The following is a 72,089-nucleotide window of genomic DNA, read 5'->3' as shown; positions in this document are numbered from 1 at the left end:
TGTTTAATATTTTTCAGCAGCATTTCTAGTTTTTAGTTTTCAAGTCTTTTGCCTCTTTAAGTTTATTCTTAAGCATTCTATTCCTTTTTATGCTGTTGTAAATAGAATTGTTTTCTTCATTACCTTTTCAGAATATTCAGTGTTAGTACATAGAAACACAGCTGATTTTTACATTTGATTTTGTATCCTGCAACTTTGCTGAGTTCCTTTGTTAGTTCTAATAGTTTTATTTGTGGAATCTTTAGGGATTTCTATATAAAAGATTATGTCAGCTGTAAACAAAGATATTTCCTTGAACAATAAATTTCCTTGTAACCATTTTTTCACTGTCTCTCATAAATTTTAGTATTTTATGTTTTCATTATAATTTGTCTCAAGATATATTTTAATTTCCCTTGTAATTTCTTCTTTGACTTACTGGGTGTATGTGTTGTTTTATTTTCATGTTTGTGAATTTTCCTGTTTTCTTTCTGCTACTGATTTCTAGATTTATTCTACTGTGATCAGAAAAGATACTTGGTATGATTTCAATCTTTTAAAATTTATCAAAACTTTTTTGTGGCTTAACATATGATCTACCCTGGACAATGTTTTATGTGCTGTGCATTTAACAAAAATATGTATTATGCTATTGTTAGGTGGAGTGTTCTGTATATGTCTGTTAGATACAAATGATCTATACTGTCCAAGTTCTCTGCTTCCTTATGGACCTATTTTTATGTTTTAACAATTGTTGAAAGTGGGTATGGAAGTTGCTATGGTCTGAATGTTTGTGTTCTCCCAAATTCATATGTTGAAGTTCTAATGCCCAATCTGATGGTATTAGGAGATGGCGCCTTTGGGAGATAATTAGGTCATTGCGGTAGAGCCCTCAGGAATAAAATCAATGCCCTTATAAAAGAGACCTGAGAAAGCCCCTTTGCCCCTTTCACCAAGTGAGGACACAGCAAGAGGTCCAGATGTCTGTAGATCTATCATCTCCCTACAGCTTTCATGAGCAATGTCTTCTGCTTCCTGTGGCTCTTTCTAGCTTGAGATTCAAGCTTTGAGGGCTTTTCTTGTCTGAGTTCTGAGTTCTGTAAAATAGAGTCCTATCCATCAGGAAGCCTCCCAGACAAGTAAGAATGTCATGAATAAAGTCCACCATACTCCCCCTGATTCAATCAAGGGAACTGGAAACTGGAGTGTCACTTCCCTGAGACCACACTGTGCCATGCTGGGGACATGGGGGGCAAGGGTAAATAAAAACACCGTGAAGTTTTCTACTATTTTCAATGTGGCATTTTCTTTACTGAGTGTTTATTTGGGTGCCATAGACCTTTCACCATTTTTCATAGCTCCTATAAAGTTACTTTTAGCTAGTCTCTTGTTCGTTTTTTTAATGTTTCCATGAGGAAATGAAGGCCTGGAACCTACTAGTCTGCCATCTTTTGGACATGCCAACTCCACAGTAACTTTTAAAACACAAATCTGGTTGTGTTCTTTCTCTTCTTAAAATTTATAACTCTTTAATACCTTCTATTTTCATATATAGGAATTGTATTTCCTATATATGGAATAACTTTACCTTGTATATCTAGGCCTGTAAAGATCTATGGGATCTGGCACTTAAAAATCACTCTATCATCATCTCTAACACTCTTACTCACAGTGATCTGATTCTATCCAAACCATGAGGTTCTTCTAGTAGTTCCACTATGCTGCATCTCATCTCAATTCATTCTAGTGTGTTCTCTTTTCCTGGAACACTTCACCCCATCCATTAACTAACCAATTCATTCTACTATTTACCTTTCAGATATCAATTTAAATTTCATTTCTTTAAAAAAGCCTTTGAACCCTCTTTCAATCTAGGTCATATCCCCTCTCATAATGCCCTGTTAGCATTCTGCACTTTTCATTCATAATACCCACAACAATTGTCATTAGTATAATTAATTAATTCATTAATATATTTCTTGCTATATTTATTTTATTTAATTAATTTATTTATTTGCTGTATGCAGGCCTCTCACTGTTGTGGCCTCTCCCGTTGCAGAGCACAGGCTCCAGATGCGCAGGCTCAGTGGCCATGGCTCATGGGCCCAGCTGCTCCATGGCATGTGGGATCTTCCTGGACTGGGGCATGAACCTGTGTCCCCTGCATCGGCAGGCGGACTCTCAACTACTGCACCACCAGGGAAGCCCTCTTTCTTTCTTTACAAAGCAGAGGCAAGGACCATGAATTCCTCACTACTGTTTTCCTAGTGCTTAGCTCAGTGCCTCGCACATAGTAGGCATTCCATATGTTTTGGTTAAATGAATGAATGAAACTCCTACTCTGCAATATGAGAACATAAGTATTGATGCCAATCATGTAATATGTCATTTTCTATGAAATACCACTTTTTGTGGAATTAGGCTAATTTTTAAAAGCTCCATATTAGAACAATATTTCCACTAATGAGCTAGCTTAACACCTCTTGAAACACGTGAGATTATTCTCTCTGGGTTTCATGTAAAAAGGAGCAAAAATAGGCTTTTTAAGACAGAAAAACATAGCTATCAGTATCAACCATTTTACCCTCCTTATTCTATGATTCTACCTTCTAGATAGGCATGTATATAATATTTGAAAAAGGCATGTTGTAAACTATTCTCAATATGATGAACTATAGAAAGTAAATAAAAACAATGTGAAATCCAATAGTATTTGTCTCACTGAATGGTATTTCTGTTAGAAGGATATTTAACTGAATGTCCATGTCAATGTATTCACCAGTAACAGATAGCAATGTGATTGTTACTTAGCAGTTATGTGGAACAAGGTGAGTTATTGCTGAGTGGTGATAAATAACTTTATGGAGATATTACACCATGTATGTGATAGTTGATTTTATATAATAACCTCAGATCCTATTTACTAGGAATTTTGGATTAATTTGGATTTGTATTTAATTTAATCACAACCTGAATACTTTAAAAAACACTAATTAGAATAGCATCTCTTTCAAAGTCTATTTGCAACAAACATGAAATAAGCACTATCAGGTATGTATAATTTTTTGAAAACACTGTTGTTTTACTTCAATTTAGCAAAGCTATTTAAGTGTTGTAGAAGACTAAAAATATTTTTTTTCATCTAAATGCTTTCTTTCTGAGTATATTTATGTTACTAAATGCCTTCCTTTTAAAATGTGTATTTAAATAATAAGATAATGAGCACTTCATTAAATCAAAAAACCTAATAGTCAGAAAAGAAAATATCTCATTAATTTTGAGAAGCAAGATAATATTGTACCATTTCTGGAAAGAAAAAGAGAATCGTTTCTTCTTCCCATATATTACTTTAAAAAACATATTTTAATTAATCTCTCTCATGTTACACGGAAAACATTAATGACCAACCCTTACAGTCTTGTTCAGTGAAACATCAATTGACTGTTTGGTCATCTATGACTTGACTTTACTATTATTTAATTCAGAGAAAGTCAAGAGTAAAATAAAGTTGAAAAATGACTCTGTGTCCCAAATAATGCTAGACTCAAAGTCACATAGAAGCCCTGTTAAGAGCTCCTATCCACACTCCGGGTTCACATTTCAGGTACAGTCGTCACTTGGTATCCATAGAGGTTTAGTTCCAGGATCCCCCTTGAATACAAAAATCTTTGGATGCTCAAGTGACTTATAAGAAATGTTGTAGTATTTGCATATAACCTAAACACACCCTCCATATACTTTAAATCATCTCCAGGTTACTTATAATACCTAATACAATGTAAACACTATGTAAATAGTTGCTGGCTGGCAGCAAATTCAAGGTTTGTTTTCTGGAACTTTCTGGATTTTTAAAAAAATATATTTTCAATCAGCAGTTGGCTAAATCCTTGGATGTAGAAACCATGGATACAGAGGGTTGACTGTATTATTAGACTGAAGGGCAGGTCGGCTCATCCTGCTGCTTGAGTAGAAGGTAAGTGTGATGCAGATCAGGCAGAAAATTATAAGAAAGGACATTTGTTACGGGATTTCAGCTTTTCTTTCCACATCTTTTCCTTCTACTTTCTCCTTTTACCATTGTTATTTCCCTATTTTTCTTTTATCTGCATTTGAATGTTCTATCTTAAAGGTTGTTTGCATAGAATCTTTAGGTTTCAAGAAGAGTTTATTCATTATCTTTACATAGTCATAATAGCTTTACTCTAATTTCTAGTTTGATTGGCCTACTTTCATTTGAAGTTCTTTTTAGTTTTGGTTCCACGGGTGAATACTAACAGAACTCACACCACCAGTATTTTGCTACAATTACTGTTGATATTCTCCCCTAAATATGATGCCTTTAATGCCCATTGTAGGTAATCATCCTTGCACATTTTAATGTGACTTATTATAAACATATATTTGTTTATAATCAACCTCAGAGCAAAGTAAAAGAAAAATACGGGGGTGGCATTTTTCAGAGAAAAATCTGTTTATAGGTTAATATTAAGAGAGACATCATTTATTAGTCTTTTTTTAACATCTTTATTGGAGTATAATTACTTTACAATGGTGTGTTAGTTTCTGCTTTATAACAAAGTGAATCAGCTATACATATACATATATCCCCATATCTCCTCCCTCTTGCATCTCCCTCCCAACCCACTTTTTAGCCTTTTTAAAGCTGCGGAAGAGATTTAAAAATCATTATTTTACACTGTAAAATAATGGTCACCTTATTGAACAATTCCATTCCTTAAAGAGTTAATTAACTAATTAGCATTTCTATTGGCTTAGCTAATGAAACTCTGTAGTCTTCACATAACCAAAAAAACCCACTATTTAGAAACATTGATTATTTTTGCCAACCTGCATTATATCTACTATTTTACTTTTTTTAACATATTTATTGGAGTATAATTGCTTTACAATGGTGTGTTAGTTTCTGCTTTATAACAAAGTGAATCAGTTATACATATACATATATCACCATATCTCTTCCCTCTTGCCTCTCTCTCCCTCCCACCCTCTAGGTGGTCACAAAGCACCGAGCTGATCTTGTGCTATGGGGCTGCTTCCCACTAGCTATCTATTTTATGTTTGGTAGTGTATATATGTCCATGACACTCTCACATTGTCACAGCTTACCCTTTCCCCTCCCCATATCCTCAAGTCCATTCCCCTGTAGGTCTGTGTCTTTATTTATTTATTTATTTTTTGCGGTACGCGGGCCTCTTACTGTTGTGGCCTCTCCCATTGCGAAGCACAGGCTCTGAACGTGCAGGCTCAGCAGCAATGGCTCACAGGCCCAGCCACTCTGCAGCATGTGGGATCCTCCCGGACTGGGGCACGAACCCGTGTCCCCTGTATCGGCAGGTGGACTCTCAACCACTGCGCCACCAGGAAAACCCTAGGTCTGTGTCTTTATTTCCGTCTTACCCCTAGGTTCTTCTTGACATTTTTTTCTTTTCTTAGATTCTATATATATATATATATATATATATATATATATATATATATATATATATATATATATATATGTTAACATACGGTATTTGTCTTTCTCTTCCTGACTCACTTCACTGTGTATGACAGATTCTAGGTCCATCCACCTCACTAAAAATAACTCAATTTTGTTTCTTTTTATGGCTGAGTAATATTCCATTGTAAATAAGTGCCACATCTTCTTTATCCATTCATCCGATGATGGACACTTAGGTTGCTTCCATCTCCTGACTATTGTAAATAGAGCTGCAAAGAACATTTTGGTGCATGACTCTTTTTGAATTATGGTTTTCTCAGGGTACATGCACAGTAGTGGGATTGCTGGGTCATATGGTAGTTCTATTTGTAGTTTCTTAAGGAACCTCCATACTGTTCTCCATAGTGGCTGTATCAATTTACATTCCCAAAAACAGTGAAAGAGGGTTCCCTTTTCTCCACACCCTCTCCAGGATTTATTGTTTCTAGAATTTTTGATGATGGCCATTCTGACCAGTGTGAGATGATAACCCATTGTAGTTCTGATTTGCATTTCTCTAATGATTAATGATGTTGAGCATTCTTTCATGTGTTTGTTGGCAATCTGTATATCTTCTTTGGAGAAATATCTCTTTAGGTCTTCTGCCCATTTTTGGATTGGGTTGTTTGATTTTTGTTATTGAGCTTCATGAGCTGATTATAAATTTTGGAGATTAATCCTTGTCAGTTGATTTATTTGCAAATATTTTCTCCCATTCTGAGGGTTGTCTTTTTGTCTTGTTTATGGTTTCCTTTGCTGTGCAAAAACTTTGAAGTTTCATTAGGTCCCATTTGTTTATTTTTGTTTTTATTTCCATTTCTCTAGGAGGTGGGTCAAAAAGCATCTTGCTGTGATTTATGTCATAGAGTGTTCTGTCTATGTTTTCCTCTAACAGTTTGAGAGTTTCTGGCCTTACATTTAGGTCTTTAATCCATTTTGAGCTTATTTTTGTGTATGGTGTTAGGGAGTGTTCTAATCTCATACTTTTACATATACCCGTCCAGTTTTCCTAGCACGACTTATTGAAGAGGCTGTCCTTTCTCTACTGTACATTCCTGCTTCCTTTATCAAAGATAAGGTGACCATATGTGAGTGGGTTTTTCTCTGGGCTCTCTATCCTGTTCCATTGAGCTATATTACTGTTTTTGTGCCAGTACCACAGTGTCTTGATTACTGTAGCTTTGAAGTATAGTCTGACGTCAGGGAGCCTGATTCCTCCAGCTCCAATTTTTGTTCTCAAGATTGCTTTGGCTATTTGGGGTGTTTTGTGATTCCATACAAATTGTGAAATTTTTTGTTCTACTTCTGTGAAAAATGCCAGTGGCAGATTGATATGGACTGCATTGAATCTGTAGATTGCTTTGGGTAGAAGAGTTATTTTCACAATGTTCATTCTTCCAATCCAAGAACATCCTATATATCTCCATCTATTTGTATCATCTTTAACTTCTTTCATCAGTGTCTAATAATTTTTTGCATACAGGTCTTTATTCTCCTTAGGTAGGTTTATTCCTAGATATTTTATTCTTTTTGTTGCAATGGTAAATGGGTGTGTTTTTTTAATTTCACTTTCAGATTTTTCATCATTATTGTATAGGAATGCCAGAGATTTCTGTGCTTTAATTTTGTATCCTGCTACTTTACCAAATTCATCAATTAGCTCCAGTAGTTTTCTGGTAGCATTTTTAGGATTCTCTATGTATAGTATCATTTCATCTGCAAACAGTGACAGCTTTACTTATTTTCCGATTTGCATTCCTGTTATCTCCTTTTCTTCTTTGACTGCTGTAGTAAAAACTTCCAAAACTATGGTGAATAAGAGTGGTGAGATTAGGCAACCTTGTCTTGTTCCTGATCTTAGTGGAAATGGTTTCAGTTTTTCACCATTGAGGCCGATGTTGGCTGTGGGTTTCTCATATATGGCCTTCATAATTTGAGGAAAGTTCCCTCTATTTCTACTTTCTTTAGGGTTTTTAGCATAAATGGGTGTTGAATTTTGTCAAAAGCTTTCTCTGTATCTATTGAGAGGATCATATGTTTTCTCTCTTTCAATTTGTTAATATGGTGTATCACATTGACTGATTTGTTTACATTGAAGAGTCCTTGCATTCCTGGAATAAACTCCACTTGATCATGGTGTATGATCCTTTAATGTGCTGTTGGATTCTGTTTGCTAGTATTTTGTTGAGGATTTTTGCATCTATGTTCATCATTGATATTGGCCTATAATTTTCTTTCTTTGGTGACATCCTTGTCTGGTTTTGGTATCAAGGTGATGGTGGCCTCGTAGAATGCATTTGGAAGTGTTCCTCCCTCTGCTATATTTTGGAAGAGTTTGAAAAGGATAGGTGTTAGCGCTTCTCTAAATGTTTGATAGAATTCACCAGTGAAGCCACCTGGTCCTGGGCTTTTGTTTGTTGGAAGATTTTTAATCACAGTTTCAATTTCAGTGTTTGTGGTTGGTCTGTTCATATTTTCTATTTCTTCCTGGTTCAGTCTTGGCAGCTTGTGCATTTCTAAGAATTTGTCCGTTTCTTCCAGGTTGTCCATTTTATTGGCATAGAGTTGCTTGTAGTAATCTCTCATGATCTTTTGTATTTCTGCAGTGTCAGTTGTTACTTCTCCTTTTTCAGTTCTCATTTTATTTACATGAGTCTTCTTCCTTATTTTCATGATGAATCTGGCTAACGGTTTATCAATTTTGTTTATCTTCCCAAAGAACGAGCTTTTAGTTTTATTGATCTTTGTTATTGTTTCCTTCATTTCTTTTTCATATATTTCTGATCTGATCTTTATGATTTCTTTCCTTCTGCTAACTTTGGGGTTTTTTTGTTCTTTGTTTTCTAATTGCTTTAGATGCAAGGTTAGGTTGTTTATTCAAGATGTTTCCTGTTTCTTAAGGTAGGGTTTTATTGCTATAAACTTCCCTCTTAGAACTGCTTTTGCTGCATCCCATAGGTTTTGGGTCGTTGTGTCTCCATTGTCATTTGTTTCTAGGTATTTTTTGATTTCCCTTTTGATTTCTTCAGTGATCACTTCATTATTAAGTAGTGTATTGTTTAGCCTCCATGTGTTTGTATTTTTTACAGATCTTTTCCTGTAATTGATATTTAGTCCCATAGTGTTGTGGTCGGAAAGGGTACTTGATACAATTTCAAATTTCTTAAATTTACTAAGGATTGATTTGTGACCGAAGGTATGATCTATCCTGGAGAATGTTCCATGAGTACTTGAGAAAATGTATATATATATATTTTTGGATGGAATGTCCAATAAATATCAGTTAAGTCCATCTTGTTTAATATATCATTTAAAGCTTGTTTTTCCTTACTTATTTTCACTTTGGAAGATCTCTCCATTGATGAAAGTGGGGTGTTAAAGTCCCCTACTATGAATGTGTTACTGCCAAATTCCGCTTTTATGGCTGTTAGTATTTTCCTTATGTATGGAGGTGCTCCTATGTTGGGTGCAAAAATATATACAATTATTATATCTTCTTCTTGGATTGATTCCTTGATCATTATGCAGTGTCCTTGTTTGTGTCTTGTAATGGTCTTTATTTTAAAGTCTATTTTGTCTGATATGAGAATTGCTACTCCAGCTTTCTTTTGGTTTCCATTTGCATGGAATATCTTTTTCCATCCCGTCACTTTCAGTCTCTATGTGTCACTAGGTCTGAAGTTGGTCTCTTGTAGGCAACATATATATGAGTCTTGTTTTTGTATCCATTCAGACAGTCTGTCTTATGGTGGGAGCATTTAATCCATTTACATTTAAGGTAATTATCAATATGTATGTTCCTCTTTCCATTTTCTTAATTGTTTTGGGTTTCTTATTGGAGGTCTTTTCCTTCTCTTGTGTTTCTTACCTAGAGAAGTTCCTTTAGCATTTGTTGTAAAGCTGGTTTGGTGGTGCTGAACTCTCTCAGCTTTTGCTTGTCTGTAAAGGTTTTAATTTCTCCATCAAATCTGAATGAGATCCTTGCTGGGTTGAGTAATTTTGGTTGTAGGTTTTTCTCCTTCATCACTTTATATATGTCCTGCCAGTCCCTTCTGGCTTGCAGAGTTCCTGCTGAAAGATCATCTGTTAACCTTATGGGGATTCCCTTGTGTGTTTTTTTGTTGTTTTTCCCTTGCTGCTTTTAATATGTTTTCTTTGTATTTAATTTTTGATAGTTTGAGTAATATGTGTCATGGCATGTTTCTCCTTGGATTTATCCTGTATGGGACTCTCTGTGCTTCCTGGACTTGATTAATTATTTCCTTTCCCATATTAGGGAAGTTTTCAACTATAATCTCTTCAAATATTTTCTCAGTCCCTTTCTTTTTCTCTTCTTCTTCTGGAATCCCTGTGATACGAATGTTTGTGTGTTTAATGTTGTCCCAGAGGTCTCTGAGACTGTCCTCAGTTCTTTTCATTCTTTTTTCTTTATTCTGCTCTTCAGTAGTTATTTCCACTCTTTTATCTTCCACGTCACTTATCCGTTCCTCTGCCTCAGTTATTCTGCTATTGAACCCTTCTAGAGTATTTTTAATTGCATTTATTGTGTTGTTCATTGTTGCTTGTTTCCTATTTAGTTCTTCTAGGTCCTTGTTAAAAGCTTCTTGCATTTTGTCTATTCTATTTCCAAGATTTTGGATCATCTTTACCATCATTATTCTGAATTCTTTTTCCGGTAGATGCCTATTTCCTCTTCATTTGTTAGGTCTGGTGGATTTTTACCTTGCTCCTTCATTTGCTGTGTGTTTTTCTGTCTTCTCATTTTGCTTATCTTACTGTGTTTGGGGTCTCCTTTTTTCAGGCTGCAGGTTCGTAGTTCCCGTTGTTTTTGGTGTCTGTCCCCAGTGTCTAAAGATGGTTCAGTGGGTTGTGTAGGCCTCCTGGAAGAAAGGACCAGTGCCTGTTTTCTGGTGGATGAGGCTGGATCTTGTCTCTCTCGTGGGCAGGTCCACGTCTGGTGGTGTGTTTGGGGGTGTTTGTGGCTGTATTATGATTTTAGGCAGCGTCTCTGCTAATGGATGGGGCTGTGTTCCTGTCTTGCTAGTTGTTTGGCATAGGGTGTCCAGCACTGTATCTTGCTGGTCGTTGAGTGAAGCTGGGTCTTGGTGTTGAGATGGAGATCTCTGGGAGATTTTTGCCATTTGATATTGCATGGTATTGGGAGGTCTCTTGTGGACCAGTGTCCTGAAGTTGGTTCTCCCACCTCAGAGGCACAGCACTGACTCCTGACTGGAGCACCAAAAGCCTTTCATCCACATGGCTCAGAATAAAAGGGAGAAAAAGTAGAAAGAAAGAAAGAAAGAAAGAAAGAAAGAAAGAAAGAAAGAGGATAAAATAAAATAAAATAAAGATAAAAAATAAAGTTATTAAAATAAAAATAATTATTAAGTAAATTATTTTTAAAAGTAAAACAAACAAAGAAACAAACAAACAAAAAACGAATGGTGAAATTTCACCACAAATGGTGAAAACAAAGTTATACAGACAAAATCTCACCCAGAAGCATACACATACACACTCCCAAAAAGAGAAAAAGGGGAAAAAATAATATATCTTGTTTTCAATGTCCACCTCCTCAATTTAGGATGATTCATTGTCTATTCAGATGTTCCGCCGATGCATGGTACATCAAATTGATTGAGGAGATATAATCCGCTGCTCCTGAGGCTGCTGGGAGAAATTTCCCTTTCTCTTCTTTGTTCACACACCTCCCGGGGTTCAGCTTTGGATTTGGCCCCGCCTGCGCGTGTAGGTTGCCTGAGGACGTCTGTTCTTCGCTCAGAAAGGACGGGGTTAAAGGAGCAGCTGATTCGGGGGATCTGGCTCACTCAACCTGGCGGGAGGGAGGGTTACGGATGCAGGGCGAGCCTATGGTGGCAGAGGCCAGCATTATGTTGCACCAGCCTGAGGTGTGCCATGTGTTCTTCCAGGGAAGTTGTCCCTGGATCAAGGGATCCTGGCAGTGGCGGGCTGCACAGGCTCCCGGGATGGAGGTGTGGGTAGTGACATGTGCTTGCACACAGGCTTCTTGGTGGCTGCAGCAGCAGCCTTAGCATCTCATGCCCGTCTCTGGTGTCCGTGCTGTTAGCCACGGCTCACACCTGTCTCTGGAGCTACTTTAAGCAGCGTTTTTAATCCCCTCTCCTCGCGCACCAGGAAATAAAGAGGCAAGAAAAAGTCTCTTGCCTCTTCGGCATGTCCAGACTTTTTCCCAGACTCCCTCCCGGCTAGCTGTAGTGCACTAACTCCTTCAGGCTGTGTTCACGCTGCTAGTACTCTCCCTGTGATTGGACCGAAACCCAAGCCTCAGCTCCAGGCCCCGCCCACCATGGCGGGCGAGCTGACAAGCCTCTCGGCTGGTGAGTGCTGGTAGGTACCAATCCTCTGTGCGGTAATCTCTCCACTTTGCCCTCCACACCCCTGTTGCTGCGCTCTCCTCCACAGCTCTGAAACTCCCCCCTCTGCCACCCGTAATCTCTGCCAGTGAAGGGGCTTCCTAGTGTGTGGAAACCTTTCCTCTTTCACAGCTCCCTCCCACTGGTGCAGGTCCCATCCCTATTCTTTTGTCTCTGTTTATTCTTTTTTTTTTTGCCCTACCCAGGTACGTGGGGAGTTTCTTGCCTTTTGGGAGGTCTGAGGTCTTCTGTCCGCATTCAGTAGGTGTTCTGTAGGAGTTGTTCCACGTGTAGATGTATTTCTGATGTATCTGTGGGGAGGAAGGTGATTTCCGTGTCTTACTCTTCCGCCATCTTCCACTGAGCTTTAGTACTATTTTACTTTTGTTGTAGATTTTAGAAGGAACAAAATTAGTCAATGATTTCTATGAGATAAAGATTTAAAAGATGAAACAGCTTTTAAACTTTAGGATTAATATATAATTTCTTTGGTTTTGAATTCAGAAATTGGGGCCCCATATAAATAGTCCAACTCCGCTATGAAAAATTGTGTACTCTGAAAGCCTTAGGCATGTGGTTTATTATATATGCTCCTGTACCAGGGTAAACAAGAGAAGGACTGCCTCCCAGTCTGTCAACCCTGCAGGCAATGACCTCCCTGTTTCCCATGAGACAGCTATTGTCAGGATTCCCTGCAAAGAACACTGGACAACAAATGCAATTACTGTATTTTTGCCCCTTCTTTCTGACCCTGGTATACTTTTAAAACTTTTCTTTAAAAAATTGCATACAAATAACTAGCTCATCATTGAATTAACCATTCCTGAGGTAGACTGAGCATCACCAACTAGAGAGTTTTGGGGGGCATTGACTTGAAAGAATCTATTTTTGTTACAATGAAATAGGAATGTTAATATCCTGCAAGGTCATTAAGAAAAAACTTGCTAAAATATTGTTAACTCTGGTGTCTGATGTATTCAAGGCTTTACATATCACAGAGAGTTGTAATTGGTTTCATTGTGTAATTTAATCAGTTATTTTAACATCAATTACTCTATCATTTCCACACAATGAAACAGACTTGTTTGTCATTCATACCTTATTTATGTCATTTTAAAAATAATGAATCCTGTTTAAACAAATCCTATATGTGGTTTACATTAATTGCTGGGCTAAATACTCTATATTAACTTTCAGAAATAACTTTAGTAGAATTTCAGGAAAGTGTCACATACTGAAATTATAAAGCTCAGAAATATTTTCAAGAAAAACTGTAGTTCTGGGTGTTACAATATCTCCTCCATGAGATGAGAAAGCATGAAGATAGTCCCTGTATGAAAATGCTGTCATTATCCATAGGCTAAAATCTGATTTACTTAGTCTGGCATCAGGACAGTTCACTATTTAATTCCTGATATTATCTAACAGAACCCTATATTTATTTATTTTTAAAAATATTCATGTCATGCTAAACCTTACATTGTTTATCAAACATACACTATTTTGTGTCTGTGCCTTTTTGTCATGCTGTTCCCTTCACATAGAATAGTTTTGCCATATCTGATTCACCTGGTAAAGTCCCACCCAGTTCACAAAACTCTTTTCAAACATAAAACTGCTATCATAGTTTCAAGTAGAATGCCTTAGTTTCAGTTCTTCCAAAAGAAGACACTGAGACAAGCATTCAAGTGCAAGTAGTTTATTTTGGTGGTGATCCCCAGAAATTCTGGTAAGGAAGCAAATGAATGAGACAGAGAAAAGAAAAAGAACAGATAAAAGTCATTAAAAATGCATTTTCAAGCAAGTTATTGTGAATGAAAAATATTGCTTGCTGTATCAGTAAACAAAGAATATTGCAGCCATCAAGCCATCACATTACAGCCACCCCAACATTGCACACTGAGGACACTCAGGATGAGAAAACAGGATACTGACCCCAGATAGCTGAGGTGCATATCAAAGGAATGATTTCAATGAGCCCAGACTTTTACATCTTCCCATAAATAGAAAAGCTCTAAATTCCTTGAGATATCTGGTTTTCCTTAATTAACAGTAATCTTTTGATGTTCCAACTATCTGGTCTTTGTTGCAAACACTCCTCTATATCCTGGCTCCCTACCACTTGCCTCTTTGGAGCAATCCTTCAGAGTTATCTGAAATTCTGTGTCCCAGGCTTAAGTCCTCAGTTTTGTCTGCTGAATAAAACATAACTCTCAACTTTTAGGTTGTGCATTTTTTCAGTCAACATTACCAGTGATGGCAATTGGAGCTTAATAGCATGAGGGAACTCTGAGAGTCAGCGTAGAATTTCAGAATTATTGTATCCAAGGGGAGAGGGAGGTAGGATTTTTATTCACAACCCAGTCATTTGTTGAGAGTTACACCTGGGGGCTGTTAATTCCCTAGAATTTATGGCTTGCTCTGCATTTTGGCAAAGTGGTCTGGAGAGGCCAGAGAAAGCCCTCAGCATACAGTCACACAGTTCCTGGTTGTTAGAAGTCTGGCTGGTGTGCACAGAAATGGTAAGTGCTAAGAATAGTCATTGACAGGGTATGCAGCACAGAAGATTTTAGGGGTGCTTCTTTTGAATCAAAAATAATTATCCATTGATCTCCTTTAGGCCATCACAGGAAATATCTGTGATGTTTATATGGACTAAGAATGTCACCTACCATATCAATAAACAAAGGATGTGTGGCCATCAAGCCATTAACCACTACAACTGATGCTCTGGTGCACTCTGAGGGGATTCAGTATAAGAAAACACAGGAAACCCCAGTTAGCTGAAGTGCATATCAAAGGAATGATTTCAATGAGCCCAGATTCTTGCATCTTTCCATACATAGAAAAGCCTAAATTCCTTAACTTGAAATTCCTTAACTGGTTTTCCTTAACTGGTTTTCTTTAATTAACAGTAATCTTTTAATGTTCCAACTACCTGTTTTTTGTTGCAAAAACTCCTATGTATCCTGGATCCTCCCTTACCTCTTTGGAGCACTCCCTCAGAGCTATCTGAGAGGCTGCATTCTGGGCTTAAGTCCTCAGAAATTCTGCCCAATGAAACATAATTCTCAACTTTTAGATAGTACATTTTTTTCAAGTCGACACTTATGAGAATATATTTTATAGATTTTGTAAAAATATAATTTCCATGTTTTTTGAGCATATTCTATAGAAACCTGAATCCTTTAAGTAATATTCCTGCCTTTCACATTACTGTTGTATGCTGTGTGAATTAACTGATACTTCCTTCTTTGCTAATACTCTCTTCTTTCTTCTCGATTCTTCTTACTCTTTATTTTCTATTTAAAGACTTACCAGAATTCACAATTCTTGTGAGCTGGGCAATGGACTAATTTTTCTAAAAACAGCAAGTATTTCCCGAGTAGTCATATATACCAAGCAAAATTCAAGCCAAAGTGTGTATACATGCTTTAGAATACTTAAAACTTCTATAAACATTTCATTCATGCATACATTCAACAAATATTTTCAAGTACTTAGTACTTATTAAGGGTCAGGAACTGTACTAGGTGCTAAAGATACAATGATAAATAAAACACAGTTCCTGCTCTCATAGAAAGTATATTCTGCAAGGGATACTAATCAAATATTCATACAAATATTCTTGAAGAATTATATTAGAAACCAAGATCTGGCACTGGGTGTTGCTATCATAGTACTGCACTGCCTCTAGACTCTCTCACCTGACAGAGCAAGGAAATTTGTGTGTGTATGATAACCTACATATATACACATATCTATAAACACTTCTGTATATAACCATATGTAGCTATATTAAACTTAAGAGTTTATACTTATGCCTCCAAATCTAATCCATTACCACATGGATGATTCTAGCCTTTTCCTTTTCTTTGCTTATCTGTAATTTTCCACTCCAATAGTGAGAAACCTGTCTCCTGGAATTTGAAATGCAAGTACTTAATTGTTCAATTGCAGTATATATGTATAGCAGTATCAGAATTGTTAACCCATTTTCTAGTGGGAAACAACTTTATCTATATGAGTACAGTGCTAAATTGTTTTTTATTTTTATTATTTTATTTTTTATTGATGAATAGTTGACTCACAATGTTGTGTTAGTTTCTACTGTACAGAGAAGTGATTCAGATATACATATATATACATTCTTTTTATATTCTTTTCCATTATGGATTATCACAGGATATTGAATATAGTTCCCTATGCTATACAGTAGGACCTTGTTGTTTATCCATTTTATATATAACAGTTCACATCTGCTAATCCCAAACTCTCAATCCATCCCTCCTCCACCCCCCTCCCCCCTTGGCAACCACAATCTGTTCTCTATGTCTGTGAGCCTCTTTCTGTTTTGTAGATAGGTTCATTTGTGTCATATTTTAGATTCCACATATAAGTGTTATCATTTGGTATTTGTCTTTTTCTTTCTGACTTACTTCACTTAGTATGATAATCTCTAAGCCAATCCATGTTGCTGCAAATGGCATTATTTTATTCTATTTTATTGCTGCATAGTATTCCATTGTATATATGTAACACATCTTCTTTATCTATTCATCTGTCAAGGGGCATTTCTTTTTTTTCCCTGTCTTGGCTATTGTGAATAGTGCTGCTATTAATATAAGGGTGAGTGTATCTTTTTGAATTATAGTTTTGTCTGGATATATGCCCAGGAGTGGGAATGCTGGATTATATGGTAACTCTATTTTTAGTTTTTAGAGGAACCTCTATACTGTTTTCCATAGAAGCTGCACCAACTTACATTCCCACCAACAGTATAGAAGGGTTCCCTTTTCTCCACGCCCTCTTCACCGTTTGTTATTTGTAGCTTTTTAAATGATAGCCATTCTGACTGGTGTGAGGTAGTACCTCACTGTAGTTTTGATTTGCATTTCTCTAATAATTAGCGATGTTGAGTATCTTTTCATGTGCCTGTTGGCCATCTGTATGTCTTATTTGGAGAAATGTCTATTTAGGTCTTCTGCCCATTTTTTGATTGGGATGTTTGTTCTTTTGTTGTTGAGTTGTATGAGCTGTTTGTATATTTTGGAAATTAAGCCCTTGCCAGTTGCATCATTTGCAAATATTTTCTCCCAGTCTGTAAATTGTCTTTTTGTTTATGGTTTCCTTTGCTGTACAGAAGATTGTAAGTTTGATTAGATCCCATTTGTTTATTTTCTCTCTCTCTTTTTTTTTTTTGCCTTGGTAGAATGACCTAAAAAACATTGGTATGATTTTGTCTGAGAATGTTTTTCCTGTTTTCTTCTAGGAATTTTATGGTGTCATGTCTCATATTTAAGTCTTTTAAGTCATTTTGAGTTTATTTTTGGGTATGGTGTGAAGGTGTGTTCTAACTTCATTGATTTATATGCAGCTGTCCAACTTTCCCAACATCACTTGTTGAAGAGACTGTCTTTTTTCCTCTGTATATTCTTGCCTCCTTTGTTGAAGATTATTTGATTGTAGGTGTGTGTGTGTGTGTTAGTTTTTTTGGCTGTGCCACACAGCTTGTGGGATCTTAGTTTCCTTAACAGGGATCAAACCTGGGCCCCTAGTCCTAACCATTGGACCACCAGGGAATTCCCAGTGTGTGGATTAAGATTGTTTTATAAACACTACATTCCACATTGGAATTCCCTGATCTCCTAAATGATTTTTAATTTGCATACTTTGTTTTACTCTTTGTACTGTTGAATATCTAATTTTATTAAATTATATTCCTTCATCTATTGAATTGATCATGTTCTCTTTTTCCTTTTGCTTGATAATATGGTGAATTATATTGTTTTTTGTATATATTAAAGCTTGAATTCTTGGGTTAAACTATAATGATACATTCTCTTTTTTATGCACTGTAGAATTCAGTTTGCATATATATATATTTTTTTCCTTTCTTTTTTTTTTTTTTTAGCCATGCCACGTGTCTTGGGGGATCTTAGTTCCCCAACCAGGGACTGAACCCAAGCCACAGCAGTGAAAGCACCAAGTCCTAACCACTGGACCACCAGGGAATTTCCCCACATATATTTTTCATAATTTTTGTTTCTCATTTCATAAGTGAGACTGGACAATAATTTTTTTCTAGCTGCCCTTTTCAAGTTTTTCATCTGTGTAATCCTAGCTTCATCAAATGACTTGGGGAGTGTTCCTTCTTTTTCTACTCCTTGCCAGAATTTACAAAATATTGGATTTGTTTTTTCTTCAATGTTTTACAGATTTCATAGGTGGAACTGAAGGAGCTTCAGGTTATGTTTGAGGGAAAATTAAACATTTTTCTGATTCAAAACTTTACTTCATGCTCACAATTCTCTTTTTTTTCAATTGAAACATAATTCATGTACTATAAAATTTACCCTTTTAAAATGTACAAATCAGTGATTTGTAGTATATTCACAAAGTTGTGTATCCATCATACAATAGAATAATACTATTCTCTAATTTTAGAATAAATGCATTACCACAAAAAGAAATCTCATACACATTAGCAGTTACTCCAAATTCCTCTCTCCCCTGCCCCTTGGAAACACTATAAACACATTCTGCATCTATAAATTTGCTTAATCTAATCTGGACCTTTCATATGAATAGAACTATACAATATGTAACCTTTTGTGTCTAGCTTGTTTCACTTAGCATGATTTCAAGGTTAACCCACGTTGTAGTGTTTATAAGAATTTCATTTGTTTTGAGGGTTGAATAATATTCCGTTGTATGTATATACCATGTTTTGGTTATCCTTTCAGCAGTTGATGGCCATTTAGGTTGTTTCCTTTTGTTCGGGGGCTATTTTGAATAATGATGCTATGAACATTCATGTCCATGTCTTTGTGTGGACATGTGTTTTCAACTTTCTTCGGTATATACCTAGGAGTGGAATTGTTGAGTTATATGGTGATTATATGTGTGTGTGTGCATGTGTGTGTGTGTGTGTGTGTGTGTGTGTGAGGAATTGCCAGACTATCTTCCAAAGCAGCTGCTCTATGTTAAATTAGCACCAGCAATATATGAGCTTCAAACGTCTCCACATACTTGCTGACAATTGTTATTGTCTGCCTTCTTTATTTTAGCCACCCTATTCCATGTGAAGTAGTATCACCTTGTGGTTTTGATTTGCATTTTCAAAATGACTAATGATATTGAGCATCTTTCATGTAGGTATTGGCCATCAGTATATCTTCTTGGAAAAGTGTCTACTCAAGCTATTTGCCCATTTTGAATTGTGTTACTGTCTTTTTATTGTTGATATGTAAGAGTCTTTTATACAATCTGAATGCTAGCATCTAAAGATATATGATTTGCCAATATTTTCTCCCATTTTGTGGGTTGTCTGAAGTTTCTTAATAATGTAACTTGAATCACAAAAGTTGAAATTTTTAATAACACGCAATTTATCAGTTTTCTCTTTTGCTGCTTGTGTCTTTAATGTCATATCTAAGAAACCAATGCCTGTACAAGTCACGTAGATTTATACCTCCATTTTTTTTTCAGAGTTTCATAGTATTAATTCTTACATATAGGTTATTGTTCCATTTTAAATAATTTTTATATATGTTGTGAAGCAAGGGTCCAGCATCACTCTCTTGCATGTTGATGTGATCAGTTTCCCTGCTCAATTTGTTGAAAATCAATTGAACATATTTAAGGGTTTATTTTTGGATTCTTTATACTATTACATTGACCTATATATCTACCGTTATGCCAGTACTATCTAGTCTTGGATGACTATGGCATTCTAGTAAGTTTTGAAATTGGAAAGTGTGAATCTTCCAACTTTGTTCTTGTTTTCCAAGATTGTTTGTCTATTCTGGCTTCCCATGTAAACTGAATATATATTCTGGTTTGAATATTTCTTTCTTCTAACTAGAATAGTTATTGTTTTTAGTTATTGTAATGAAATACATATTTAGATTTATAACTACCATTATATTTTATGTTTTACATTTGTCCTCCCTTTACTGCTTATCTTCTCTTCTTTACATTTTAAAATAATTTTTATTCTATTTCATTTTTCCTTCTGCTAGTTTGAAAATTATACTTTCTACTTCTATTCTTTAATGGTTACCCTAGGATTATCATTAATACATAAACTATGAATATCAAAAATATTGCATTTTAAAATGTTCCTCCAGGTCAGTATTAGAATCTTAGAAAACTTTAATTATGATAATGCTCCAACTTATATGATTTGATCTCTTTTATTTTAATTATATACAGTTTTCCCTTCTCTTTTTAAAAATCATAGATGATATTATTTTCACTTTATGCCCTCAGTTTTCTTTGCAGATTCACATAGATTACCTTATATTTACAATATTGTATTTGGGATCATTTCTTTTTTGCCTAAGTTGAATCCCTTAGAATTTCCTGTGGAGTCTCTTGTTTGCAAAATCTCTGTTGTTGTTTTTTTTCTGCAAATATTTTTATTTACCCCTTATTTTTGGAAGATTTTCACTGGACATGTATATTTAGCTTATAATAATTTTCTCTTAACATTTTGATGATATTATTCATCAATCTTCTGGCTTTCATATTTTCTGTTGAGAATTCAGCTAGACATCCTTTTAAAAAAATGTTATTCTGTATTTTTTTTTCCAACCGCTTTTAAAATCATTTTGTGTGTGTGTGGTGGGAGAGAGGTGATATTTCTACAGTTGCACTCTACTATGTCCAGTTTTACATTTATTTAAAATAAATTGTTTTATTTTGCATAATTTCCTAACAAACACAAAGCAGAGATAATGGTTTAATTAACCTCCTTGTATAACCATCATCCTCCTTCAATGTACATCTACTTGTGTCTAATCTTGTTTCCCCTACACCTGTAGCCACCACCATCACTCAACCTTCAGATTATTTTGAATCAAGTTCCAATTATCATTTTATAAAATAAAGTTAATATATCTAGATAAATATTCTTTTATAAAAACACAATCATAATAGCATTTTTACATATGCAAATTTTAATAATAATTTCTCAATATTTTCAAATATCCAATGAGTGTAAATGTTTGGAGTTTCTCAGATTGTCTTTGAAATGTGTTTTTTTTTTCTTTTAAAGTATTTGAATCAGCATCAAACAGCAACCACATATATAATTGGTTGATACATTTCTTAAGTCTATTCTAATATATAGGTCCTTCTATCCTTTTAAAATTTTCCCTACAATTTGCTAGTTGAATAAACCAGTTTGTTTGTACTTAAGCTTTTCTATAGTCTGAATTGTATATTTCCTTTAATTATCATGTTTGGGATTCATTGGGCTGCTGAATCTGTAGATGATTGTTTTTAATCAGTTTGGGGAAAATATCAGCCATTATCTCTTTAAGTATTTCCTTTGCCACATCCTCTCTTTCCTTAACTTCTAAAACTCTGACATTTTTATATTAATTTCTGTGTCTTTTAGCTTCTCATCCTTCCAAAGTAGGTTTGGAATTGATTGTCCCAAGCACCTGGCTGGAAATATTACCAATCAGAGAAAATTAAAATTAAATTCCAAACTTGATATTTTTTGGACCACCTAGGTAGGGCAAAATTTAGGCTGCAAGGCCACATGAAGGTGGACTTATTTTTATAAATTATCAGAAGAAATATAATTTTTCCTTCCCATCAGCATGATTGTTCAAGAGAGGCAAGTTTGCTTTGTAGTCCCTGGGAGGTAGAGGTTTATTTCTAGTACATACTTTATACTAAGGATGGAACACTTGGCAATCCCAATTTTATTCACAGTGTAAGGAATTATTGTGTTAGACTCCAATCTCTGATGATACCAAGCTTTATGCTTATACCCTTTTTTCCCCTATGAGTTGGTGAAAACAGAACACAAGTTACTCTGATATGGCAAATATCCCAAGAGCAGGCCAGTTTAAGTTCTCTGCTTATTTTTCTGGTTTTCTGATTTTAATTATTTTCTAGAATTTGAATATTCCTGCTTTCTTAGTAGCTTTTAGATAAGTTTAGGTTATTTTTTTTCCCTTTTACGTGTATTTCCTTTGTCTATTTTGTTATTTTCAAAGAAAAGTAGGTCAGGTTATATGTGTGTGCTTGTATATATATATGAATGAATAGTGAATGGTGAATGGTGGTCTTGCAAATCAGCCTTTGCTTTGAAATGCCTTTTAATGTTTCCAAGGTATTGGCATTTTCTCCTGCTTTCAGTTGCTGGGTTGGCCTGTAATAGGCATCTCAGATACAAAATGTCACACAACTTTATCTAAGGGGTTCTGTAAAATGCTCTGCAAGAAAAATGTGAAAATGCATCATCCCACTGACAAAAATTCACTTCACTAATGTCAATTTGCTCCCCACTGCTGTATTCTTGTGCCTGGCTGCATCCATAATAAATGTTTGCTTTAATGCTGAATCATAAAAATATTGGGTTCACCAAAAAATTTGTTCAAGTTTTTCTGTTACATTTTACAGAAAAACCCAAATGAGCTTTTTGGTCAACCAAATATATATGTGTATATATTTTTTCTTTAGTGGTGGCTTTTAAAATCATACAGGTACAAAACCTAGGTTTCCAATGCCTTTTATTTTATATAAATAAATAAATGAATTTATTTATTTATTTTTTGCTGCATTGGGTGTTCATTGCTGTGCATGGGCTTTCTTTTGTTGCAGTGAGTGGGGGATACTCCTTGCTGCAGTATGCAGCCCTCTCATTGTGATGGCTTCTCTTGTTGTGGAGCATGGGCCTCAGCAGCAGTGGCACATGGGCTCAGCAGTTGTGGCTCATGGGCTCCAAAGCACAGGATCAGTAATTGTGGCGCAGAGGCTCAGTTGCTCCATGGCACATGGGATCTTCCCGGACCAAGGATCAAACCCATGTCCCCTGCATTGGCAGGTGGACTCCCAACCGCCATGCCACCAGGGAAGTCCTAGGTCTCCAATTCTTCAAGTCTTCTTTCTATCATCCTTACTGACTGTTGATTTGGTTCATCTATATTATCAAGTCTATACAAAGGAATTCATATTTCTTTAAAAGACTATGTATTTCAAAATTTTCACATTGCTTGTTTAGACTTCTTACGTTAATCAGTTATGTGATATTGGACAACTTAACAAATGCATGCTTTATTTTTCTTTTGTGAAACATGGAAATATTAGTCTTAGCAGATGACCCTTGAAGATTGTGAAGAACAAATGATAATGAGATAGTATATAAGAATCTGTGTTGCCATATATATATTGTCTACAAGAGACCCACTTCAGACCTAGAGACACATACAGACTGAAAGTGAGGGAATGTAAAAAGATATTCCATGCAAATGGAAATCGAAAGAAAGGTGGAGTAGCAATTCTCATATCAGACAAAATAGACTTTAAAATAAAGACTATTACAAGAGACAAAGAAGGACACAACATAATGATCAAGGGATCAATCCAAGAAGAAGATAAAACAATTGTAAATATTGAAAAACCCAACATAGGAGCACCTCAATACATAAGACAAATGCTAACAGCCATAAAAGGGGAAATCAACAGTAACACAATCATAGTTGGGGACTTTAACACTCCACTTTAACTTATGGACAGATCATCCAAAAAGAAAATAAGTAAAGAAACACAAATTTTAAATGACACATTAAACAAGATGGACTTAATTGATATTTATAGGACACTCCACCCATAAGCAACAGAATATACTTTCTTCTCAAGTGCTCATGGAACAATCTCCAGGATAGATCATATCTTGGGTCACAAATCAAACCTTGGTAAATCTAAGAAAACTGGTATCATATCAAGCATCTTTTCCAAAAACAGTGCTATGAGACCAAATATCAATTACAGGAAAACTACTGTAAAAATAGAAACACATGGAGGCTAAACAATACACTACTAAATAACCAAGAGATAACTGTAGAAATCAAAGAGGAAATCAAAAAATACCTAGAGACAAATGACAATGAAAACATGACAACCCAAAACCTATGGGATGAGGAAAAAGCAGTTCTAAGTGGGAAGATTTTAGCAATAAAATCCTACCTCAAGAGCTTCCCTGGTGGCACAGTGGTTGAGGGTCTGCCTGCCAATGCAGGGGACATGGGTTTGTGCCCCAGTCTGGGAAGATCCCACATGCATGGAGCGGCTAGGCCCGTGAGCCATGGCCGTTAAGCCTGCACATCCGGAGCCTGTGCTCCACAATGGGAGAGGCTGCAACAGTAAGAGGCCCACGTACCACAAAAGAAAAAAAAATCCTACCTCAAGAAACAAGAAAAATTTCAAATAAACAACCTAAACTTACACCTAAAACAATTAGAGAAAAAAGGAAAAAAGGAAAGAAATCATAAAGATCAGACCAGAAATAAATGAAAAAAAAATGAAGGAAATGATAGCAAAGATCAATAAAACTAAAAGCTGGTTCTTTGAGAAGATAAAAAAACTGATAAATCAATAGCCAGAGTTATCAAGAAAAAAAGGGAGAAGACTCAAATCAACGGAACTAGAAATGAAAAAGAAGTAAAAACTGACACTGCAGAAATACAAAGGATCATGAGAGATTGCTACAAGCAGCTATATGCCAATAAAATGGACAACCTGGAAGAAATGGACAAATTCTTAGAAATGCACAAACTTCTGAGACTAAACCAGGAAGAAATGCGAAATATAAACAGACCAATTACGAGCACTAAATTGAAACTGCAATTAAAAACCTTCTGACAAAGAAAAGCCCAGGACCAGATGGCTTCAAAGGTGAATTCTAACAAATATTTAGAGAAGAGCTAACACATATCCTTCTCAAGATCTTCCAAAATATAGCAGAGGGAGGAACACTCCCAAACTCATTCTACAAGGCCACCATCACCCTGATACCAAAACCAGACAAAGATGTCACAAAAAAGAAAAGTACATAGGAATAAACCTACCTAAGGAGACAAAAGACCTGTTTGCAGAAAACTATAAGACACTGATGAAAGAAATTAAAGATGATACAAACAGATTGAGAGATATACCATGTTCTTCAATTGGAAGCATCAACATTGTGAAAATGACTATACTATCCAAAGCAATCAACAGATTAAATGCAATACCTATCAAGCTACCAATGGCATTTTTTCACAGAATTGGAGCAAAAAAATTCACAATTTGTATGGAAGCACAAAAGACCCCAATAGCCAAAGCAATCTTGAGAAGGAAAAACGGAGTTGGAGGAATCAGGCTCCCTGACTTCAGACTATACTACAAAGCTACAGTAATCAAGACAGCATGGAACTGGCATTAAAACAGAAATATAGATCAATGGAACAGGATAGAAAGCCCAGAGATAAACCCATGCACTTATGGTCACCTTATTTTTATAAGGGAGGCAAGAGTATACAATGGAGAAAAGACAGCCTCTTCAATAAATGGTGCTGGGAAAACTGGACAGCTACATGTAAAAGAATGAAATTAGAACACTCCCTAATACCATACACAAAAATAAACTCAAAATGGATTAAAGATGTAAATGTAAGGATGGGTATGGTAGATCAAAAAATCTATAACAATCAATAAATGCTGGAGAGGGTGTGGAGAAAAGGGTACCCTCTTGCACTGTTGGTGGGAATGTAAATTGATACAGACACTATGGAGAACATTATGGAGATTCCTTAAAATCTAAAAATAGAACTACCATACACCCCAATAATCCCACTACTGGGCATATACCCTGAGAAAACCATAATTAAAAAAGAGTCATGTAAAGTGAAATCAAGAAAACACTCCCATTTACCATTGCAACAAAAAGAATAAAATATCTAGGAATAAACCTACCTAAGGAGACAAAAGACCTGTATGCAGAAAATTATAAGACACTGATGAAAGAAATTAAAGATGATATAAATAGATGGAGAGATATACCATGTTCTTGGATTGGAAGAATCAACATTGTGAAAATGACTCTACTACCCAAAGCAATCTACAGATTCAATGCAATCCCTATCAAACTACCACTGGCATTTTTCACAGAACTAGAACAAAAAATTTCACAATTTGTATGGAAACACAAAAGACCCCGAATAGCCAAAGCAATCTTGAGAACGAAAGAAGGAACTGGAGGAATCAGGCTCCCTGACTTCAAACTATACTACAAAGCTACAGTAATCAAGACAGTATGGTACTGGCACAAAAACAGAAAGATAGATCAATGGAACAGGATAGAAAGCCCAGAGATAAACCCATGCACATATGGACACCTTATCTTTGATAAAGGTGGCAGTAATGTACAATGGAGAAAGGACAGCCTCTTCAATAAGTGGTGCTGGGAAAACTGGACAGGTACATGTAAAAGTATGAGATTAGATCACTCCCTAACACCATACACAAAAATGAGCTCAAAATGGATTAAAGACCTAAATGTAAGGCCAGAAACTATCAAACTCTTAGAGGAAAACATAGGCAGAACACTCTATGACATAAATCAAAGCAAGATCCTTTCTGACCCACCTCCTAGAGTAATGGGAATAAAAACAAAAATAAACAAATGGGACCTAATGAAACTTCAAAGCTTTTGCACAGCAAAGGAAACCATAAACAAGACCAAAAGACAACCCTCAGAATGGGAGAAAATATTTGCAAATGAAGCAACCGACAAAGGATTAATCTCCAAAATTTACAAGCAGCTCATGCAGCTCAATAACAAGAAAACAAACAACCCAATCCAAAAATGGGCAGAAGACCTAAATAGACATTTCTCCAAAGAAGATATACAGACTGCCAACAAACACATGAAAGAATGCTCAACATCACTAATCATTAGAGAAATGCAAATCAAAACTACAATGAGATATCATCTCACACCAGTCAGAATGGCCATCATCAAAAAATCTAGAAACAATAAATGTTGGAGAGGGTGTGGAGAAAAGGGAACCCTCTTACACTGTTGGTGGGAATGTAAATTGATACAGCCACTGTGGAGAACAGTATGGAGGTTCCTTAAAAAGCTACAAATAGAAATACCATATGACCCAGCAATCCCACTACTGGGCATATACCCTGAGAAAACCATAATTCAAAAAGAGACATGTACCAAAATGTTCATTGCAGCTCTATTTACAATAGCCCGGAGATGGAAACAACCTAAGTGCCCGTCATCGGATGAATGGATAAAGAAGATGTGGCACATATATACAATGGAATATTACTCAGCCATAAAAAGAGACGAAATTGAGCTATTTGTAATGAGGTGGATAGACCTAGAGTCTGTCATACAGAGTGAAGTAAGTCAGAAAGAGAGAGACAAATACCGTATGCTAACACATATATATGGAATTTAAGAAAAAAAAAAGTCATGAAAAACCTAGGGGTAAAGCAGGAATAAAGACGCAGACCTCTTAGAGAACGGACTTGAGGTTATGGGGAGGGGGAAGGGTGAGCTGTGACAGGGCGAGAGAGAGTCATGGGCATATACACACTAACAAACGCAGTAAGGTAGATAGCTAGTGGGAAGCAGCCGCATGGCACAGGGATATTGGCTCGGTGCTTTGTGACAGCCTGGAGGGGTGGGATGGGGAGGGTGGGAGGGAGGGAGACGCAACAGGGAAGACATATGGGAACATATGTTTATGTATGACTGATTCACTTTGTTATAAAGCAGAAACTAACACACCATTGTAAAGCAATTATACCCCAATAAAGATGTAAAAAAAAAAAAAAAAAAAAAAGAGTCATGTACCACAATGTTCATTGCAGCTCAATTTACAATAGCCAGGACATGTAAGCAACCTAAATGTCCATCCACAGATGAATGGATAAAGAAGAAATGGCACATATATACAATGGAATATTACTCACCATAAACAGAAATGAAATTCAGTTATTTGTAGTGAGATGGATGGACCTAGAGTCTGTCATACAGAGTGAAGTAAGTCAGAAAGTATAAAACAAATACTGTATCCTAACAGATATTTACGGAATCTATAAAAAAAAAGTTTCGGAAAACTTAGGGGCAGGACAGGAATAAAGACACAAACCTTGAGAATGGATTTGAGGACACAGGGAGGGGGAAGGGTAAGCTGGGACGAAGTGAGAGAGTGGCATGGACATATATACACTACCAAATGTAAAATAGATAGCTAGTGGGAAGCAACCACATAGCACAGGGAGACTAGCTCAGGGCTTTGTGACCACCTTGGGAGGTGGGATAAGGAGCGTGGGAGGGAGACAAAAGAGCGAGGGGATATGGGGATGTATGTATACGTATAGTTGATTCACTTTGTTATACAGCAGAAACTAACACAACAATGTAAAGCGATTATACTCCAAGAAAGATGTTTAAAGAAAAAAAAAGAATGTGTTTTGTAAACTGTAAAGTATTATGGTAATACAAGTTGCTAATGTTACTAAGCAGCTCATCTTCTATCATCAGTTAGGCACCCTATATAGCGGGGTGTTTTCCTCTTGTATTAAGTAGATTTGGGGGACATTTAAAAAAATCAGTGCTAGTTATTTAGTTATTTATTGTCACAATCATCTGTATTCTTTCTCACTTAACTAATGTTTTGGCCTTACTCTATATTACTTCCCCATGTGAAACAATGAATAATTATTCATGGGAATTTTACCGCAAATTCTAATCTACTCTATTTGAGTACATTCCATAAAGTGAAAAACATCACAATTACTTTATTCAAGCATATGAAGTGCATAATGACAACCGAATTCCTATTTTTTTATATTTTGGAATGTTTATATTATTAGTTACAAATTCTTTCATTCAGGGTTATGTCTGTATCTCCAATTTACCTCTGACATATAATGAATTACCTTGAGCTTTATTTTTATGTATTTTATGAGTATATTTATGTATTACTCTTAAAATATCAATCTTAAAAATTAAATTGCCATGTTTATAGTGATTCTAAGGCCCCCATGTGCTCACTCTGACAGATTCTTCAGTTTTCTAATGATAAGGCACATTTCTAGTTAAGTACACAACTTTTTTTACAGAGCAGAACTGATGAGATTGATGAAGCAAGAATGAACATTTTGACAATTATACATTTGATCAAAACTATGGTATATATTGATTGTGCCATACCTAGTAAACATTAAAATATGAGTTTATACTAAAATGTAAATTTGAGGTTTGTTCTCATTGTGTTCTTACTTTCAAAATACAATACCTACAGGGTGATCGATCACTTCAAATAATTTCACTTTGATCCTACGTCTTTGAAAAGATAACTACAATTCTGAAGTCTACAATAGTCAGAGTCTAGAAAATTATCAGATATCTAATGAATCAAATATAGTTTCAGAAGTGACAAGATAAGAATATTTAGTGTGATACTTTATTGAGCTAAAAACATACATGTTAAGAAAAGTGGAAGCACAGTTGTATTTAGATCATAGTAGTTAAACACATAAAAAAATTATAAATCTTTAAAAAATAAGCATAGCTTCAATCAATGAAATTAAAGAAAATAAAAAGAATTGAATTGTATTTGAACATAATTTGAAGGAGGAGCACTTTTACTCAACTTTTTTTGATAATAATTTGATCAATAAAGTTTCCTATGTAAGTAAAAAAAAAAAGTAACATGCCATTGCCTCAGTCAGTTCAGTTCAAATCAGTCAATTCAAGACATTTATTGAGATTTTACTATGTATAATGGAGCATCCCATGAGTTGAGTGTGCCAGTGGTGAACACGAGATAATTCTCATCTTCCAGGGCTCTAAACTATTATGAAAGTCAGACATATACAGAAATACCTCTAATCTATGAAAGGGTAAAATAAATACAATAATAGGGACACAAAATGCCATGGGAATATGGTGGAAGAAAAAATCAGTTCTGACCGAAATTAACCAGTTCTGGCTGAGAAATCAGCAGTGACTAATAATCTTACCCTAAGCAATATAAATATCCTGAATAAAACAATCACAACCTAATATTCCAAACTGAGGACACAATTAACACTCTTGCAAATTATTTTTCCATATGAGTTGCTACACACATGTCATAAACATTTTACATTATATGAGACATCATGTAATACCTGTATATATCTCTGTGGGTGAAAAAATATAAAATAAAGCTAGATCCCAGTTGTGAAATGCTAGACAAGGGTGAAAAATATTTTTATTATAGAAACTCAAGCATGTTGTCATTTCAGACAATAATAATTCATATTTCTAGAAAATTAGACATGGAAGGACACTTAGAGGTCATTCTTACATGAGAAACTGAGACCCAGAGAGGTGAATTGATTTAGTGAAGGTCACACAATGGGTTATTTGGCAAGAAATAGATTTAGTATTCCCAGTTGGGTGCTGCCCACCAAGCTGTTTTACATGAGCAAGGCAAGTTTGGTTAATGAAACAATTTAATATATTTCACAATTAATGTTAAAACCTAATTTTAAAATTAAAAAAGATTATTTTATAAATAAATGGATTATCAACATTTAACTCACATTAAGGTTTGTGGAGCTGAACACTGAAACTCTGAGACAATACAAAATGCTATCTGGGTTTTCTTAGGGTAACTTATTAGAAAGTACTTTTGAAAAAAGTTAGTAGAATTTTGTAATATGTGCTGGCAATTGTCTGATTAAACTGTCAGAAGGCAGTCAGGTGAAGAAGGTATACAGAACTTGAGTTTATGAAAAACTTGAAAAGGAATCCACACCTTTAAATTCAGTTATCTTCACCTAGCCCTACAACTTAAAAATGTATATTGATTTAAAATTCTAGACATTTATAGTATCTGAGTAAGAATAGCTAATGCCTAGTAAAGCACAAGAAAGTTACATGTTTAAGGTCAAGTTTGCAAAAGAAGATGCTCTTATGACTAGATTACTCAGAAGTAGTTATCAAAATAGATAAGACCTCAGTGTGTTATACAAAGAATTAAAACAGGTTGGTTAAGCGTGTGGGTGTGTTACTTTAGATGGTCAGAAGGTTTCTTTAAGAGTAATATTTGCATCCTTCTGAATGACAAGAAAGATATAGATTGGCAAAAGATCAAAAATATTAGCAAAGATATAGGCTATATTTTTAGGGACCTTATCTTCTTGACAGGCTTCAAATAAAAAATGAATACAAGTAGTGCAATATGGTTGCAAACATATATTTTAATATACACCATCTAAGAATGTGCTCTTTCTCTTCAATCAGAGTATATTAGAATGAGTCAACCATTGAATATCTGTAAAGTGTCATCATTGGTCAACATGCCTTTACCTAAAAAATTACAAAATATGAATTAACATTTCATGGAAATAAGACAGATTATTTGAAACTGGGACAATTTTATCAGAAAATATTTTTAAATATTTACTATACATATTCCTATGGGGTACTCATCCTTTTTTATTAATATTGAAAATAATTTTAGAAGGAGAAAATGACAATTATCTAGTTCTGAATTTCTTCATATTGAATTCATATTGGTTTAGATGTATGCTAAAGATATTGAATACTCAAAAATAAAAATAAACAGATTTTTTTTTAAAATGAAGGACTATTCAGAATCTTTGTTATGATAGAGTTTTGCTAAATTTATTTGACCATTTGAAACACATGTATTTTCAAGTTTGAGTCATTAACATCTCCCAAAATAGTGTTCCATGGAACCCCTGATTAGCTGATACTAAGGTAGTCCAACAATTTCACCTAGCAGAAGTGAAAATGGAGATCCACAGAACTTAACTCACTTCACCTCTCTTACAAGACTGAAATCAATATGCAGGCAGGTCTGGGCTCTTATCTAAAGCCTCAGGGGAAAAATATGCTTCCAAGTTTATTCAGATTAATGGTCCTTGTTTCTTTGCTGATTGCCAACAGGGACTGGCTCTCCATTCCTAGAGGCTGCAACACATTCCTTCTAACATCTCCTCCATCTTCAAAGCAGAAAAAGCACATCAAGTTATTTTCATGTTTGAATCTTTTCAACCTCCTCTTCTGCCAGAGAAATCTCTGTTTTTAAGGACTAACGTGATTACATTGGGCCTACCCTGGACAAATAAGGATATTCCCCCTTTCTCCAGGTCAACTGTGCCATATAACAAAATAATTACAGGATTGATATCTCATCATATCCAAATGCTTTAAGGATTAGGGAGAGGAAATCTTTGGGAGGCCATTTTAGAACTCTGCTTATCATAGCAGCAGAGCTGAAACTAGAACTGAAGGCTACTGTGAATCCACAATTTTTTCCTATCCTGTTTGAAATTAGTAAATGTTTTTTTATAAATATTTGAGTCATTGAATTAATATTGAAATTATAATTCATGTTATATTTAATTTACCCATGTTATATTTAATTTACCCTAAGAGATTAGAACACTACCCAATATTGTGTAGCAGACATAAGCACAAGTTTATAGATCACTGATGCTGTGAACATGATGCCACTTTCTGTGGTTTCATATTACACACTTCCACTTGGATCATAAGTCCATTAAACTGTAGAATCCCATTTTTGAGAGGTGGGAACAATGACATTGATCAATTATTGCCAGGAAACATACTAACTCGTTGCATCAGCTGTCATAGCGAACCATGTAAGTCTTGAAATATTTTTATTTCCTACTTTTAAAATGGAGATTTTTTGTGGGTTTTATATTTAATGATAGTTTCTTCCTCATGTTGTGTTAGTTGCTGATGTGCTTGGAGTTGCTGGAACTGTCTTTGAGTTGCATTCTTCTACTGGCTGCAAGTACAGTCCAATTGCTTTTAGGAGTGTTGTCAAATGATAAGTGTTATATGCAAACCTACACTTTGAACATTTACCATTAGTTGCCTAATTATGATTGTGCCAGAAAGTGTGTCTTGTATAAATATGCAAATTAGACTCTTGTACTTTTTTATCAATTAAAATATATATTGCATTGCAAAACTTGCAATGTCAATTACAGTATCTCTCTGATTTCAAAATCACTATACATGCTGAAAAATTAGTAAACGTATATTTTAAAGAAAAACAACTCATGGAGAAAAGCATTGTCCTTTTTGTAGCTAAATACTAGCTAGATAAGAATGTTAAGATGGACAAGTCACCTAGTTAATGCTTAAATTTTGTTTGGCTTCCTTTTGTTTTAGAAATTCCATAGCATATTTAAGAAATGTTTTTATTACATGTTTCCAAGGAACTACTTAGGCCTCCAATTTTTTTGTTATTGTAATCTTCTGACCTCATTACAAGCAGTTCTTATTCCAGAGTAGTAATCCACTTCATAATAATACACTGTTCACAATGCTTTGCCTATTGTACTCATTTTACTATTTATTGTATTTATAACAGGTAGCACAAAAATTATATTATTCATTGAGCTTTCACACACAGTATCTTCTTCCTTTTAGAGAAGAGTTAATCTCTTGGTTATTACTGGATCCCAGACTCTTACATAGTATTTTATTAAATTCTGCTACACTGAGAAGTCCCAGTTCTTGTCCAAGTCATAGTCATTCTTTCAGAAATCACTTATATAAGTTATATTAAATAAAAATTATTTTATTCATCCATGAATTAATTAATTGATTTGACAAATATTTTGAACCAATTACTAGCTACATAATACTAAGTACTACTTATAAAAGATAAGATACATGAAGCCTCTCCTTTCATAGGCTTTACATTCCAATGGTCACTGTCCTGTCCCATTCATTAACATACATAATTCTGAAAGCTTTATGTCATGTGAAATAAAGGCATATCATTTTTAGTTTATTTAATATACAAATATGCACTGAGTTTATGCATTTTCTCCCTCACACTCCTGTAATTTTTCTCTACAAATAAACAAGGGTAATCTTTGCAACATGTAAATCAGATTATGTCATTCATCCTCTTCAAATGCAACATGCCATATATATCTCACTTAGAATAAAGTCCTAGTGGCCTACAGGACCCCATAAGGTTTTACCCACTGCTACTTTTTCAACCTCACCTAATGTCACTCTCTTATTGTATTGTTATGTCTGAGTCACAGTGACTTTTCTGTTTCTTGAATATATACGTGCTGGTCCTTCTGGTTGGAATGTTCATTCATAGGATTTCACATGGTTAGTTTTTTTTAATAATCATCTCCTACAAGAAGCCTTCCCTGGGGCAGCCTAGCTTGGCTCTATTGTTATCCCTTTCAGCTCTTTTATTAAATAACAACTAACAATTTACAATTCTACACTTGTTTGCTTGTTTATTGTCTGCCTCATCCACTAGACTAAGCTCCATGTGGGCAGGAGCAAGATCTCTTTCATTCATTACTGTATATTTAACCCTTGGCATGGCACTGACACAGGAAGAGATTGTTTAATAAATGAATAGGTGAATGATTAAATGAATGAGAGCCTGTGGTAGGGGATGCAGCCCTTCATTATAACATTTGTCCTTCCTATGAAACAGTCTTAGACCCATATCATTGCAGTACCTTTTTCAAGAACACAGTTCAAAGTTGAAGAAATATCAACTTGAAAATATACATGATTTTTATAAATGTTTCATGAGCCTGAATCCAAAATTTATGCTGATATGGTGCAAAAATATTTTAATTTTCATACATGGATATTATTCATATATGCTGAAAAATACAAAGTCTGCTTTCTTAAACAGATTAAGATAAATCAGTATTTTTAAAACTATTTTTATACATACAGTCATTATGGTATCCATGAGGGTTCCAGAAATAAGCTGTTGTGATGTGATTTAAATTCTTTGGATGTGGTGAGCCATAAAGATTGTCTGTGCAAAGACTAAACAGTCACTGAAGAGGACTCACCTCTGTATTTCTAAAGATGTTAACTAAGGTTAACAGTAAACTTCTTCCAATTTTTTGGCCTTAAGACACATCTCTTCCATGTAACAGTCCCTAACTAGCCATGTCTTCAACCATATCCCTCCTTTCATGAATTTATCATCTGCTCTGTGCATGATTTAGCATATAATTATAAGCTAGTTTTTTTTCATCTGTTGATTTCTTTGTGTATGCTAGTTTGATCTCCACAACTAGATTGCAAGCTCTTTAAGGGTAGAAAACTATCATGTCATATCTCTTCTGTATACTCCAAATCTCTGGCATGATACTGAGTACACAAAGAGTACAAAACACATGCTTAATTACTATATGTGTTAGTTTTGAATATTAATATTTTATGTATAAGGTAATAATGTATGTACAAAGACCTGAACACTCTTTAATACCTTAAGAATCCTCTACAAGAAGAAAACTTATAAATGAAGAGGTAATTTATATTTTTTCATTTGGATCAAATATAATTTGTGTAAATTTTATTTAAATAGAACCCAAATATATGGTCCCTATTGGAATTTCAGGGCCTGGTCTTTACAGGGAAGTTATTTTCCCCAGTCTATGTGATAATTTCTATTCCTATATAATGTCAGGAACTTTATGTGTGTGTTTCTGTAGGAAGCATCAGGGAAATGAGTAGAAAAGCAAATTGAGTCTCCTGGCGATTTTAACCTCTTCTATTTTCTTTCTTTCCTTTGTTTTTAAATTTTTTTTTAATTTCTGAATTTTATTTTATTTTTTATACAGCACTTTCTTATTAGCTATCTATTTTATACATATTAGTGTATATATGTCAATCCCAATCCCCCAATTCATCCCGCTACCACCACCCCTCCTGCCACTTTACCCCCTTGGTGTCCATACGTTTGTTCTCTACATCTGTGTCTCTATTTCTTCCCAGCAAACCGGTTCACCTGTACCATTTTTCTAGGTTCCATATATATGCGTTAATATATGATATTTGTTTTTCTCTTTCTGACTTACTTCACTCTGTATGACAGTCTCTAGATCCATCCACATCTCTACAATGACCCAATTTCGTTCCTGAGTAATATTCCATTGTACATGTGCACCACATCTTCTTTATCCATTTGTCTGTTGATGGGCATTTAGGTTGCTTCCACGACCTGGCTATTGTAAATAGTGCTGCAATGAACATTGGGGTGCATGTGTCTTTTTGAATTATGGTTTTCTCTGGGTATATGCCCAGTAGTGGGATTGCTGGGTCATACGGTAATTCTATTTTTAATTTTTTAAGGAACCTCTATACTGTTCTCCATAGTGGCTATATCAATTTACATTCCCACCAACAGTGCAAGAGGGTTCCCTTTTCTCCACACCCTCTCCAGCATTTGTTTGTAGATTTTCTGATGATGCCCATTCTAACTGGTGTGAGATGATACCTCATTGTAGTTTTTATTTGCATTTCTCTAATAATTAGTGATGTTGAGCAGCTTTTCATGTGCTTCTTGGCCATCTGTATGTCTTCTTTGGAGAATGTCTATTTAAGTCTTCTGCCCATTTTTTGATTGGGTTGTTTGTTTTTTTAATATTGAGCTGCATGTGCTGTTTATGTATTTTGGAGGACCTCTTATATTTTCAAATCTTCTTGTTGTCCAACAGAAAGGGATACAGTTAACACTGAAATGTTTGCCTAAAACAAGGAATTTAAAAAGTCAGACTAAATTCCTTTCTGTGCCACTCTCAGGGGCAAGACTGCAGAGATTTTCAGCATGAAATCTTATGCCATTCTCAGTCAATGGACCCCCTGCAACAGTGTAGCCAATGTTTCCCTTTGATTCTTCTTTAAATGTAAACTTTGTTGTTTCTTCACATATGTTATCTAATTTAGTCTTCACATCAGCTCTCTTGAGACAAGCATGATTGACTCTACTTCAGACAGAAAGGAAATTGCATCTCAGAGAGCTTGAGTAATTTGCCTCAGGTAAAACAGTAATGAGGTTTTTGAGGACCTACACTTACCTCACTACAATTCCTGTGTTCTTTCTAATATTTTACAATGTGTCCTTCCAAAACACACAGAAAAAAATATGTTAGGGGAAGAAACCTGAGATTGGGTATTGCAGATAGAGGTAGACAGAATTGTCACTGGGAAGAAGGAAAAGCAGAGAGAAATGTTTTTGAAAACTCCCTAACACCATACACAAAAGTAAGCTCAAAATGGATTAAAGACATAAATGTAAGGCCAGACACTATAAAACTCTTGGAGGAAAACATAGGCAGAACACTCAGACATAAACCACAACAAGATCTTTTTTGATCCACCTCCTAGAGTAAGGAAAATAAAAACAAAAATTAACAAATAGGACCTAATTAAACTTAAAAGGTTTTGCACAGCAAAGGAAACAATAAACAAAATGAAAAGACAACCCTCAGAATGGGAGAAAATATTTGCAAATGAAGCAACTGACAAGGGATTAATATCCAAAATATACAAACAGCCCATGCAGCTCAATAACAAAAAAACAAACAACCCAATCAAAAAATGGGCAGGAGACTTAAAGAGACATTTCTCCAAAGAAGACATACAGATGGCCATACAGATGAGAAGATGCTCAATGTCACTAATTATTGGAGAAATGCAAATCAAAACTACAATGAGGTACCACCTCACTCCAGTCAGAATGGCCTTCATCAAAAAATCTACAAATGATAAATGTTGGAGCGGGTATGGAGAAAAGGGAACCCTCTTGCACTGTTGGTGAGAATGGAAATTGATACAGCCACTGTGGAGAACAGTATGGAGGTTCCTTAAAAAACTAAAAATAGAACTGCCATATGACCCAGCAATCTCACTCCTGGGAATATACCCAGAGAAAACCATAATTCAAAAATATACATGCTGCATCCGATGTTCATTGCAACACTATTTACAATAACCAGGACATAGAAGCAATCTAAATGTGCATCAACCGAGGAATGGATAAAGAAGATGTGGTGCACATATACAATGGAATATTAGCCATAAAAAGGAACAAAATTGGGTCATTTGCAGAGACGTGGATGGACCTAGAGACTGTCATGCAGAGTGAAGTAAGTCAGAAAGAGAAAAACAAACATCATATATTAACGCATATATGTGGAATCTAGAAAAATGGTATAGATGGTCTTAATTTCAAAGCAGAAATAGAGACACATATGTAGAGAACAAACATATGGATACCCAGGGGCGAAAGTGGTGGGAGGGATGGTGGTGGTAGGATGAATTGGGAAACTGAGATTGACATATATACACTACTATGTATAAAACAGATAACTAATGAGAACCTAAAAACATTATTGAAGGTTAAAAAAAAGAATATATTTGTTTTGTTAAAAAGATTTCTCTTTGACAAGAAATATTAATGAGCATGATTTTTTTTTTGTGTGTGTGTGGTACGTGGGCCTCTCACTGTTGTGGCCTCTCCCATTGCAGAGCACAGGATCTGGACGCACAGGCTCAGTGGCCATGGCTCACGGGCCTAGCTGCTCCGCGGCATGTGGTATCTTCCCGGACTGGGGCACGAACCCGTGTCCCCTGCATCAGCAGGCGGACTCTCAACCACTGCGCCACCAGGGAAGCCCGAGCATGGGTTTTAATTGTTAATAAATATTTTATTAAGATAGTAAAATAATAAAAAATATATAAGGATAAAGCAGAGGGTGAATAAAAGCATAGATTTTCTACTAAAAGAAAACTCAGCTAATAAAACCAGTTGGTTGCACCTTAGAATATAATCGTCTTCCACTTTCACAGTGGTCAGGACGAGTTGTTTTACTAATGTCTTTGCATGATGAGAATTTTCCCAATGTTGTCCATGGGTGGGTTTTTTCTGCTGCTTTGCTTTGTCAGAAACCTGTTTTGCTGCCTGCAGCAAATTTGTAACTATATCAAGGAATGTACAGGGTTGAAAATTACATTTATTGCTCAAGACAACTAAGCAAGACCAAATGACACCAAATTAGTTCTGAGAAATTAGTCACTTTCCAGTTTTGGTTGAAAGATAAAATCCTCACTAAAAGAACACTCTACAAAGGTCAGAGTTTGTTTATTGTTTTCTCTTTTCCTCCCTATTTTTTCCCAAGACCTAAAAGGTACATGAGAAGAAGCAGCATTTTATTAAAGTGTTCCCCGATCCAGCAAGATGTGGAAGACATTAACACACTGATGAACTAACTTCATCTAATCCCATTCTAAACACACAAAAGCAGGCCATGAATGGCTTTAGACAAAAATTTTAAGCATTTACAAGGATCATTAATACTGTTGTGCAATTAAAATGTCAGTAGTTAATGCCAACCTTGGGGAGGAAATTGATTGGTTTAATAGCTTCCCAAGGTGACAACAGTCATCTGCAATCCAGTAGTGAACTCTAATGTGAACTGCCTAGAAGAGAAAGGAAACAAAATAATAGAGGTCATTCCTTAATTGCTTTCTAACTTAAAGTGACAGTAAAAACAAGCCAATGTAGAGCATTTCTAAATCTCTTGCAACATAAACAGTCCTTTGGACTATTTAAGCTAATGAAGGACATAAAACATGTCAATTATAAGGATATTTAGGAATTCAGAATTAAGAATTTGTAAATAGTCATTTCCTCATATGCGTTTTTAAGTCCAAAGCATAGCATATTAATCAGATGATGTCTAAGTATAATCAATTAAATATTTTTTAGGACACTGTCTTAAAAGACCTTTCTGGTAAATGAGGAAGAAAGTTAAATAAATCCCATTTCCAAATGAGGATAAAGGCTTGAGAGGTTATACAGTTTTTCAGGACCTGAATTCTATTTGTGTATTCAAGCATCAGAAATTATCACGAAGTTTCAATGTTACATTTAAATTAACTTTAACCTGAAACCCTCTATCTTGGAGTAAGTGGATATGGAAGCATGGTGCTCTGTAGTATGACTTCTGCTAACCCTCTCCTTTCTAGTTTATATGGCATAATGGTCAAGGGCATAGGAGTTAGAGTCAAATAAATTAGGGTTTTGGTCTTACCTCCAATATTTATTAGCTATGTGCCAGACACTGTGTTAAGCAATTCATGTGCTTTATCCTAATTTTCCCATCAAATTATCTAGTAAATTATTTTGAACTACTTATTTTCAATATGGAAATAAAGGCTCAGGTGGCTAAAGGAATAGCCCAATATCACACAGATGTTAACAAATAAAGTCAGGATTCTAATCAAGATGTATTTAAATCCACTACTCATAATTTAGCCTTTGGCATTTGTAGCAGATGCTGCTAGTGCCCTGTCCAAAATCCCTGCAAACAATTTCTAGACACTTTAAGGGCTTCCTGTATCTCTCTGCTTGAAGGCATTTTCTGACCAAGGGGGCCATTCAGGGGCAAGTGTCATATCATATCTGTAAATTATGCAGATTAGGGTTCATGTGGAGAAATAAAAGATTCTCCACTGTAAATGAGGTGGATATGTCTGAACTGCCTTGCCATGGTGTTGAGGAAGGAATTAAAAGGCTAAAAAAGATGACATGCTAGAAGGGATTAACCATAAAACCTATCATCTGAACATCTTCCTCAGGAGGGCCCGGAGGCCACTCTCTTCATCAAAGTAGGAAGGAATAATTTGGCTGATCACCGGAAGTGTGTAATGAGAAAGGTTTGAAAATTGAGGACCACAAAGTTTGAGGGAGATAAATGTAACTGAACCTACCAGAGTAGGGGCAAAGTGTACAGATTTTTGTCTCAAGTCAATGCCCACCTGAGACCATCCACACACAGGAGACATTGAACAATCAAGTGGATTGAATGACTGTTTTAGTGGATTTCTTCTAGTTTATTTTCTCTTCCACCCCATTGCTTACAGAATGAGATTATGAATACAGTAATCATGGTGTATTAGTTTCCTAGGCCTGCCATAAAATGTCACCGTAAATTTGGTGGCTTAATATCATGGAAATTTACCTTCTCACAGTTAAGGAGGCCAGAAGTCCAAAATCAAGATATCAACTGGGCTGTGCTCTCTCCCAAAGCTCTGGAGAAGAACTGATTTTATACCTTTCTCATAGAGTTTGGTAACTGCTGGCAATCTTTGGCCTCCTTCACATTGCCTCCTCCTTGCCTGTCTGTTATAAGCACACTTGTCATTGGATTCAGGACCTACCCAGATAATTCACATTGATCTCCTCATCTCAAGTTACTTAACTTAATTACATATGCAAAGATTATTTTTCCAGATAATGTAACATTTATAGATTCCAGGGATTTGATGTGGGCATATTTTTGGGGGGCACCACCATAAAGCAACTACACATGGTAACAAATTTGGCAATTATGCATAAGCTCAAAAGCATGGATTCGCTCTCACCAAGGCTAATCTACCTACTTTTGCTGCTAAATATCTGATATGTAAACAGTAAAGACTGAGACTGGGCTCTTGATATAGTACCAGCCCTCAAAGAGAACAACGAGCCACATGGTGGGAAGTTGATTACATACAACTCTTTCCACTAGAGACGATGGTCCTTACTAAGAATGGCATGAATTCTTGATATGGATGTGCTTTATCTGTTCACACTGTTTCTGCTAACATCACTACTCAGGGACTCACAGAGTGTCAGATTTGCCCACACTGGTTCCCACATAATATTACCTTGGAACAAGGGATAAATTTTTTAGCAAAAATGCTGCCACAATCAGCACATGATCACAAAATTCATTGCTTATACCATAATTACATCACCCGGAAGCTGCCAGCCTGATGAAACATTGAAACAGTCTCTTGATGGTGCAGCTAAGGTACTATCTTGGAAATGACAATCTAAGAAGTTGATATACTCTTTTTTTCTCTGGATGTAGTCTACCCCTTAAGCAAATACGAGTTTTATGGTGCTATTCCCCCAAAGATAGAACACAATGATTTAGGAACAAAGTGGTAGAGGTAGAAATGACACACTCACCAGCACTGAGGAATTTGTGATTCCTTTTTCAGCAACTTTAGGTTCCATGGTTCCCATTTCCCACAGAAGCAGCTTCTATTAGTGAACACAAGAAGAGGCCTATGAAATCTGAATCTATGGCTGAAATGGATCTCTTTGTGTTCTTTCTACATGTAGAACAGTAGGGAAAGAAAAATGTTACAATACTAGTAGTGGTAATTGAACCTAATATCATCAAGAACTATGATTGCTGCTCCATAGTGGGGATATTTACTCAGATTCCATTTTGTACTTCCATACTGGATATTAATAGTAAGAGAGAAATTGTAGCTATAATGGGCTGTTAAGGGCAAGGTATCCAGAAGGCTTAAATCTTTTAGAGATGAAGGTCCAGGTCACTCAACTTGGCAGACAACTCTGACCAGTAGAAGTGCATGCTGAAGATAAGGGAAATGAAATCTAGAATTCATGGTAAAGCAAAGGAATAATAGAAAAAATAACACCATCAAGTTCTAATGCTTATCTCATTAACTCTCCTGTTGTATTCTTTTTTTCCTCAAGGAATTACAACTGGGCACCACCATAAAGGATCAGTGATAGGACAGAGTGGAATTTAGGTGAGGCATTAGTGGATATGAGTGGTGCAAGGGTAGGACTGTAGCAAATGTTGTCTTCCTCCTCTTCAGACTACTCTGGAGACTGAAGACAACAGATGACTTCCTTCATTTCTAGGCTAAGGACATTTTCTGGTTCCACTTCTAATTCTAGTTTTCTTGCTATTTCCACCATGTTTTCAGTTACTTCCTCCACTTAAGTCTTGAATCCCTCAAAGTCATCCATGAGAGTTAGAATCAACTTCCAAACTCCTTTGAATGTTGACATTTCAACCTCTTCCCATGAATCAATAATGTTCTTAGCAGCATCTAGAATAATTAATCATTTCAAGAAGGTTTTCATTGTCTTTGCTCTGGTCCATCAGAGGAATCATTATCTATGACAGCTGTAGCTTTATGACATGCATTTCTTAAATAATAAGACTTGAAAGTAGAAACTACTCCTTGATCCATGAGCTGCAAAGTGGATGTCGTGTTAGCAGGTGTGAAAAGAACATTAATCTTGTTGTCCATTGCCATCAGAGCTCTTGGTTGACCAGGTGTGTTGTCAATGAGCAGTAATTCTTTGAAAGCAATCTATTTTGTTTTTTTTCTGAGCAGCAGGTGTCAACAGTGGGTTTAAACTATTCAGTAAACCATGTTGTAAACAGATGTGCTGCCATCCAGGCTTTGTTGTTCCATTTAGAGATCGCAGGAAGAATAGATTTAACATAATTCTTAACAGCCCTAGGATTTTCAGAATGATAAATGAGCATTGGCCTCAACTTAAAGTCACTAGGTGCATCAGCCCCTAACAAGAGTCAGCCTGTTTTTTGAAGCTTTGAAGCCAGGCATTGACTTCTCTCTAGCTATGGAAGTCCTAGATGGCATCTTCTTCCAATATAAAGCTATTTTGTCTACACTGGAAATATGTTGTTTAGTGTAGCCATTTTCATTAATTATCTTACCTAGATCTTCTGGATAAGTTGCTGCAGCTTCTACATTTGCACTTGCTGCTTCACCTTGAACTTATGGAGGTGGCTTCTTTCCTTAAACCTCACGAACCAACCTCTGTTAGCTTCAAACTTTTCTTCTGTAGCTTCCTCACCTCTCTCAACTTTCACAGAATGGAAGAGAGTTAGAGCCTTGCTCTGGATTATTCTTTGGCTTAAGGGAATGTTGTGGCTGGTTTGACCTTCTATCCAGACCACTAAAACTTTCTACATATCGCAGAAAGGCTGTCTTCTTTCTTGTCCATCATGGAGTGGCACTTTTAATTTCCTTCAAGAACTTTTCCTTTGCATTCACAACTTGTTTAACTGTTTGGTGCAAGAGGCTTAGGTTTCAACCTATCCTGGCTTTCTACATGCTTTCTTCACCAAACTTAATTATTTGTAGCTTCTGATTTAAAGTGAGAGATGTACAAATCTTCTTTTCATTTGAACATCTGGAGGTCATTATAGGGTTATTATTAATTGGCCTAATTTCAATATTTTTGTGTGTCAGGGAATAGGGAGGCCTGAGGAGTGAGAGAGAGACTGGGTAACAGATAGTTTGCTGTCTTATATGGGTGCAGTTTCTGGAACCCCAAAATAATTACAATAGTAACATCAAAGATCACAGATCACCATAACAAATATAACAATAATGAAAAATTTATATATTGCAAGAATTACCAAAATGTGACACAGAGACACAAAGTAAGCAAGTCCTGTTAGAAAAATGGCATCGATAGATATGCTCAATGTAGTGTTGCCACAAATCTTCAACTTGTAAAAACCACAATATCTGTCAAGTGCAATAAAGGGAAGTGCAGTAAAATGAGGTATGCCTGTATCATTTAAAATTAATCAAAATAAAGCAGGAATGGCTATATTAATATCAGGTAAAGTGGACATCAGGGCAAAGAAAATAATTGCAGAAAAAGAGGGACATTACATAATGACAAAAAGGTCAATATACCAGGGAGCCATAATGATCTGAAATGTGTGTGCAGCAAACAATGAAGACTCAAAATAGATGCAGCAAAAATTGATAGAAATGAAAGCAGAAATAGACACATCCATAATTACAGATGATGATTTCAACACCCCACTCTCTGCAATTAATAGAAGTACTAGAGAGAAAAATCAGCAAGAATATAAAAGAACTCAGCAACACCATCAGATAATAGAATCTTATTGATGTTTAGAGAATAGTCCACTCAACAACAGCAGAATACACATTTGTATATGATTTCTTTCTCCATAATTGTATCAAACTAGAAATCAATAGCAGAAAGGCAAAAGGAAATTTTCCAAAAACTTGGAAATTAACATAACCCTAAACAACACACGGAAATACATTGCATTTCCTAAACACATGTAGGAAAATTCCTATAGAAAAGACAACAGGAGGGCTTTCTTGGTGGCACAGTGGTTGAGAGTCCACCTGCCGATGCAGGGGACACAGGTTCGTGCCCCGGTCCGGGAAGATCCCACATGCTGCAGAGTGGCTGGGACCATGAGCCATGACCGCTAAGCCTGCACGTCCAGAGCCTGTGCTCCACAACGGGAGAGGCCACAACAGTGAGAGGCCCGTGTACCGCAAAAAAAAAAAAAAAAAAAAAAAGAAAAAATAGACAACAGGAGATAATGAAATTAAAAATGGGAAAACAATAGAGGAAATAGATGCAACAAAAATTGGTTCTTAAAAAATAATTGACAAACCTCTAACAACAAATGGCACATGAAAGGATATGCAACATCAGTAATTATCAAGGAAATGCAAATCAAAATCACAATGAGATATCACCTCATACCCATCAGAATGTTCATTATCAAAAAGACAGGAAATAATGTATTGGTGAAGATGTAGAGAAAAGGAAATCCTTGTGCACTGTTGGTGCAAATGTAAATTGGTGCAGCCACTATGGAAAACAGTATGGATGTTCCTCAAAAAATTAAAAGTAGAACCACCTATGATGCAGCAATTCCACTTCTAGGTATTTACCTGAAGAAAACAAAACCACTAAATCAAAAAGAAATATGCATTCCAAAGTTCAATGCAGCATTGTTTACAACAGCCAAGGTATGTAAACAACCTACGTGTCCTTTAACAGATGAATGGATTAAGAAAATGTGATACACACACACAATGGAATATTACTCAGCTATTAAAAAGAATGAAATCTTGCCATTTGCAACAACATAGTTTGAACTTGAGGGTATTATGTTAAGTGAAATAAGTCAGACAAAAACAAGAACCATATGATCTCACTTATATATGGAATCCAAAAACAAAACAAAACAATAAGCTCATAAATAAGAAAAACAAATTGGTGGATGCCAGAGGTCAGGAAATAGGTGGGTGGGTGAAGTGGGTGAAGGGGATCAAAAGGTACAAACTTCCAGTTATAAAATAAATAAATCATTGGGATGCAATGTATAGCATAGCAACTACAGTTAATAATACTGTATCACATATTTGAAAGTTGCTATAAGAGTAAATCTTAAAAGTTGTCAGTACAGGAAAAAAAATCTATAACTATGTATAGTAACAGATGTTAACTAGACTTATTGTGATAACTGTGCAATATATACAAATATTGAATCATTATGTTGTACATCTTAAAATATTATAGTGTTGTATGTTTTTACCTCAATAAAAAATGTCACCACATTTTTCTCTAATTTATTATTAAAATATTTTCATAAAAAATCACTGCACATTTGATATTACTTATATGTAGAATTAAAAAAATAATACACACGAATCTATATACAAAACAGAAACAGACTCACAGACATAGACAACAAACTTATGGTTACCAAAGGGGAGAGAGAGGGAGGGAGGGACAGATCAGGAGTATGGAATTAACAAACTACTATACATAAAATAGATAAAGGACAAGAATTTACTGGATAGCACAGGGAATTATATTCAATACCTTCTAATAACCTATAATGGAATAAAATCTGAAAAAATATAACTGAATCACTTTATTGCACACCTGAAGCTAACACAATATTTTAAGTCAGCTATACTTCAATTTTTAAAAAATGCACTGCATGTCTGTACTCACTTTCTATTATTATTCTGCCTAATTTCTGAACAGACAACATAATTAAACAGAAAAAATAATAACAAGGGAATGCTACAAACAACATTATTTTCATAAATTTGACAACGTTGACTTCTTTGTAAACCACAAACTTCCAAATTCCACAAAAGGTAAAATAGTCAACACAAATAACCTTGTAACCACTAATAAAATTGAAATTGTAATTTAAATTTTCCCAGAAAAGACCCTTCTAGGCTGAGATGATTTCACTGGAGAATTCTATCAAACATTTAAAAAAGAATTATCATCTATTACACACAATCTCTTCTAGAAAACGAAAGAGAAGGGACTACTTCCCAATATATTTATGAGGCTACTGTTACCCTGATTGCAAAATTAGACAAGTACAGTACAAAAAGGAAAACTATAGACTGATATTCCAAAATTAATAACATATTAACCTTTATAATTATTCCAAAGGCAATGAAATACCTAAATATACATATATATATATATATATATATATATATATATATGACCTGTATACTGAAAAAGATATATACTGATGAAAAAAATCAAAGAAGCCCTACATAAATTGAGAGAGATACCATGTTCATGTATTGGAAAACTCAACATTGTAAAGATGTCAATTCTACCCATATTTATCTCTGCATTTATGCAATTCCTATCACAATCTCAGAATGTTTTTCTATGGTTGTAGACAACCTTATTTTAATATTTTTATGGGAGACTCTAGACTTGCTAAAACGATCTTGACAAGGAAGCAAAAAGTGGGCAAAAACATTCAACTTGATATTAAGTTCTGTTATATAGCTGTAATAACCAAAATATTGTGGTATAATTGAGGGATAGATGCATAGATAAATGGAAGAGAATAGAATATCCAGAAGTAGATCCATCCAAGTATGCTCAACCCAACCTCCTTTTAAAAAAATGGTGCAAGAGCAGTTCCATGGAAGAAGGGTAGCCTTGTCAACCAATGGTACAGAGAAATTGGACATCACTAGGGAAAAAAAATGAACATCTACCTAAGCCTCACATTCTATACAAGACTAAGTCAAAATGGATCATGAACTTAAAAAAAAACTATAAAACTTTTAGGAAAAGAAACATGAGAAAAATATTCAGGATTTAAGGATAGAAAGGGATTCTTAGAATTGACACCAAAAGCACAATCCATAAAAAGAAAAATGTATAAACTGGATCTCATAAAAATTAAAAACTGACATGTCTTCTAAGTGAGTATAATGATTGCAAATAAGCACATTAAAAGATGGTAAAAATCATTAGCCATTAGGGAAATGCAGATAAAACCACAATTTAGATATCATGACACACTGATAAGAATGGCCAAAATTTTTAAAAATAGTGTCAATAAATTAAAGAGAAAAGACATGTCTCCCTTAAAGAAGAATTCCAAATATCTTATGTTGATACTCTGCTCTGTATGTATTCATAAGAACATCTTAAACATACTTATGAAATTGTTGTTGGAAACCCAATGGTGAGTCACTAAAACAATTGAGTTTGTTGTGACCATCATTTTTTTAAATGAAATTGACTAGAATAGAAAATATCAGAGTACATTGTTCATAGCAAGAGTAAGAATTGCTTGGTAAAATTTTTGTTTCTTTTTTGCAAATGTGTATGTATATGGCTTGAAATGTGAAATGCATTTTTCACTGAGAATTTTGGTCAACTGAGTTTGAAAGCCAGTTCTTTGAAGAAGTTCTTCCATCAGAGGATAGATATAGAACAAAATGATGAGTAGACATCATGCTCTGAAATCACATAAGGCTACCAAGAGAGATATCAAGTTAGCAGTTGATATCAGGATTCTTATTTTAGTGCTGTTCATTGCAGGAATTGCCTGAAAATCGCTGATGAATATATAGAGCTCATCTGTAGTGAGTTCATCACTCACTCATCAAGTTTCACTCCTCATCCAAACTTGCTGGTGACTGCATTTTTACCATCTTTTATTTCTAGATATCTGGAAAGAATTATGTCAACAAACATTTACTGAAACACCTCTCATGATTACTCAGAGCAATTTTGGTACCATAATCCTGGCATCTCCATTTATTCTTCCCAAGAAATATGAGACTGCTCAGAAATGGAAAAGGTAAACATATATATGTGAAAATATTTAAATCAGGTTGAACCTTAGGAGCCTAATGTTGAAGAAAAAAACCTATGCTGGGGGATTAAAATATCAACTTCAATTAGTCCTGTGACCTTCATATTTGATTTATGATCATCTTTAGAAGCAGAATTGAAGAACTGTATATCTTAAATTTCATGTTCAGTAGAATTCATAGTTAAAAATGGTATAGTCATCCATGCTGGTCTCTAACTTATAAAATTCTTTAGTGTGAGAAAGCTAGAAAGCATCATAGACAGGGAACTTTTCTATTTTTTTAGAGGAATAGGGACAGTATTTCCAGGAAGCCAGTGTTCCCAAGTACATGATGAGGAGTTTTACAGACAGTAAAGACCTAATTTCACAATTAAGAATCAGAAGTTAGTAATCACCAGATTAGAGTATGTAGATGTAAAATAGAGATGTTTTTAGTATGAATAGAATAAACTAAGTGATAAAATTTGGAGAAAGAAAAAGAAGGAAAGCCCAAAGAAGATATACAGAGAGCAAATAAGCATATGAAAAGATGTTCCACATCATATGTCATTAAGGGATTGCAAGTTAAAACAACAGTGAGATGCCACTACATACCTATTAGAATGGCCAAAAATCCAGAACACTGAAAACCCCAAATGCTAGTTAGGACGTGGAGCAACAGGAACTCTCATTTGTTGCTGGTGGGAATGCAAATAGACATAGCCACTTTGGAAGTCAGTTGGGCAGTTTCTTACAAAACTAAACATGTTCTTACCATATGATCCAGCAATTTCAATCCTTGGTATTTACCAAATTAGTTGTAAACTTATGTCCACACAAAAACCTGCACATGGATGCTTACAGGAGCTTTATTTGTAATTGCCAAAACCTGGAAATAACCAAAATGTCCTTCAGTAGGTAAATGGATAAATAAACTGTGGTTCATCCAGAAAATATTTTCCAGCACTAAGAAGAAATGAGCTATCAAGCCATGAAAAGATAGGGAAGAGCCTTAAGAGCATATTACTAGGTGAAATAAACCAATCTGAAAAGGCTACTTACTCTGATTCTAACTCTGTGACATTATGGACAAGGCAAAACTGTGGAGAGAGTAAAAAGGTCAGTCGTGGCAGGGGTTGGGGGGCAGGGAGTGATGAATAGGTAGAGCATATTTTTAAGGCTGTGAAATCATTCTTTATGACAGTGGTGGATCTATGTCATTATTTATTTTTCCAAACCCATAGAATGTACAACAGTAAGAGTGAACCCTAATATAAATTATGGACTTTGAGTGATAATGATGTTTATCAATTGTTCCAATTGTATCACTCTGGTGCAGGATGTTGATAGTGGAGGAAGCTGTGCATGTGTAGGGACAGGAGTTATATGAGAACTCTAGGTATATTCTGCCTAATTCTTCTGTTAACCTAAACTGGCTCTAAAAATAAAATCTATTTAAAGGGAAAAAAGAGAGGGAAATGAGAGATATTATTAAATATTGCATGTATAGTATCATTGAATGCATTGAATATCACTGAATAGATATATATTCAAACTTAGAATCCAATGAAGGTATTACAATAAAAAATACTTTGGAGTATACTTTGTGCTCAGATACTTTGTTTGCAAAACAATATACAGGCTACAGGGTACAATGGAGTTGATGCATGGTTCAGTGAGGGTTTGTTGGACAAAATTTGCAAGGGTTCTAAAGAAAATGCATTTATAATGATTTGTAGTAGGAGCAGTAACTTCCTCATAGTGTAATAAATTAAATTTTGAGTTAATTATAGAAGCAACCTGTAAATCCCTATGAAACACACTTAGAGCCCAGAAGATTAAGAAACAGACAAATGAGAATATGATCTCATTATCCCTGGTTACAGAGTTATCGTAAGTACCAACTGCTTAGTGATGAGCAATTAGATATCAAAACTAAACACATTCCTGTACCATATATCTGCAATTTGCAGTTTATGCTTAATTAAACTGCTTAGAAATTATGTTTTTATGTTGATCCACCCTGTGGTCATGTTATACCCCAAAATACCTATACACTTTAAATCTGAACTAAAGAAAACAATCAAGTATTAGCAAAAATCAGAAATACTTGAATATGGTGAATTCTATAAATCGTCTGATTAATGGATTAATGTGGGGACAGACTGCCTATCTGTCTTCTGGCCTACTAATGAGGTAAGTGAGTGAAGGCTATAAAACTGGTGTCCTGAATGTAGGCATTTAAATCTACAGTACTTACTTCAACATGGATTAATGTTTTGCTTAGAAATCTTAGCATATCACGAGATAGTGCTAAAGATTTTAGAAAAAATGCAGTACTTTTTAAAAAAAATATGGATTCCAGCTTTCAGTAGGAGATACACAATGCTTTCAATGGTGTTTTAAGATGTTTCAGTTATTTCCAAACAAGAGACTGCAAGGAGCATAAAACACAACAAAACACATATCAATGAATCTCCAATCTCTTCCATTTACCATGAAATCAAATGTTTATTCAATTATCATAACTATGACAAGTAAGAGTAGGCGCCATTATGCCTGAGTCTAAATTCTTTTTTATCTTGGAAAAGATAAAATTCAATTTAACAACCATCACGTATTTTGGTTCCTAGGGAGTATAATGCAAAAGCTGTGAAGGGAATACAAAGATGTATAAAACATAGTCCCCATATTTCATCAAAAATATCACAATGCAGGGCTTCCCTGGTGACGCAGTGGTTGAGAGTCTGCCTGTCGATGCAGGGGACGCGGGTTCATGCCCCATTCTGGGAAGATCCCACATGCCACGGAGAGGCTGGGACCGTGAGCCATGGCCGCTGAGCCTGCGCGTCCGGAGCCTGTGCTCCACAATGGGAGAGGCCACAACAGTGAGAGGCCCATGTACCGAAAAAAAAAAAAAATCACAATGCAGTGGAGTTGCCAAATGACACTCATTCTCAGTAGCTCTAGGAGAAGGTCTAATGTCTTCTTATTTGGAGGAAGCAGTGTTGCTTCTCTTTGGTGTACTGGCAAATAACTTCAAATGTGTCATCCTGGAAATAACTCTCAAAGCTATTTGAAGTATACTTTTGGCCTATGTAAGGAGAACCTATTTTAAACTATAGCATGTATATTAGTGATACTTATGCTTTGAATACTGTACTATTCTTGAATGTAGCAATAATTGCCTAGTACACCATTGTCCTTTGCCCTCTTATTGCCTCATGGCATCCAACACATCAACACATTAGCCTGTCAGAAATCCAGAAATAGAAAAATTAAAACCACCAAATCAATAAATAGTATTTAGTAAGAGATTATTGTGCATATAAGAACAGCTCACCAATCAGTAGCATTCAAATTTAAAACTGATATGAAGCTCAGGAGCATCATGTTACAGAATGGCCTATAAAGTGAAAGTGAGGAAGTTGTTAAACCTTTACAATGATTAGTTATTACAATGAGGGATTCCAGACGGCAGGGAATTGGTTAAAAATCATTATACCATTTCTAGAAAGATGATTTAAGTTTCTCTGATGATTATCAGAGGCATTTATAAGAAAGAGACTAAGTTTCACTTATGTTCATGAAATAAGCTACCTTTAATTTTGCATGTGTGGCTTAAATTGTTTTATCTGCTCAGGAAATTTTCAAGTCTGGTCTTCATTTTGTATTTAATTTTAACAAGCTCAAACGATTCAATTTTGCTTTATCTTTGACATTAAGTAAGTCAGTTTTTGGTTTGAGAATTTTCAAAACTTGTTTTTTAAGAAAAAGTCTGCATGTTTGGAGGTAATATAATTATCACCTTTAGCAAGAATATAACTTAGGAATATAAATATAACTTCTGGAATGATGGAGTTAGGAACTAGGTAGACTCTCTCCCCAGCAAAATTACAATCTAACTGATAAAAATTGTAGAAAACAGTCATTTAAATTCTTTGGAAACTGTGCTAAGGGCATATAGCAAGTGGAGAAACGTTCCTTCAAGAAAATTTACTAAATCTCAGTAAGAAAAATATGAATCTCTGACATTTTAGCCATGACTTCCTGCTCCATTACTCACCACCCCTGTCTAGCTACCAGGTGTTTAGGTGATCTATTAGTACAAGAAGTCAAACTGAAAATAACAATCCAGCTTTTATTCACTTACAATGATAGTGCAGACAAGAGGCAAAGGAAAAAAGTGCTGCCTCCTTACTGTTGCATTTTTTCCCCAGGGAAGCACACAGGTAAGCATCAGTCAGATGGCATGCAGTGCAGGTAGGGGGAATCATCTCACTGCCAAGGAGCCCAGAACAAAATGTTCCTACTGCTTTATGGACCTTGAGAACTAGGACTCAGGAGAGGGGGAAAGTCTAGGTGTGAGTCAGATATTAAATATACTGACAGTGAAAGAAAAAGTATCTTAGTCAAAGATCCCTTATAAGGAGGTCTTAGCAGAGGTGCCTCAGTGGAGGTCCCCAGATGTGACAGCCTCTGAATGGAGGCACCTTGGCTGGGAAGGCAGATATGTATATGAGCATGGCTGGCCCAGGGGTTACCTTAGTCTTTGACTGCAACTCTCTCCAGAGATTGTAATGTGCTGACTGTGCACCACATTTGAGGTGGGGAGGGTAGCTTTCGCCCATGTGGTCTGCCAAGTAAAGCCTTTGCAATTGCCTGTAGTTGGGTCTGAAAGATTACACATTGAATTTTCATATGCAGGTGGACTCCTCAACCCCTAGCTCTGTATTTGAGCTAAGACCCTACTCTGAGCATGTGCAGTCAAGAAGACAGGCTCTCTCTCCCTTCTACTTCCAGTCTGGCATGACAGTTCAACCCTGAGAGAGGCAAGCTGTAAGCATTTTTCATTCCCTTTCCCCCAGCCCCATATTGCAGAAACTTTTTCTCGTATGCAGCTACAGCAAGCTGAGAACATGGTGGGCCTCTATCCCAACTTGCTTATAGGGTGAAGGTTCTATGCCAGAAGGGGCAAGCCAAGAAGTTGAGGAGTTGCCATCCACTCCCCACAATGCTTACTTGTAGAACTGGGTTATCACTCCTGGAACTGAGGGACCCCAGTCTCTATTCCTGTGCAAGGAGCTCTAAGTCTCTGTCAGAGGTGATAGACCTTATTTGGAACATTGAGAACTCCATGCCTAAGGGCAGTGTTTGGGAATATAAATTGATACAACCACTATGGAGAACAGTATAGAGGCTCCTTAGAAAACTAAAAATAGAGCTACGATATGATCCAGCAATCCTACTCCTGGGCATATATCTGGAGAAAACCATAATTCAAAAGGATACATGCACCCCAATGTTCATTGCATCACTATTTACAATAGCCAGGACATGGAAGCAACCTAAATGTCCATCAGCAGAGGAATGGATAAAGAAGTGGTACATATATACAATAGAATATTACTCACCCATAAAAAGGAATGAAATTGTGTCATTTACAGAGACATGGATGGACCTAGAAATCGTCATACTAAGTGAAGTAAGTCAGAGAGAGAGAGGCAAATATCATATGATATCAGTCATATGTGGAATCTATTTAAAAAAAAAGAGACAAATGAACTTACAAAACAGAAACAGAATTATAGATATTGAAAGCAAACTTATGGTTACCAAAGGGAAAATGTGGGGGGAGGGATAAATCAGAAGCTTGGGATGAACACACACACACTACTCTATATAAGATAGATAACCAACAAGGACCTACTGTATAGCACAGGGAACACTACTCAATCTTCTGTGATAGCCTGTACGAGAAAAGAATCTAAAAAAGAAAAAATATATGTATATGTATAACTGAATCACTTTGCTGCACACCTGAAACTAACACAACATTGTAAATCAAATATACTCCAATTTTTTTTAATTAAAAAAAGGGAGATTTTGGTGGAGAATCATCATTACCATGGAGGTTTGTAACTCCATTATATGAGCAAAATCATAAAGCAACCAGAACTTTAGTATTTAACACTCACTCTATTATTTGGGGAAATAAATTATATGATAACCTTAAAGCTAATAAGTATTTTATATACAGGTTTCTGTCTTGTCTATTCTTACATTTTAGTATAAAGCTAGACATTACAGGTTCAATGCAGAAACCTGGGTAGAATGGAAACATCAAGACCTTGAACTTCCCTTAGCACAAGGTTAATGCAGTCACTTGAGATACGGAGTCAGCCATACATATTAAGAGGATGATAGAAGATTAGAGGTGATAGTCCTACACAAAAATTAACCTTGGGGTCTGTAGTGAAACTTACATTCATAAAACCTAATAGTTGAAATTTAGAATGGCTGGGCTTTATATTAAGATCAATGAAAGTAAAACGTTTCAACAGTAATAAATATAGTCATTGACTAATGCATTTAAAATTCAGCATTATGTCAGTATCAAGCAAAATTGTTCATGAAGATAACTTCGGCAGAGTTTTCTTAAAAATCTGGCTATAATAGCATGGCTTTGTCATATATAATTTAATATTATTCCAGGCAATCCTAACTATATATAAAGTGGGTGGACTGATAAGTATTTGATTTATTTGAGACCATTCCAGCTGGCAATAAAAAAGCAGAAAACAAACAAACAAAAAAAAACCTTCTATAATGTAAAAAGTCTTTGTGAAAGTACAGTGATTTAACTTTGAAGCACTTTAAACAGGGTTTCTTTAGCTGCAGGACTTCTCAGTGTGTTAACATGTTAATATTATACATTATGAATCCCCAAGAGAAGGGTTTAATAAGCACCATTTCCCATTTAACAAAATCGCACTTTGCTCTTTTATTTCGTCTTGCATAGTAATATAATATTGTCAGTTACAATTAAAAACTAAATCTCATACACATATTTCTAATCCAAAATTGGCAAAACTGCAACAAAACCTAATTTCAAGAAGCAATGAATATATATGAACAAATAATTATAAACTGTTACCAGGTTGGCATGCATTGTATCAAATGGCTTCAACTGAGGAGGTCAATGGAAGACCTGGACCAGCAATCTCGGTCCTTGTGATAGCAAGCAAAGAATTGTAGACTATCACTTCAGGCTTAAGTGCAAAGCAAAGTTTAGTAAAGCATTGTTACACTCTCAGAGGGAGAGCGGGCTGTTTCTGTGAAGTGAAACCAGCCTGTAAGCATAGTTACACTCTCAGAGAGAGAGTGGGCTGTTTCTGTGAAGTGAAACCAGCCCTCCTGTACAGGCTTAAGGTGTTTATAAGGAGCATTCTGTGACGAGGCTGGGCACGGTCATGGGTGAGTGACAGGAGAGCATTATTTGATTGACAGTCCTGAGCTATATAACAAGTTCATTACTGAGCATGCCCTTACCCTTGATTTGATAAGGAAAGCCCACGGTGGGTGGGGGGCAAAATCTTATGCAGATTTTATTATAATAATGGTATAAAGAGTTTGGGTTTACTATAGGTTATATGCCTGTCTGGTCTGGGCATGTGCAGCCCGGGGAAGTTCCCTCATGTTACTGTGCTCCCTCTTTATCAGGATAAATTGCCCACCACAAGACCATAGTTTCACCCGTTCTGGGTCGGGTCAGGGGAGGGTCCCCAGATGGTTGGGGTGTGAATTGATTATTCCCCTCTTGTCTTTCTGCCACTGTCACCTCCTTGTTGCTAATGTTTGACTAACTACCTAACATAAACTACATTATATTATATGACGTCAAATTTACCTTTTATAAGTAGTGCTTTCTCTATCTGGCCCAATCTTACTTAAAAACCTCTTACTCAATCAGTCATTACAATGATGTTTTAAAGATCTGGATTTTTATAACATGCATAAAATGTATGCACATATCTCATCAAGCCTTAGAGGAGGTGTTAAGTTTTGTGTTGGGGCCCATTTTTCCTACTTTAGCCATTCATTGGGACAGTGCAATTGGGTGCTTGTTATCCTGACAGATGAGCAAAACATAGCAGTAAGGAATTTAGGACAACAAACTTGTAACTGAGTAGGACCCCATGGGGGCCTTCCCGGGACAGGCCTTCCCCCATATTCTCTGCTTTGGCTCCTCTCTGAGTACCTAGATAATAGTATTTGATGCACATTTCTTGAGTTGTTTTGCGGATGTAGGCCTCCCCCGTCTCCAGCAAGTGGAAGATGCTAACTACTTGACGACCACGAGCGCAGAGCCCCAGGCCTCCTGGAGCTTAACGACTGATAATGTTAACCCCGTGACACTACCCTGCTACCTCACCATCATACAATCAGAGAATTGTGCACAAGCTGATCACATACCCTGCACCCCATTCCCTCACCTGGCTTTTAAAAATGCTTTGCTTAAACCCTTCAGGGATCTCGGGGCTTTTTAGGGCATGAGCCACCTCATCTCCTTTCATGGCTTTGCAATAAACCTTTTTCTGCTCCAAACTCCGACATTTCACTCTGTTCGGACTCACTGTGCGTTGGGCATACGAACTTGGGTTAACAGACTATGCTTAGAAATCCAGTCACGTTAGCAGTTGAAATCAGAAAATGTTGTCAATCTTTCAGACTAAATTGTTTCAAATCATTACCCTGGATGACCATGACTGCCCTGAATACTGACTTTCTTCAGCAGAGCTGCTAGTATAACCTAACTGACCATAGAAAGGGTATGCTTCCTTACACTTTTATGCATTTATTTTACCTTTTTTTCAGCCATCCTACTTCATCCTGACTTTGAATAGCTGTCTGAGGTTCATTCACTATCTTGTAATGTACCCATTGGAAAGGGTATTGACTTAATGTTTGTAGGTTGTCTGAGGTTGTTTTGTTTCTTTTGTTTGTTTTATTAACTTATTTTTTAAGCATCAGGCTCTAAAGCCTCCTCCTTGATGATCAGGTCCTATTTGTTAAGATTAAGGAGGGCTCATAGGTAATATAGATTGCATTGCTCCTGAGAGTTAGTGGGGCCTATTTGTAAATCTATGGTCAAACAAGGAAGAAGTCATGAAACCATGTACAAGCCCCTGTGTCCTTGTCATGTTGCAGCAAAAATAGAAATGAAGTTTTTTGCTTTTCTGACAAACAAGGAAAATAAAGGAACTATGGGCAGGCTATAGAAACAACATAAACTGGCCTGAAAGAGTTAATCAATCCTAGTTTTATCTTAACTGTTACTAATCTGTATTGTCTGTAACTAGATTTGTCCTTCACAAAGCTAACCTCTAACACTCTCTGACACTATGTGAATCACATCCTGCACCTATCACTCCCTAACTCTGTGAATTACATCCTGACCCTAACATTCTCTGATCCCGTGTGAATTGCGTCCTTCACCTGGTGTTTACACTCCCTGCACTTCCTTGTAGCAAATAACGCCTTATAGCATTATGCATTCAGAAAGTAGGTTGTGGACTGATAACCCAGAGATGAACAGACCCACTTACTGGGCTGCCAGACCCATTTACCAGGCTGCCTGATGCCAACTGTGACCATTTTAAATTTTTGCAAAAGAAAGCAGAATACAAGGCCATCACTGCTTTGATCCTTATCACCTATCACAGACCGCAGACTATAAGACCTCTCCTAATTCCCCAGAGAGGGGGCACAGTTCTTGAGGCGCTAGCCTGTTGTGTTCCCTGTTTGCCTAGCAAAGAATAAAGCTTCTCTATTTCTTTTCCTCTAAAACTCTGTCTCCGTATTTCTGTTTGGCGTCGGTGCACAGAGAGCCAAGATTTTTTGCATCAATCAGAAAACAGGACTATATACATTTTTGTTCTTGGTTATAATGCAAAACTGCAGCCAACCACTGTCTTTCTTATATATTTATTTTTAAAAAGCAGAAGAAAAGGTCAAACCCATGTAACTATGTTTTAATTAAGATTGTGAGTTTTCTTAAAGGGTTGGTCTACATGAATTTATTCTGATATCTCCTTGAAAATATAATAAAATCATTATTCTTTCCCCTGCATTTATATATGTGTATCTTTACTGTACTTGTGTGTATTATCTACTCTGTCCTTCACTCTAAATTAAACCGTAAAAATTTGACTTCATAAAAATATCTATTCAGTCCTACCACAGAAATTTAAATGGGAGAAAACCCCCATAAACTGTGATTTCTCATCCACTGGCATGTCATTACAAAAGTAGATGTTTAGAATAACCAGTCTTTTGAAATGCATTGATAGATCTCTAATAGTTTTATTGTCATATGAACTTCACTTTCAGCTCTAAGGTATTGAATTCTTTCAAATTGTAATTTGAAGCCATTCTTTCATTCTGTACTGCCATTTAGTTTTCTTTGTAAGTTCCTTGAATATAAGTTATATGACTAAAGCATTAATTTATTTGGTGTAACAATGACACCAATTTTAAGTGGAGCTATGCATTTGATTCACAAGAAGTTGCTAATGTGTTCAAGACAATTAAGCATCCAAATATAAAAACCAATTATTAGGTAAAATGATTTTTTTAAGAATCACCTTTCAACAGTTTCATAATGTTTGACAGAAGGATGAACAAATTGTTGGTTAAAAAGTCATGAAGCTGCAGTCATCTGAAATGAAACTAATTATAAGATGTATTACTTTAGAAGGAATTATTTTGTCAAATTACACTTAACAACACTATTTTTTTTAAATGATTTGCTCAAGTCTTAAAATGTAAGCAAATTTCTAGCTAACATGGCAACTAAAACATGCCCTTATGAAACACTACAATGAAGGTACAAAAAGTTTAAATTCACAAGGACAAAGAGAATAGAAAAGGAGGTAAAAGGCAACAGCATTTTAGAAGTGTTGACAGAATTTTGGTGGATGGAATGTAACTAGATAAATGGTAACTGACTCACTCAAAGAGTGTGGAAAGTTGAGACCTAAGGGCTACAGGAAAGAAAGTGACCAGAAACACACAAAGCTGTGCCTTGTTGACCAATAATGCTGTTAAGAGAAGCATTTTCTATATATTGCCTCTTTCTTTAGTGTATTTAGCCAAAAACCCATGTCCACAAAATCATAAATATCATTATTTCAGAATTAAAAGTATTTTTATTATTCAACTCAATGACAAACCTTGCCTACTGAAAACAATCTTCTTTAATTCTGTATTTCCTCCAGCTACCACCCTCTTTCCACCTATTCACAAGCAAAGTCTCCCCCACTCCTCAACTGAACATAATTCGATTTCTTCCCTTACGACTCAAGTTAAATTTCTCTTCCTCAGGTCACTAGTGACTTTGTGTCTCTAATCCTAATAAAGATTTCTCAGTCTACATCTTGCTTGACTTCTTTTTTAACAACTTTATTGGAATATAATTGCTTTACAATGGTGTGTTAGTTTCCTCTTTATAACAAAGTGAATCAGCTACACATGTACATATATCCCCATATCTCCTCTCTCTTGTGTCTCCCTCACATCCTCCCTATCCCACACCTCTAGGTGGTCACAAAGCACTGAGCTGATCTCCCTGTGCTATGCGGCTGCTTCCCACTAGCGATCTATTTTACATTTGGTAGTATATATAAGTCCATCCCATTCTCTCACTTCATCCCTGTTTACACTTCCCCCTACCCATGTCCTCAACCCCATTCTCTACATCTGTATCTTTATTCCTGCCCTGCCCCTAAGTTCTTCATAATCATTTTTTTAGATTCCATATATATGTGTTAGCAAATGGTATTTGTTTTTCCCTTTCTGACTTACTTCACTCTATATGATAGACTCTAGGTCCATCCACCTCACTACAAATAACTCAGTTTCATTTATTTTTATGGCTGAGTAATATTCCATTGTATATATGTGCCACATATTCTTTATCCATTCATCTGTCAATGGACACTTAGGTTGTTTCCATGTCCTGGCTATCGTAAATAGAGCTGCAATGAACATTGTGGTACATGACTTTTTTAAATTACGGTTTTCTCAGGGTATATCCTCAGTAGTGGGATTGCTGGGTCGTATGGTAGTTCTACTTTTAGATTTTAAGAAACCTCTATACGGTTCTCCATAGTAGCTGTATCAAATTGCATTCCCACCGACAGTGCAAGAGGGTTCCTTTTTCTCCACAATCTCTCAAACATTTATCGTTTGGAGACTTTTTGATGATGGCTATTCTGACCAGTGTGAGATGATACCTCATTGTAGTTTTGATTTGCATTTCTCTAATGATTAGTGATGTTGAGCATCCTTTCATGTGTTTCTTGGCAGTCTGTATATCTTCTTTGGAGAAATGTCTATTTAGGTCTTCTGCCCATTTTTGGATTGGGTTGTTTGTTTTTTTGATATTGAGCTGCATGAGCTGCTTGTAAGTTTTGGAGATCAATCCTTTGTCAGTTGCTTCATTTGCAAATATTTTTTTTCCCATTCTGAGGGCTATCTTTTCATCTTCTTTATGGTTTTCTTTGCTGTGACAAAGTTTTAAGTTTCATTAGGTCCCATTTGTTTATTTCTGTTTTTATTTCTATTTCTCTATGAGGTGGGTCAAAAAGGATCTTGCTGTGATTTATGTCATAGAGTGTTATGCCTATGTTTTCCCCTAAGAGTTTTATAGTGTCTGGCCTTACATTTAGATCTTTAATCCGTTTTGAGTTTATTTTTGTGTATGGTATTAGGGAGTGTTCTAATTTCATTCTTTTACATGTAGTTGCCCAGTTTTCCCAGCACCACTTATTGAAGAGGCTGTCTTTTCTCGATTTTATAGTCTTGCCTCCATTATATATGGTAACCATATGTGCATGGGTTAATCTCTGGGCTTTATAGCCTGTTCCATTGATCTATATTTCTATTTTTGTTCCAGTTCCATACTGTCTTGATTACTGTAGCTTCGTAGTATAGTCTGAAGTTAGAAAGCCTGATTCCTCCAGCTCCATTTTTCTTTCTAAAGATTGCTTTGGCTATTCGGGGTCTTTTGTGTCTCCATACAAATTGTGAATTTTTTTGTTCTAGTTCTGTGAAAAATGCCAGTGGTAATTTGATAGGGATTGCATTGAAACTGTAGATTGCTTTTGGGTAGTATAGTCATTTTCACAATGTTGATTCTTCCAGTCGAAGAACATGGTATATCTCTCCATCTATTTGTATCACCTTTAATTTCTTTCATCATTGTCTTATAGTTTTCTGCATACAGGTCTTTTGTCTCCTTAAGTAGGTTTATTCCTAAGTATTTAATTCTTTTTGTTGCAATGGTAAATGGGACTGTTTCCTTAATTTCTCTTTCAGATTTTTCATCATTAGTGTATAGGAATGCAAGAGATTTCTGTGCATTAATTTTGCATCCTGCTACATTATCAAATTCATTGATTAGCTCTAGTAGCTTTCTGGTGGTGTCTTTGGGATTCTCTATGTATAGTATTATGTCATCTGCAAACAGTGACAGCTGTACTTCTTTTCCGATTTGTTTTCCTTTTATTTCTTTTTCTTCTCTGGTGGCTGTGGGTAAAATTCCAAAAGTATGTTGAATAATAGTGATGAATGTGGGCAACCTTGTCTTGTTCCTAATCTTAGTGAAAATGGTTTCAGTTTTTCACCATTGAGAATGATGTTGCCTGTGGGTTTGTCATATATGGCCTTTATTATGTTAAGTTCCCTCTATGCCTACTTTCTGGGGACTTTTTATCATAAATGGGCGTTGAAATTGTCAAAAGCTTTTTCTGCATCTATTGAGATGATCATATGGTTTTTATTTTTCAGTTGGTTAATGTGGTTTATCACACTGATTGATTTTCATATATTGAAGAATCCTTGGATTCCTGAAATAAACCCCACTTGATCATGGTGTATTATCCTTTTAATGTGCTGTTGGATTCTGTTTGCTAGTATTCTGTTGAGGAGTTTTGCATCTGTGTTCATCAGTGATATTGGCCTGTAGTTTTCTTTTTTTGTGACATCTTTGTCTGGTTTTGGTATCAGGGTGATTGTGGCCTTATAGAATATGTTTAGGAGTGTTCCTCCTTCTGGTATATTTTGGAAGAGGTTGAGAAGGATAGGTGCTATTCTTCTCTAAATATTTGATAAGAGTTTGCCTGTGAAGCCATCTGGTCCTGGGTTTTTGTTTGTTGGAAGATTTTTAATCACAGTCTCAATTTCAGTGCTTGTGAATTATCTGTTTATATTTTCTATTCCTTCGTGGTTCAGTCTCGGAAGGTTGGGCTTTTCTAAGAATTTGTCCATATCTTCCAGGTTGTCCATTTTATTGGCATATAGTTGATTGTTTGCTTGACTTCTTAGCAGTGTTTGACTCTTCTGACTACACTTAATATTATGAAATATTCTTGTCCTTTGGCTTCCTCACAAAAGCAAATGGAACAACACCTCTTTTATAACTTTAGGGAGTTTAACTGGCCACTCCTTTTCTATCTTCATTGCAGGCTCATTTTCTCTATCCATTAATTAAGTATTGCAGTTCATCCACTTTGAATCCCATGCCCTCTTATTCTCTTGTTTTATATTCTCTTAGGCAAACTCATCCAGGTCTGAAACTGTACTGACCACTTAAATGGTGTCCTTTGTCAAATCTTTATCTTCATCATAGGACTTTCTTCTGTAGTCCATAATTATAAATCCATTTATCTAAGTGGCATATCCTCTAGGTTGCTTCTAAGGAAATTTAAGCACTACAGGAACAAGTTGAAACTTGGTCATCCTGCATCCCTGAACCTGATGATCTTCCATTGCTCTCTATTTCATTTAATGGACACCACCATAAACCTAGAAACCCCGGATTCAGCCCTGACAACTCATTTTCTCTCATAGCTACTTCTTCCACAATCTGTCATTAATCCTGTTTACTTTACTTCCCAGTATCTCTCAAACCCATCCATGTCTCTCATTCTCCACTGCCACTTCCCTCCCTGATTCTAAGCAACTATAAACTTTCTCTTGAGTTAGTACTGCAAGAATCTCCTAACTCCCAGCTTCTCTTCAGGACTCCTCTACATTTTTTATATCACTGAAACCAAACTGATATTTACAAAATGCAAATCTCATTAGGTAACTCTCTACTGGAAATCCTTAAATGGTTTCAAAATACTTTTAGAATACAGACAAAACCTAACATGGCTTACATGGCCATGCATGGTCTGGACTCTACCCATTCTTCCAGCCTTATCACCAGCCACACTCTCCATTGCTCTCGTCACTCCAGATGCATTTTAAGTTATTTAAATGTGTTTTTACTGTCTCGCAAAATAGGGCATTTGCATAAGCTACTAGCTCATTTCACAATTCTTCACACATCTACCGGCTCCCCAATCATCATTAATAAACATATTTTCTTTCTTCAGAGCTCAATTCATATATAACTTAGTCAAATAAATTTCCCTATATAACTTCACTTTTACCCTCAAATCCACACCCTGCAAGTCTAGGTCAGATTACTTCAGTATAGGTTCTCATGGTGTCATATTTATTCAGATCATTTTCCTCTGCTTGTGATTAGACATCCATTACTGTGATGGTTTGATTTTTGTTTTATGTCACTAGATTTTAGGCTCATTAGGGCAGCAACTATGCCTCAGTAGCTCACTGATGTCAAACACCTTGCACACTGCTTGATAGACTGTGGGAGCTTAATAAATATTTGTTAAAAGAATCAATTAAATGGTGAATTGATGTGTTTGGAGGAAGAGCTTTGTGTCTCATAAATAGGGAGCCTGAGATCAATGAAGAGCCATTCTGTGGTAAGCCCCCAGGGGTAGAATCAGTGAACTTGAAGGAGGGTCAATAGAAATTACCCAATAAAGCATAGAAAGAAAAAAGAGTGAAAAAAGAGAGAGAGAGAGAAGAAGAATGTGCCAAAGAGCTGTGAGAAAATAACAAATGATCTTACATACAGATAATTGGAACTCAAGAGGAGAAGTGAGAGCAAATGGGCTGGAAGAAATATTTGAAGACATACTGCCCGAGATTTTTCCAAAATTAATGAAAATATTCAAACCACAGTTCCAAAAAGCTCAGAGATCCCCTTTTCAGGAAGGTAACTGATACTCTAAAGGAAAAATAGTAGCAATCTATTGTAGTTCATGTCCCATATAAAAATAAAATATATGACAATAAAAGCACAGAATATGGGAGAGTGAGGTATTAGAAGTATACTGTTGAAAGGTCCATGCAGTATATGTAAAGTATAATATTTCTTGAAAGTAGATATGATTAATTAAAGATATATATTGTAAGCATCAGGAAAATTCCTCAAAAAATTAAAAAGAAGTAAAAATAATGAGTCACTATTGGAGATAAAATGCAATAATAAAAACACTCAATCCAAAAGTAGGCAGAAAGATGGAAAAAAGAAATATAGAACAGATGCAATGAAGAGAAAACAAATAGGATCCTGTTGCTTTAATGCTAACCATGTTAGTAATTACATTAAGTGTAAATGTCTAAATCAGGAATTGTAAAGCTACAGACTACAGGTCAAATCTGTTTTGCTATCTGTTTTTGTAAATAAAGTTATTGGAGCACATTCATTATCATACTTTTACCTATTTCTATGGTTGCTTTCATGGAATAACAGCAGAGTTAAGTACTTTGGAAAGGGGCCATAAGGCCTGCAAATTTTAAATATTTACCATCTGTCCCTTCATAAAAAAAGTTTGCCAAACTATGGTCTAAACACATAAATTAATGTCATTGGCAGATAGAATATTTTTAAAGAAAAGATCCAATTATATTCTGTCTATAAGGAGACTTTTAAATATGAGGAGATAAATAGGTTGAAAGTAAAGAGATAGAAAAATAAGTGCCATGCATGCATTAATCAAAATAAACCTAGCATGGCTATCTTAGACAAGTAAACTTCGGAACAATAAAAATATCAGGGATGAAGAGAAATATTACATTATGGTAAATAGATCGATTCACCAAGAAGACACAACAGTACTAAATGTATATGCATCTAACAGAGAAAAATACATGAAGCAAAAAATGATAGAACTAAAGGGAGAAATAGGATATTTCACAATTATATTGGAAAAAAATCCACTTTCAGTAATCGATGGAATAAGACAGAACATCCAAAAAATCATAATCTACCAATCTGACAATATTTATGAACACTACACCCCAGAATATCAATAGAGATTATTTTAAAGTGCATATAGAACATTTACCAAGATAGAGCAAAGTATGTTCTATAGTATAAAACTCAACAAATTTACAGAACTGAAATCATACAAGGTGTGTCCTATAACCATAGGGGAATTAACCTAGAAATCAGTAACTGCAAGATAGCTGCAGGATAATAGAGTAACTTTATTTTTAGTTTTTTTAAGGAGCCACCATACTGTTCTCCATAGTACCATAAGATCCAGCAATCCCACTTCTGGGCATATAGCCAGAAAAGATGAAAATTCTAATTTGAAAAGAGACATGAAGCCCAATGCTCATAGCAGCACTATTTACAATAACCAAGATGTGGAAGCAACCTAAATGTCCATTGATAGATGAATGGATAAAGAAGATGTGAAATATCGATATATCTATATGCATACACACAGTGGAATATTATTCAGCCATAAAAATAATGAAATAATGCAGCAATATGGATATTGCCATATTTGCAGCAATATGGATAGTTGTGTAAAATTATTATACTAAGTGAAGTAATTCAGACAGAGAAAGGCAAATATCATATGATATTGCTAATATGTGGAATCTAAAAAAAAAAGATGTAAATGAACTTATTTACAAACCAGAAATAGACCCACAGACATAGAAAACAAACTTGGGGTTACCAAAGGGAAAGGGGGAGAGGGATAAATTAGGAGTTTGGGATTAACATATATACATTACTGTATATAAAATAGATAAACAACAAGGACCTATTGTGTAGTACAGGGAACAATATTCACTATATTTTAATAACCTATAATGGAAAATAATCTGAGTCACTTTACACCTGAAACTAACACATTATAAGTCGACTATATTTCAATTAAAATAGATAGTTGCAAAGTCCCCAAATATTTGAAAAAAATAAATAACACACTTCTAAATTACCCATGAATCAAAACAAAATTTAAAAATAACTTGAATGAAAATAAGAATATAACATTTCAAAATTTATAGGATGCCACTAAAGCAGTACTTAGGACAAAATGTATTGCACTAAATTCTTAAATACTTATGCAGATGATCCCTGACTTACAATGGTTCTACTTATGATTTTTTGACTTTATGATCATACAAAAGTGATGGGTATTCAGTGGAAACTGTACTTAGAATTTTGAAATTTGATCTTTTCTCAGGCTATCAATATGTGGTTCTATTCTCTCAAGATGCTGGGCAGTGGTAATGAACAGCATCTCTCAGTCAGCCATGCAATCGTGAGGGTAAAAATGTGATACACTTACAATCATTCTGTACAAATACAACCATTCTGTTTTTCACTTTCCGTACAACATTCAATAAATTATATTAGCTATTCAATACTTTATTATAAAATAGTCTTTGTGTTAGATGATTTTGCCCAACTATAGACTAATGTAAATGTTTTGAGTATGTTTAAGGAAGGCTAGGCTAAGCTAACGTTTAGTAGGTTAGACATATTAAATGTTTTTTGTATTTTTGACTTACAATATTTTCAATTTACAATGGGTTTATTGGGATGTAATCCCATCATAAGTCAAGGAAAAAAATAGTAGTAGAAAATAAGAAAAGGTCTGAAATCAATGATCTATACTTCCAACTTAAGAAACCAGAAAAGGAAAAGCATTTTAAACCTTAAGCAAGTAGAGCAGAGGAAATAATAATGATGAGCAGAAATTTATAAAATTGAAAAATTGAAAACAAAAAAGAATAGACAAAATAATTAAAACAAAAATGGATTATTTCACAATATTAATAAAGCTGATAATTCTCTACCCAAACTGATTCACAAAAAGAGAAAAATAATATTAAATCCATAATTTTTTTTATTTTTCATTTTTATTTATTTATTTTTTTGTGGTACGTGGGCCTGTTACTACTGTGGCCTCTCCCGTTGTGGAGTACAGGTTCTGGATGCGCAGGCTCAGTGGCCATGGCTCACAGGCCTAGTCACTCCACGCCATGTGGGATCTTCCCAGACTGGGGCACGAACCTGTGTCCCCTGCATCGGCAGGTGGACTCTCAACCATTGCGCCACCAGGGAAGCCCTAAGTCCATAAATTTGACAAAATGATAGAAAATGTGCAAATGTGGTGAAAGATACGAACTACCACAAGACAGTCAAGAAGAAGTAGGTAACTTGGTGAATTAAATTCACAGTAAAATGGCTTCTGTGTAGAAAACTTCACTTCTGTGTGTTTCTTCTTTATTCTCACACTACTACCATGCTCACGACACTTCTAACACCAGATGTGTGGGGTTTCTTCCCCACACCAAGCAATTCTTCGTGACACCAGTTGAATGTTCTATAACTTAACTACATTCTGAAACTATCTACCTGGAGACAGTGTCAGATCCCATAGGTTAAGTGCTCAGTCCCATGAGACTGCACTCCACTTCATGTGCCAATGACAAGTAAGAGGTCGCCATGTTAACTACAACTTCCGTCTAACTTGGTTATGCCCAGGAAATTCCAAGGGATTTAGGAGCTCTGTATCAGGAGTAAGAGTCAAAGACCCAAATATTAGAACAAAAGATGCTCCTAGTGCTGTTATCACTTAGGATATTACAACAGTTTTGGGAGTCCTGTGTCAGGTACCAGAGATGGAGACCAATATATGTATTTTCTGTTATCTCACACCATCCAGTAAAGAAAACTTTAGACCAAGGAGGCTTCACTGATGAAATATACCCATCCTTTAAGGAATATTAATATCTGCTCTACAAAAATTCTGCACCATACAAGAGAGTAAAGCTTTGAAGCTGCTTTCATGCATACAGCAATACCCTTATACTAAAACTAGACAAAGACATTAAAACGAAACTACAAGCAAATATCTTCTATCTAATATAGACACTAAAATACACAAGAAATACTATTAATTCTAATCCACAATATATAAAAATGATAGTAACTCAAGACCAAGTGAAGTTTGTCCCTGGAATACAAAGTTAGTTCAACATTCAAATGTCAAACAATACAAGGTAACCTCCTGAAAGGTGGAGTAAGGAATTCTGTAAATCCATTCCTCCATAAAAGCAAAGAAAATACTAGAATTGTGAAAAATCATCATTTTGAAAATTCTTGAAGTTAACCAAATGCAACAATTGCAAGAGTATTGAAGAAAAACTGCTGAACCTTGCTAAGAAAATCAGGTTCTGTAATATTTTTATTTGACCTCCTCTCATTCCCTCTACAGCTCCATAGTTACTTTGAAAACCTTCGGTTTTTACAATGTTAGCTCTGAACACCAGCAGTCTTGCAGACCCTGGAGGGTGCAGACTGGATTTTCTAAAAGTTCTATCTCCAAAGCATTGTCACTATTTGACCTTTTGCAGGTTGCTGGAAAAGATGTAATGACAGAGTGTAGTCTCTATTTGACATGTCTCAAATCTGGCTCAGTGGGAAAAGTCCTACCCCCAGGATGTTTGTTGAGAACAATCAACTACAATTGATAGATATAACAATTACCTGAGGCTATGGTATCAGTTATGGTAAAAAAATCTCAACCAAATTTTAAAGGAATATCTGGGGAGCAAGATGCCCACAGATGACTTTGAAAAGCTCTGACATGCTCCTGGGGAGCTAGATGACAATAAGCATGTTTAGGGCTGTATATCTTCCCAGGAAACATGTGAGGTCCTCAGTCAGACTCAGCTCTGATTAAAACTGAGGCCCTGAGATTGGTTCAAGATGGTGGAGTAGAAGGACATGCTCTCATTCTCTCTTTCAAGAACACCAGAATCACAACTAACTGCTGAACAATCTTCAACAGGAAGATACTAAAACTCACCAAAAAAGATACCCCACATGCAAAGACAAAGGAGAAGCCACAATGAGACGGTAAGACGGGTGCTATCACAATAAAATCAAATTCCATAAGTGCTGGGTGGGTGACTTACAAACAGGAGAACAATTATACCACAGAAGTCCACCCACTGGAGTGAAGGTTCTGAGTCACACATCAGACTTCCCAACCTGGGGGCCTGGCAACAGAAGGAGGAATTCCTAGAGAATCAGACTTTGAAGGTTAGTGGGATTTGATTGCAGGACGTCGGCAGGACAGGGGGAAACAGAGACTCCACCCTTAGAGGGCACACATAAAGTAGTTTGCACATTGGGACCCAGGGGATGGAGAAGTGACCCTATAGGAGACAGAACCAGACATACCTGATAGTGTTGGAGGGTCTCCTGCAGAGGTGAGGGGGCAGCTGTGGCTCACAAAGGGACAAGGACACTGGCAGCAGAAGATCTGGGAAGTACTCCTTGGCGGAGCCCTCCCAGAGTCCACCATTAGCCCTACCAAAGAGCCTGGGTAGGCTCCAGTGTTGGGTCACCTCAGGCCAAAAACCAACAGGGCGGTATCCCAGGCTTACCCATCAGCAGACAAGTGGATTAAAGTTTTACTGAGCTCTGCCCACCAGAGCAACAGTCAGCTCTACCCACCACCATTCCCCCCCATCAGGAAACTTCGACAAGCCTCTTAGATAGTCTCATCCAAAGAGGGAAGACAGCAGAAGCAAGAAGAACTACAATCCTTCAGCCTGTGGAACAAAAACCACATTCACAGAAAGATAGACAAGATGAAAAGGCAGAGGGCTATATACCAGATGAAGGAACAAGATAAAACCCCAGAAAAACAACTAAATGAAATGGAGATAGGCAACTTCCCAGAAAAAGAATTCAGAATAATGATAGTGAAGATGATCCAGGATTTCAGAAAAAGACTGTAGGCAAAGATCGAGAAGATGCAAGAAATGTTAACAAAGACCTAGAATAATTAAAGAACAAACTAGCAGAGATGAACTATACAATAACTGAAATGAAAAATACACTAGAAGGAATCAATAGCAGAATAACTGAGGCAGAAGAACGGATAAGTGACCTGGAAGACAGAATGCTGGAATTCACTGCTGTGGAACAGAATAAAGAAAAAAGAATGAAAAGAAATGAAGACAGCCTAAGACACCTCTGGGACAACATTAAACACAACATTCTCATTATAGGGGTCCCAGAAGGAGAAGAGAGAGAGAAAGGACCAAAGAAAATATTTGAAGAGATTATAGTTGAAAACTTCCCTAAGATGGGAAAGGAAATAGCCACCCAAGTCCAGTAAGTGCAGAGAGTTCCATACAGGATAAACCCAAAGAGAAACATGCCGAGACACATAGTAATCAAATTGGCAAAAATTAAAGACAAAGAAAAAGTATTGAAACCAGCAATGGAAAAATGACAAATAACATACAAGGGAACTCCAATAAGGTTAACAGCTGATTTCTCAGCAGAAAATCTACAAGCCAGAAGGGAGTGGCATGATACACTTAAAGTGATGAAAGGGAAGAACCTACAACCAAGATTACTCTAGCCAGCAAGGATCTCACTCAGATTCAATGGAGAAATCAAAAGCTTTACAGAGAAGCAAAAGCTAAGAGAATTCAGCACCACCAAACAGCTCTATAACAAATGTTAAAGGAACTTTTCTAAGTGGGAAACACAAGAGAAGAAAAGGACCTACAGAAACAAACCCGCCAAAATTAAGAAAGTGGTAATAGGAACATACATAGCGATAATTACCTTAAATGTGAATGGATTAAATTATCCAAACAAAAGACAGGCTTGCTGAATGGACACAAAAACAAGACCCATATACAAGCTGTCTACAAGGGACCCACTTCAGACCTAGGGACACATACAGACTGAAAGTGAGGGCATGGAAAAATATATTCCATGAAAATGGAAATCAAAAGAAAGCTGGAGTAGCAATACTCATATCAGATAAAATAGACTTTAAAATAAAGAATGTTACAAGAGACAAGGAAGGACACTATGTAATGATCAAGGGATCAATCCAAGAAGAAGATATAACAATTATAAATATATATGCACCCAACGTAGGAGCACCACAATACAAAAGTCAACTGCTAAGAGCTCTAAAAGAGGAAATCGACAGTAACACTATAATAGTGGGGGAGTTTAACACCTCACTTACACCAGTGGACAGATCATCCAAAAAGAAAATTAATAAGGAAACACAAGCTTTAAATGACACAATAGACCAGACAGATTTAATTGATATTTATAGGACATTCCATCCAAAAACAGCAGATTAAACTTTCTTCTCAAGTGTGCATGGAACATTCTCCAGGATAGGTAACGTTTTGGGTCACAAATCAAGCCTCAGTAAATTTAGGAAAATTGAAATCATATCAAGCAACTTTTCTGACCAAAATGCTATGAGATTAGAAATCAATTACAGGCAATAAAATGTAAAAAACACAAACACATGGAAGCTAAATAATATGATACTAAATGACAAAGAGATCACTAAAGAAATCAAAGAGGAAATCAGAAAATACCTAGAGACAAATGACAATGAAAACACGATGATCCATAACCTATGGGATGCCGGAAAAGCAGTTCTAAGAGGGAAGTTTATAAGCTATACAAGCCTACCTTAAGAAACAAGAAAAATCTCAAAGAAAGAATCCAACATTACACCTAAAGGAACTAGAGAACAAAGAACAAACGTAACCCAAAGTTAACAGAAGGATAGAAATCATAAAGAACATAGCAGAAATAAATGAAATAGAAACAAAGCAAAAAATAGCAAAGATCAATAAAACTAAAAGCTGGTTCTTTGAGAAGATAAACAAAATTGATAGACCATTAGCCAGACTCAACAAGAAAAAGAGGGAGAGGACTCAAATAAATAAAATTAGAAATGAAAAAGAAGTTACGACAAACACCACAGAAATACAAAGCATCCTAAGAG

Source organism: Lagenorhynchus albirostris, chromosome X (genome assembly GCF_949774975.1).
Source record: "Lagenorhynchus albirostris chromosome X, mLagAlb1.1, whole genome shotgun sequence".
NCBI classification, from domain to species: domain Eukaryota; kingdom Metazoa; phylum Chordata; class Mammalia; order Artiodactyla; family Delphinidae; genus Lagenorhynchus; species Lagenorhynchus albirostris.
This window is presented reverse-complemented; position numbering follows the sequence as displayed.